Source organism: Artemia sp. Qi Xiang Cuo, chromosome 3 (genome assembly GCF_049724085.1).
Source record: "Artemia sp. Qi Xiang Cuo chromosome 3, ASM4972408v1, whole genome shotgun sequence".
NCBI classification, from domain to species: Eukaryota; Metazoa; Arthropoda; class Branchiopoda; order Anostraca; family Artemiidae; genus Artemia; species Artemia sp. Qi Xiang Cuo.
The window spans coordinates 78,428,398-78,500,486 of record NC_142796.1 but is presented as its reverse complement, the minus strand read 5'-3'; the positions used below and the strand labels follow the sequence as shown (position 1 = coordinate 78,500,486).

At 37.0% G+C, this 72,089-nt stretch overlaps 1 protein-coding gene across 1 annotated transcript; it reads left to right on the top strand.

Moving 5' to 3' along the window:
- Positions 1–34,850: 34,850 nt before the first annotated feature.
- Positions 34,851–62,271, top strand: LOC148954573 (thioredoxin domain-containing protein 17-like). Its single transcript, XM_089087155.1, has 3 exons — positions 34,851–35,099; positions 49,729–49,810; positions 61,984–62,271. The coding sequence occupies exons 1-3, from the start codon at positions 34,955–34,957 to the stop codon at positions 62,132–62,134; spliced, it is 378 nt and encodes a 125-aa protein (XP_088943281.1). The 5' UTR covers positions 34,851–34,954; the 3' UTR covers positions 62,135–62,271.
- The last annotated feature ends 9,818 nt before the right edge of the window (positions 62,272–72,089 follow it).

Sequence of the window (72,089 nt, the reverse complement as noted above, 5' to 3'; positions counted from 1 at the left end):
CATTTTTGAGGTTTGTTTTTGAATTTGAACGCCAAGAACTGAGGAAATCCGATTCAGAGCTTAATGTTTCTGATTCTGAGCGATAACAGAATAAAATTTATTTAATTTGTAAATATATAAATAAAATTTTAGCATATAAATAAAAAATTATATAAAAAAATATCAGATTGTTAAAAGTTAAAAAAAGAGAAAACACTTAAATTGTATTTTGTTTTCAGTAAAGTGCAAGTTATGTTCTGGTTTGAATAATTGAATTTAATTCTCCTCTAAGTTTAGGAATGGTTTTAACACACGAAAGCAATTTAACTCTCGTTTTTTAGTTTATGAGGTTCCAATGTGGGCTAGACGTGTCCGCAACAATAGCTTCCACCAATTAAGTTTAACAACTTAAATATGGGGTTGGAAGTTTGGAACCATTTATTTAATGAAAACGTTCTATGCTGGGGAAGAAAAAGTAAAGTAGAGATACTAAAAGCGACATGACGTGAGGTAGTGCTGAATAATAAAAATATTTTCCCCTATACTCTCACACAATTATTTGCCTTCGATCAAGAAATGTATAGATATTTATTCGTGTATGATATTTTAAATTTTTAGTTAATTAAAACTATTTATTAGCCTATTTTCATTAATATTTCATTTATTTTTTCATTTGCAAAAATTAACCTTGAGTTTACTTTTGAGGCTTAATCTAGAATTTGAACACCAAGAACTGAAACGCAATTCAGAGCTCAACATGTTTCTGAAGGTTCTAATTTTAACACCCTTGGGTTGAGCACGCGAGGAAAAACGGTTTGCGGTGGATTCTTGGTAAACCTGGATTTCTGAAAACTCATGATGCAAAGCTGGGATCCGTAGTATTAAAACGAGGCTTTTGGTAGTTGTAACTGAATGTCTCCTACACTATTCATCAATTGCGGAAAGCTGACACGCCGTTTTTCGCGGGAAGACAAGAATCGGCTAGACATGGAAAGTGAATCCGGAACTCTAGTGGAAAGTGATTTTGGATAGTGTTTTTTGGTACTAAAGTCAAATTATTATGCCCATTACTTTAACAAAACTTTCAGTTTTGACTTTCGTCTTCATGTTACTATCATTTACTTCAAGAAATCAAAATAATTTTTGAAAATCATACAAGACAATAATTGAGACGAATTACTAGTACTGCTCTATAAATGTTCAGTTTTTGAATACTTTGATTTTTCTCTCGTTGTTTGTGACTATCCAGTGTAATTTCCACTAGTCTGTCTTATAGTTTGTCTAGCATGTCTAGTCTAGTTTGTCGCTAGTTGCTTTCAGTTGGTTTTTCGCGACTGGTGCTTTTTTGCCGCTAAGGCCTGTGTTGCCCGATGGGCTTGTTTTCCGCCCCGTGGGCTTGTTTTAGCCGTCAGGGGTGGGCTGAATTTTGGAGTGGGCGTGGGGCAGAAACGAGCACTTTCTTTAACCCTACAGAGGCAATTGTTGTAAAAAAACAAATCTGTACTTTTCGAGCTTGGACTGCCATCTTGCTGTAAAAAAATACTGCTTTTATCAACATCTTTCGTTGGGGCTGAAAGATGGCAGTCGATTGATACCTTTGGGGAGCTGCTGTGTGACATGTGGCCTAAACAGTGAGTCACCAAACCAAGGGATAAGAAAAACGAATAAAACGGTAGGCAATTTCTAAGCTAGAAACTGAAAACAAAACGAAAAGGTGGGAGATTCCTTGCATGTCATAATTATGCGTATAAAATATATACCGTTTAGAATTACTGTAGTTGAAATTCACGAAATAAGCAAGAATTTGGATCAGTAGCAAGATAAACTTCCTCCTGTTGTAAAAATACAACATCGGACGATCGTGGCTCAAAATTATGAAACAAACAACTAAATAAGAAAATAAAAAGGGTGAAGAAAACAATATAATTTTACATCAGCTATTATGTAGGAGGAGTCCCTCCTACATAGTAGCTCAAAGGACCCCTCAGGAATGGTGGATCATTGAGTAGACAGGGTGTTTCATATGTCTAATTTTTGTTTTCTTTCTAGATGGCGGAATCTTACGACAGACTAAGAAAACGAGCTCAAAATCGCCGAATTGACGCAGAAGAGGCGGCCAAGTATATTTTTGACATTCGAGAAGACATGTTGTCTGATTTGTCCGACGATGATAATGACAATGATCCAGACTTCCTGTCTCCAGAAGATCTTATCGATGATCCTGATGCAGACTTGTTGCCTCTACTGGACAATCTCCACTTCTTCTTGGAACAGGATGACGTGGAGGCTAACACTGAACCCAGTGGCGATGACTCGGGGGAAACTCCACCCTCCAGTCAGCAACAGCAACCGGTAACAACAAGTACTGGAAAATCAAAGAAGAAATCGAAAGTCCAAGAAAAATTCGACTGGAGAAAAGCAGAGATAGAAAAAGTTGATCTGTCTTGGAAAGGAGAGCCTCGCCAAGTTCCGGGCATCTTGGAGACTCCACTGAAATACTTCCAAAAATTCTTTGACGATAAACTTCTTGAGCTGATAGTTGAACAAAGTAACGTCTTTGCACTTCAAACTGAGGGATGCAACCTCTGCCTCATTGCCGAAGAGCTAAAAGTTTTCATGAGCATTATTCCATTATTTGGAGTGATAAAAGTTCCCTATTATCAAATGCACTGGGAAGCAGCCACCAGATACCCTCAAATTGCCGACAAGATGGGCCGACAAAGGTTTGACAAGATCAAACGTTTTCTTCATTTCAACGACAACAATAAAGCTAAGAAACCTGGAAAACAAGGATTTGACAAGCTATACAAGATTCGACCCGTCTTGAGTCATATCCGTTCCAAGTTTCTTGAAGTCAGCCCCGAAGAACACCATTCAATTGACGAGCAAATGATTCCTTTCAAGGGGCAAAACAACTTGAGACAATATCTACTGAAAAAGCTGACGAAGTGGAGAACAGAAGTGTTGACAAGAGCTAGTGTGTCAGGTTTTATATATGACTTTGAAGTTTACCAAGGGAAGGGCACTCTTGTTGAAGATGACATAGAGCCAGATCTTGGAGTCGGAGGCAACATAGTCTTACGTCTGATGAGTACCTTGCCAGAGAAAATGAACTACAAGATTTACTTTGACAACTGGTTTTCGAGCTTGGAACTAATGAGTTTGCTAAAAATTAAAGGATTCCCTTGTATTGGTACGTTCAACAAAGCGCGACTGAAGAGCTGCCCGCTCCTCACAGATGGTGAAATGAAGAAACGAGAGAGAGGAACGTCAGATTACAGGGCATTCATTCCGACGTTATTGTAGCGAAGTGGATAGATAATAACACGATTTGCTTAGCTTCAACGTATTCAGGAATAACGCCTCAGGATACGTGCAGACAATGGAACGTTAAGGATAAATCCAGGGTTGAAGTTTCAAGGCCAGCCATTGTTTATGAGTACAACCTTCATATGGGTGGCGTAGATTTAGCAGACATGCTGGCGGAGATGTGCCGAACTCATCTTCGGACACGAAAATGGTATATGAGAATCTTCTGGTGGCCTATTGACACAGCAGTCTGCAATAGCTGGCTTCTTTTCAGGTCAGACGTCAAAGCGCTGACTTCAAGGACAGACGAACCGATGTTCTTGAGAGCCTTCAGGTCTGAAGTTGCTGCAGGGTTGTATGCCTCGGCGCGTGTGATACCCCAACGTAAACGTGGTAGACCATCCGCAGATGTTGAAGATAGTCCCAGCCCCAGCCCCATTCGAAGTCGCAATCGAATCCGACCGGCAATATCTGCTCAAGCCGATGGACTTGATCACTGGCCAAAAAAGACTGAAAAGCAGAGCCGCTGCAAAGAGTGCAAATCGGGATATAACACTTTTGAATGCGAAAAATATGACCTTCCACTGTGCCTTACTGCCAAAAACAATTGTTTTAAAGCCTTCCACACCAAGTGAAAATGCCCCATTTTTATATACTCGAGAGGCTAATGTCGTATTTTTACAACATGGTCTAAAATTGACAATTTTGAATAAATCATGCAAAAATAAAATTTTTCGTCAATAGTCTGACCTAGAGATTACATGGGAAGCGTTGTAGATTTTTCCTGGTATTCGTTCATATAGTGGCCTGTCAAGGGTTAAAAAACAATGGGCTTATTTTTGGACTATTTTGACTGAAAGTTCGGAACCGTACGAAAATTCAAAAATCAATGTGGCCCAGCCGTGGCTATACATCAAAGCGACAAGAGGCTTTTTTTAACCCATAGAACTTTATCTATTCTGCATTGCTTCCCATCTAGGGAATGTATTTCCGTAAGGCCTATATGGCTCTGTGTTTTAGGTCGTAGGTTAAGATGCAAGCAGAATAGTGCTAATTTAAGGGAATATACTTTGTGAAGTTTCTGATTCTAATTGCTACAAGGAATTTCATTGCTGCTTAAATTGAGGCAAGACTTAAATTTAATAAAGATCTATCCTTTTTTTTTATATATTTGACAGATCTCCTGGCCCAACCTTTTTGTGGTCTAAGCTAGGCTAAGTCTAGAATTGGGGCTACTGCGAAAACATCATGTTAAAAAACAATTCATACTTTGTAATATGCAGATTAGCCTAGTTGTAATGGTGTATACCTAGAGAAGGAAAGATGTTAAGAAAACAGTTCATATTTGATAATATACAGAAATAACTGTTGCCGACATCTTGCTTGTAGCCCTGCTATACATTACCCCTAGGCACTTCCCCTTAATGTGCAAATACATAACTGAAATTCGTTCAGTGTACCAGTAAATTTAATCAACTGTGACAAAAGAAGAACCAGAAAAAAAGGATGGGCGGCAGAGTGCATAGGGAATATATAATTTGGCTATATATTTGCACATTAGGGGGGGAGTTAGGGCTAAAGTATATCTGGGATGCATACGATATGCGTTAGCTACAATTATTTTGCATATTATGAATTGTTTTCTTAACATATTTCCTTCTCAACATGTCCTTCTCTAGACTGTTGTAATTAACAACTTTTAACTACAAGTTTACTAAACTTTACCTTCCCCCCCCCATAATGTGCAAATATATAGTATGAGTTATATATGTCAAAATTCTAGACAGCCACTTTTTGCTATCTTGGGAAAGGGTTAGGTTACGAAAATGAAACTGTTTGAGATGGGTTTACAGACTAAAGTATGTCCTGGAAATATATTTTGAAGTAGCCAATCCATCTCTACTCTTTTTTCCTATAGAGGGCACTGACCTTTGATGACCTTTAGGAATTTTTTTTTTTTTTTAAGTGAAACCTTGCAGAACAGATCTTCTGTTTAAAAAAAAAGTAAAAGAAAAGTGTTTTCAGCCTTACAACTTTGCTCAATCCAAATTTGTGAAGTTTCAGAGATGTGGAAATACATTCCTAAATTTAGGAAAAAACCTTTGATATAGCTTAAAATTCTACTCTAATAAAAGGAATTGTATTTTTGAACTAAAACCAGAGAAAAGGAAACTTCAAATTAAGGTTTAATGTTGTTTTGTCAATATTCTAAGACTTAGAAATAAGAAAGGGGTTAACACAGTAGAATGGCAATACTTTCCCAGAGTATGTTTTTGCCCTGGATTCATCACTGAGTTTTGTTTTTTTATTACGGAGATACGGACATGAGTTCCTGAGTGAACTGGCAAAATCTAAACTTTCAGACACAAAGAAGAGCGACATCCAAATACGGTGTTCGGTGTTCCTGAAAACTGCGGCTAAAGCGGTGCTTAAACGAATACCCCTTGCCCTGGATTCGCACCTCAAACTGAAATTTTTATATCCTCTGATTTGCTTGTCTCAGTTTCGACCCCAATGTGGAGACTTGCCATTGAGTATTGTTGCTACCACCGATCTCAGTACCTTGGAGAATCAGTGGAGGAAACTGTTGGACGTTAATTGGTCATTTGTGCGTGGAAGAACAATCCCAAAGGACTCCTTTCAGTTCTCAATAGTTGTCCTACATTATATTGATGCAGTTGGGGCATCTCCTTTTGGTAAGTTAGCCAGGTGGGTATTGGCCCTGTTGAGTTTGCCAATTAGCAATGCGATAGTGGAACGGTTCTTTTCTATGATTAATTAAAACAAATTTTTTCCACAAAATAAACTTTTCAAAGAAAAGTAAAGAACTCCATTAAACAAAAAATGAGCAAAAACAAAATCAAATAATCTACCAAGCTCGAAACTACCACAAATCAGCATCGATAAATAAATGAAACCCAAAACGAACAGAAATTACAATAAATATCCGAGTCAAACTCAAAACGAGCAGAAATTAACAGAAGTTGGGCGCAAAACCCCTATGCCTTCCCAAGGCCAGAACAAAATTTGCACTTTACTAAAAAACTATAAATGTTTTTACTATTATAACTTTAATAAATCAAATAATTTTAACATTTTGATTACTAAATATCAGTATATGTATATTAAACTGACAATGCACATTCATTTTGTATTTTTATCCCCTGAGGGCTGTGGCGGAGTATCCTCCTCTAAAACATGTTTTCTATCTGTAAATCAACTACGCTGTACAATATGGCAATCTCAAAATTTTTATTGGATGTATTTGGGGGAATTATGGGCGTGGGGGGGACTAGTTGCCCTCCAATCACCTTTGACAATTAAAAAGGGCGCTAGCCCTTTGAATTTCCCATTGAATGAGCTGTTTTTGAAGTTTCTACAACAACGCCTTCTATAAAAACATTATATGCCCCCTGGGCATAACTTAAAACCCTTGCCCTGAGGGTTGTGGGGGAGTGTCCTCCCCGAAAACATATTTTCTATCTGGAAATCAACTACGGTGAACAAAATGGCTGTCTCAAAATTTTGATTGGATGTGTTTTGGGGAAAGATGGGCGTGGGGGGCTGCTAGTTGCCCTCCAGTCACTATCGACTATTAAAAAGGGCACTAGCCCTTTGAATTTTCAAATTGAATTAGCCTTTTTTGAAGTTTCTACGACAACGCCTTCTATAAAGACCTTATATGCCCCCAGGGCATAACTTAAAACCTTTGAACTGAGGGTTGTGGGGGAGTGATCTCCTCAAAAACATATTTTCTATCTGAAACTCAACTACGCTGAACAAAATTCCCATCTTAAAATTTTGATTGGATGTGTTTGGGGGAATGATGGGCGTTGGGGGGGGGTCTAGTTGCCCTCCAATCACTTTCGACTATTAAAAAGGGCACTAGCCCTTTGAATTTTCAATCGAATGAGCCTGTTTTGAAGTTTTGACAAAACATTCTATAAAAACCTTATATGGCCCCAGAAATAATTTAAAACCCTTGCCCCGAGGGTTTTGGGGGAGTGTCCTCCTCAAAAATATATTTTCTATCTGGAAATCAGCTACGCTGACAAAATGCCTATCTCAACATTTTTATTGGATGTGTTTGGGGGAATGATAGGCGTGGGGGGCTGCTAGTTGCCTTCCAATCACTATCGACTATTAAAAAGGGCACTAGCCCTTTGAATTTCCAAATCGAATTAGCCTTTTTTGAAGTTTCTACGACAACGCCTTCTATAAAGACCTTATATGCCCCCAGGGCATAACTCAAAACCCTTGCGCTGAGGGTTGTGGAGGAGTGTCCTTCTCAAAAATATATTTTCTATCTGGAAATCAACTACGCTGAACATAAGGGCTATCTCAAAATTTTTATTGGATGTGTTTGGTGGAATGATGGGCGTGGGGGGAGGGCCTAGTTCGCCTCCCAATCACTTTCAACTATTAAGAAGGGAACTAGGCCTTGGAATTTCCATTCGAATGAGCCTGTTTTGAAGTTTCTACGACAACGCCTTCTTATAAAAACCTTACATGTCCCACAGGCATAACTTAAAACCCTTGCCCTGATGGTTTTGGGGGAGTGTCCTCCTAAAAAATATATTTTCTATCTGGAAATCAACTATGCTACGCTGAACAAAATGGCTATCTAAAAATTCTGATTGGATGTGTTTGGGGTAATGATGGGCGTGGGGGGCTAGTTACCCTCCAATCACTTTCAATTGTTAAAAAGGGCACTAGCCCTTTGAATGCCACATCGAATGATCCTGTTTTGAAGTTTCTCCGACAACGCCTACTATAAAAACGTTATATGCCCCCAGGGCATAACTTAAAACCTTTGCCCTGAGGGTTGTGGGAGAGTGACCTCCTCAAAAAAATATTTTCTATCTAAAAATCAACTACGCTGAACAAAATGACCATCTCAAAATTTTGATTGGATGTGTTTGGGGGAATGATGGGCCTGGGGGGGGCTAGTTGCCCTCCAATCATTTTCGACAATTAAAAAGGGCACTAGCCCTTTGAATTTCCAAATCGAATTAGCCTTTTTTGAAGTTTCTACGACAACGCCTTCTATAAAGACCTTATATGCCCCCAGGGCATAACTTAAAATCCTTGCTCTGAGGGTTGTGGGGGAGTGTCCTTCTCAAAAATATATTTTCTATCTGGAAATCAATTACGTTGAACAAAATAGCCATATCACAGTTTTGATCGGGGGTGTTGGGCGTACTAATGTACGTGGGGGGGAGGGGGCTAGGGGCACATCAATCTCTTTCGACTAGTAAAAAGGGTACTAGTCCTTTGAATTTCCAATCGAATGAGCCTATTTTGAAGTTTCTACGATAAAGCCTTCTATAAAAACCTTATATGCCTCCAGGGCATAACTTAAAACCCTTGCCCTGAGGGTTGTGGGGGACTGTACTCCTCAAAAACACATTTTTAATCTGAAAATCCATTACGCTGAACAAAATGGCTATCTCACAATTTTGATTGGATGCGTTTGGGTTAACGATGGGCGTGGAAGGGGGGGGTCTAGATGCCCTCCAATCACTTTCAACTATTAAAAAGGGCACTAGCCCTTTGAATTTCCAATCGAATGAGCCTCTTTTGAAGTTTCGACAACACATTCTATAAAAACCTTATATGGCCCCAGGGCATAACTTACAACCCTTGCCCTGAGGGTTGTGGGGGAGAGTCCTCCTCAAAAAGATAGTTTCTATCTGGAAATGAGCTATGCTCTCAAAATGCCTATCTCACAATTTTGATTGGATGTGTTTGGGAGAATGATGGGCGTGGGGGGGGGGGGCTAGTTGCCCTCCAATCACTTTCGACTATTAAAAAGGGCACTAGCCCTTTGAATTTCCAATCAAATGAGGCTTTTTGTAAGTTTCTACGACAAAGCCTTCTATAAAAACCTTATAGGCTCCTAGGGCATGACTTAAAACCCTTGCACTGAGGGTTGTGGGGGAGTGTCCTCTGGAAATCAGCTATGCTACGCTGAACAAAATGGCTATCTCAAAATTTTGATTGGATGTGTTTGCGGGAATGATGGGCGTGGGGGGCTAGTTACCCTCCAATCCCTTTCAACTATAAAAAAGGGCACTAGCCCTTTGAATTCCAACTCGAATGAGCCTGTTTTGAAGTTTCTACTACAACGCCTTCTATAAAAACCTTATATGCCCCCAGGGCATAATTTAAAACCCTTACCCTGAGGGTTGTGGGAGAGTGTCCTTCTCAAAAACATATTTTCTATCTGAAAATCACCTACGCTGAACAAAATGACTATCTCAAAATTTTGATTGGATGTGTTTGGAGGAATGATGGGCGGGGGGGGGGCCTAGTTGCCCTCCAATCACTTTCAAATATTAAAAAGGGTACTAACCCTCTGAATTTCCAATCGAATGAGCCTATTTTGAAGTTTTTACAACAACGCCTTCTATAAAAACATTATATGCCCCTGGGGCATAACTCAAAACCCTTGCCCCGAGGGTCGTTGGGGAGTGTCCTCCTCAAAAACACATTTCTTATCTGGAAATCCACTACGCTGAACAAAACGGCTATCTCACAATTTTGATTGGATGTGTTTGGGTTAACGATGGGCGTGGGGGGGGTCTAGTTGCCCTCCAATCACTTTCGACTATTAAAACGGGCACTAGACCTTTGAATTTCCAATCGAATGAGCCTGTTTTGAACTTTCGACAACACCTTCTATAAAAGCCTTATATGTCCCCAGGGCATAACATAAAACCCTTGCCCGGAGGATTGTGGGGGAGCGTCCTCCTCAAAAGCCTATTTTCTATCTGGAAATCAAATATGTTGATCAAAATGGCTATCTCACAATTTTGATTGGATGTGTTTGGGGGAAAGATGGGTTTGTGTGTGTGGGGGGGGGGCTAGTTGCCCTCCAATCACTTTCGACTATTAAAAAGGGCACTAGCCCTTTAAAATTCCAATCGAATGAGGCTTTTTTGAAGTTTCTACAACAACGCCTTCTATAAAAACCTTATATGCCCCCAGGGCATAACTTAAAACCCTTGCCCTGAGGGTCGTGGGGGAGTGTCCTCCTCAAAAACATATTTTTTATCTGGAAATCCACTACGCTGAACAAAACGGCTGTCGCACAATTTTGATTGGATGTGTTTGGGTTAACGATGGGCGTGGGGGGGGTCTAGTTGCCCTCCAATCACTTTCGACTATTAAAAAGTGCACTAGACATTTGAATTTCCAATCGAATGAGCCTGTTTTGAACTTTCGACAACGCCTTCTATAAAAACCTTATATGTCCCCAGGGCATAACTTAAAACCCTTGCCCCGAGGGTTGTGGGGGGAGCGTCCTCCTCAAAAACATATTTTCTATCTGGAAATCAGCTACGCTGACAAAATGCCTATCTCAAAATTTGGATTGGAAGTGTTTGTGGGAATAATAGGCGTGGGGGGGGGGCTAGTTACTCTCCAATCACTTTCAACTATTAAAAAGGGCACTAGCCCTTTGAATTTACAATCGAATGAGCCTGTTTTGAAGTTTCTACCATAACGCCTTCTATAAAAACCTTATATGCCCCCTGGGCATAACTTAAAACCCTTGCCCCGAGGGTTGTAGGGGAGTGTCCTCCTCAAAAAGAAATTTTCTATCTGGAAATCAACTACGATGACAAAATGCCTATCTCAAAATTTTGATTATATGTTTTTGGGGGAATGATGGGCGTGGGAGGGGACTAGTTGCCCTCCAATCACTTTTGACTATTAAAAAGGGCACTAGCCCTTTAAATTTCCAATAGAATGAGCCTTTTTGAAGTTTCTAAGACAAAGCCTTCTATAAAAACCTTATATGCCCCAAGGGCATTACTTAAAACCCTTGCGCTGAGGGTTGTGGGGGAATCTCCTCCTCAAAAACCTACTTTCTATCTGGAAATCAAATATGTTGAACAAAATGGCTATGTCACAATTTTGATTGGATGTGTTTGGGGGAAAGATTGACAACACCTTCTATAAAAACTTTATATAAAAACTTTAAAATCCTTGCCCTGAGGGTTGTGGGGGAGTGTCCTCCTCAAAAAGATATTTTCTCTCTAGGAATCAATTGCACTTAACAAAATGGCTACCTCACAAATTTGATTGGATGTGTTTGGGAGAATGATGGGCGTGGGGAGGGGTAGTTGCCCTCCAATCACTTTCGACTATTAAAAAGGGCACCAGCTCTTTGAATTTCCAATCGAATGAGCCTGTTTTGAAGTTTCTACGACAACGCCTTCTATAAAAACCTTATATGCCCCCAGGGCATAAGTAGTAATCAATGTTATACTTTGCTTGCGTGTATACGAATTACCATGTTATTCTATAGAAGCTCTACACCTTTTCAAAGAGAGTGAGTATCCTCTCACATGGCCTTATGTTCCTTCCATGCTATTCTACGTCCCTTCCATTGTTATTCTATGAGACCTCTACACGTGATTAAACACGTTATGAAACTACGTGCTATTTGCTTATGCCCTGTTGGTACCATTCCAAACGAGTGGGGATTCCCCTCCGGTTCCTAAACATTGCAAAAAAGATAGCAGTATGAACGGGGATTCCCCGCACAAATTTGTTTCAACTTCAAGTTTTTCAACCAGACTGGTTATTAGGAAAGGTTTTCAGAGGCCCTTCGTTCAGAGGCCCTTTGTTCAGAGGCTCTGTGGCCCTTCGTTCCCCCTTTTATGAGGGCAGGGGAGGGGGGTTCAATTTGGGAGGGAAAACCAAAAATACTCAGACTCAAAAATAAACGGGATCTGCCTCAAGAGCAAGGCTCAGAGGCCCCTCCTTCCTCCATTTCTGAGGGCAGGGGAAGGGGGGTCAATTGTGGAGGGAAAACCAAAAATACTCAGAATCGAAAATAAACGAGATCTGCCTCAAGGGGAAGGCTCAGAGGCCCTTCGTTCCCCCATTTCTGAGAGCAGGGGAGGGTGGATTTCTTTCGTTGAAATGCAAGAGTTGGAATATTTCAGTAGTGTTTTGTTGTGCTTTACCTTGTCACAGTTACATTCTCTTGATTTTTCAAAGTTCATTTTGGATATCTTCCTTGAAATGCAAGAGTTGGAATATTTCAGTAGTGTCTTGTCGTGGTTTACCTTGTCACAGCTACATTCTCATGATTTTTCAAAGTTCATTTTGGATTTCTTTCGTTGAAATGCAAGAGTTTGAATATTTCAGTAGTGACTTGTTGCGCTTTACCTTGTCACAGTTACATTCTCTTAATTTTTCGAAGTTCATTTCGAATTTCTGTCGTAAAATGCAAGAGTTGGAATATTTCAGTAGTGTTTTGTTGTGCTTTACCTTGTCACAGTTATATTCTCTTAATTTTTCAAAGTTCATTTTGAATTTCTTTCGTGAAATGCAAGAATTGGAATATTTCAGTAGTGTCTTGTCGTGGTTTACCTTGTCACAGCTACATTCTCATGATTTTTCAAAGTTCATTTTGAATTTCTTTCGTTGAAATGCAAGAGTTGGAATATTTCAGTAGTGTTTTGTTGTGCTTTATCTTATCACAGTTACATTCTGTTGATTTTCATAGTTCATTTTGAATTTCTTTCATTGAAATGCCAGAGTTGGAATATTTCAGTGGTGTTTTGTTGTGCTTTACCTTGTCACAGTTACATTCTCTTGATTTTTCAAAGTTCATTTTGGATTTCTTCCTTGAAATGCAAGAGTTGGAATATTTCAGTAGTGTCTTGTCCTGGTTTACCTTGTCACAGCTACATTTTCCTGATTTTTCAAAGTTCATTTTGGATTTCTTTCGTTGAAATGCAAGAGTTGGAATATTTCAGTTGGAATATTAAGAAACAAGAGTTGGAATATTAATGAATCCTAAATCCTTTGGAAACAGCCTCTATTTTCTGTCCGTTTTTAAGTTTTGATGTTGCTCCTTACTTTCAGTTGAAGAAACGATATTCCAATTCTTGCATTTCAATGAAAGAAATTCAAAATCAACTATGAAAATCAACAGAACGTAACTGTGACAAGGTAAAGCACAACAAAACACTACTGAAATATTCCAACTCTTGCAATTCACGACAGAAATTCAAAATGAACTTCGAAAAATCAAGAGAATGTAACTGTGACAAGGTAGAGCACAACAAGTCACTACTGAAATATTCCAACTCTTCCATTTCAACGAAAGAAATCCGAAATGAACTTTGAAAAATCATGAGAATGTCGCTGTGACAAGGTAAACCACGACAAGACACTACTGAAATATTCCAATTCTTGCATTTCACGAAAGAAATTCAAAATGAACTTTGAAAAATTAAGAGAATGTAACTGTGACAAGGTAAAGCACAACAAAACACTACTGAAATATTCCAACTCTTGCATTTCAATGAAAGAAATTCAAAATGAACTATGAAAATCAACAGAATGTAACTGTGACAAGGTAAAGCACAACAAAACACTACTGAAATATTCCAACTCTTGCATTTCACGACAAAATTTCAAAATGAACTTCGAAAAATCAAGAGAATGTAACTGTGACAAGGTAAAGCACAACAAGTCACTACTGAAATATTCCAACTCTTGCATTTCAACGAAAGAAATCCGAAATGAACTTTGAAAAATCATGAGAATGTAGCTGTGACAAGGTAAACCACGACAAGACACTAATGAAACATTCCAACTCTTGCATTTCACTAAAAAAATTCAAAATGAACTTTGAAAAATTAAGAGAATGTAACTGTGACAAGGTAAAGCACAACAAAACACTACTTAAATATTCCAACTCTTGCATTTCAATGAAAGAAATTCAAAATGAACTATGAAAATAAACAGAATGTAACTTTGACAATGTAAAGCACAACAAAACACTACTGAAATATTCCAACTCTTGCATTTCACGACAGAAATTCAAAATGAACTTCGAAAAATTAAGAGAATGTAACTGTGACAAGGTAAAGCACAACAAGTCACTACTGAAATATTCCAACTCTTGTATTTCAACGAAATAAATCCAAAATGAACTTTGAAAAATCATGAGAATGCAGCTGTGACAAGGTAAACCACAACAAGACACTACTGAAATATTCCAATTCTTGCATTTCACGAAAGAAATTCAAAATGAACTTTGAAAAATTAAGAGAATGTAACTGTGACAAGGTAAAGCACAACAAAACACTACTGGAATATTCCAACTCTTGCATTTCAATGAAAGAAATTCAAAATGAACTATGAAAATCAACAGAATGTAACTGTGACAAGGTAAAGCACAACAAAACACTTCTGAAATATTCCAACTCTTTCATTTCAACGAAAGAAATTCGAAATGAACTTTGAAAAATCATGAGAATGTAGCTGTGACAAGGTAAACCACGAAAAGACACTACTGAAATATTCCAATTCTTGCATTTCACGAAAGAAATTCAAAATGAACTTTGAAAAATTAAGAGAATGTAACTCTGACAAGGTAAAGCACAACAAAACACTACATAAAATATTCCAACTCTTGCATTTCAATGAAAGAAATTCAAAATGAACTATGAAAATCAACAGAATGTAACTGTGACAAGGTAAAGCACAACAAAACACTACTGATATATTCCAACTCTTGCATTTCACGACAGAAATTCAAAATGAACTTCGAAAAATCAAGAGAATGTAACTGTGACAAGGTAAAGCACAACAAGTCACTACTGAAATACTCCAACTCTTGCATTTCAACGAAATAAATCCAAAATGAACTTTGAAAAATCATGAGAATGTAGCTGTGACAAGGTAAACCACGACAAGACACTACTGAAATATTCCAATTCTTGCATTTCATGAAAGAAATTCAAAATGAACTTTGAAAAATTAAGAGAATGTAACTGTGACAAGGTAAAGCACAACAAAACACTACTGAAATATTCCAACTCTTGCATTTCAATGAAAGAAATTCAAAATGAACTATGAAAATCAACATAATGTAACTTTGACAAGGTAAAGCACAACAACACATTACTGAAATATTCCAACTCTTGCATTTCACGACAGAAATTCAAAATGAACTTCGAAAAATCAAGAGAATATAACTGTGACAAGGTAAAGCACAACAAGTCACTACTGAAATATTCCAACTCTTGCATTTCAACGAAAGAAATCCGAAATAAACTATGAAAATCATGAGAATGTAGCTGTGACAAGGTAAACCACGACAAGACACTACTGAAATATTCCAACTCTTGCATTTCAAGGAAGAAATCCAAAATGAACTTTCAAAAATCATGAGAATGTAGCTGTGACAAGGTAAACCACGACAAAACACTACTGAAATATTCCAAATCTTGCATTTCAACGAAAGAAATTCAAAATGAACTATGAAAATCAACAGAATGTAACTGTGACAAGGTAAAGCACAACAAAACACTACTGAAATATTTCAGCTCTTGCATTTCACGACAGAAATTCAAAATGAACTTCGAAAAATCAAGAGAATGTAACTGTGACAAGGTACAGCACAACAAGTCACTACTGAAATATTCCAACTCTTGCATTTCAACGAAAGAAATCCAAAATGAGCTTTGAAAAATCATGAGAATGTAGCTGTGACAAGGTAAACTAAGACAAGACACTACTGAAATATTCCCATTCTTGCATTTCACGAAAGAAATTCAAAATGAACTTTGAAAAATTAAGAGAATGTAACTGTGACAAGGTAAAGCAAAACAAAACACTACTGAAATATTCCAACTCTTTCATTTCAATGAAAGAAATTCAAAATGAACTATGAAAATCAACAGAATGTAACTTTGACAAGGTAAAGCACAACAAAACACTACTGAAATATTCCAACTCTTGCATTTCACGACAGAAATTCGAAATGAACTTCGAAAAATTAAGAGAATGTAACTGTGACAAGGTAAAGCACAACAAGTCACTACTGAAATATTCCAACTCTTGCATTTCAACGAAAGAAATCCGCCCTCCCCTGCTCTCAGAAATGGGGGAACGAAGGGCCTCTGAGCCTTGCCCTGGAGGCAGATCCCATTGATTTTCGATTCTGAGCTATTTTCGGTTTTCCCTCCAAAATTGACCCCCCCCCTCCCCTGCCCTCAGAAATGGGGGAACGACGGGCCGCCGTGCCGTCCCCTTGCGGCCGATCCCGTTTAATTTCGATTCTGAGTATTTTTGGTTTTCCCTCCAAAATTGACCCCCCCCCCTCCCCGGACCTCAGAAATTGGGGAAGGAAGGGACTCTGGGCCTTGCCCTTGAGGCAGATCTCGTTTATTTTTTATTCTGAGTTTGTTTGTTGTCCCTTCCAAATTTGACCCCCCCCTCCTCTGCCCGCAGAAATTGTGGACCGAGGGGCTTCTGGGCCATGCCTTTGAGGCAGATCCCATTTATTTTCAATTCTGAGTTTTTTTGGTTTTCCCTCAAATAGACCCTTCACGTTAAAAAATTATCCAATCACTAATTACCCCTTTTTTGCAAATGTCAATCAATGAATTCCGATTGTAAAAGCGTGTTTAATCATGTTACCTAACCCACAGTACAGCAATTTGATATGCGTAGCCTACTGCCAGGAACCAGTGGGGGGATCCTTGCTCGTAATTGCTAATCACCTTAACCCTTTTATCCATTGTCAAGTACATGTTCCAAAAATATTTTTTTCAGAGATTTCACGTTAAAAAATTATCCAATCACTAATTACCCCTTTTTGCAAATGTCTATCAAACGCCAAGGAACGTAATCTCACCAAACACGTCAAACTGTTTCCACAGACTTCAAAAATGGAACTGGGGATAACACATGGGTGATTGACAGATTTCCCTAAAAAACCTTTCCTAATAACCAGTCTGGTTGAAAAACTTGAAGTTGAAACAAATATGTGCGGGGAATCCCCATTTATACTGCTATCTTTTTTGCAATGTTTAGGAACAGGAGGGGAATCCCCACTCGTTTGGAATGGTACCAACAGGGCATAAGCAAATAACAAGTAGTTTCATATCGTGTTTAATCACTTGTAGAGGTCCCATAGAATAACAATGGAAGGGACATAGAATAGCATGGAAGGAACATAAGGCCATGTGAGAGGATACTCACTCTCTTTGAAAAGGTGTAGAGCTTCTATAGAATAACATGGTAATTCGTATACACGCAAGCAAAGCATAACATTGATTATCTCACAATTTTGATTGGATGTGTTTGGCGGAATGATGGGCGTAGGGGGGGGGCTAGTTGCCCTCCAATCACTTTAGACTATCAAAAAGGGCTCTAGCTCTTTGAATTTCCAATCGAATGAGCCTGTTTTGAAGTTTCTACGACAACGCCTTCTATAAGAACCTTATATGCCCCCAGCGCATAACTTAAAACCCTTGCCCCTGAGGGTTGTGGGGGAGTGTCCTCCTCAAAAACACATTTTCTATTTGGAAATCAACTACGCTGAACAAAATGGCTATCTCAAAATTTTGATTAGATGTGTTTGGGGTACTGCTTGGCGTGAGGGGGGGGGGGCTAGTTGCCCTCCAATAACTTTCGACTATTAAAAAGGGCACTAGAACTCTCGATTTCCAATCGAATGAACCCCTTTTGAAGTCTCTACGATGACCCCTTCTATATGAAGTGCCCTGCTTTAAAGAAAAAAAAATAATAAACTGTACATTGTGTCAACATTGATCTTATATGCCCTCAGGACATAACTTAAAACCCTTGCCCTGAGGGTTCTGGGTGAGTGTCCTCCTCAAAAAGATATTTTCTATGAGGAAATCAAATACGCTGAACAAAATGGATGTCTCATTATTTTGATTAGATGTGTTTGGGGGAATTATGGGCGTGGAGGGGGGGGGTTAGTTGCCCTCCAATCACTTTCGACTATTAAAAAGTTTACTACCCACTCCAACTTCCAATCGAATGAGCCCTTTTTGAAGCTTCTACGACAACTTCTTCGATACGAAGTACCCGGGTATGGAGGAAAAAACAACAAAAAAAACACATTGTGCCCACATCGTTCTTTACTGAGGCAGCGCGAGCGTGTTGCCTATGATGAATATCGTTAAACGGAAAGTCTGAAACGTTATGCTCTAGCCTATTTGGAACTCAATAATTTTGTTCAGGCTGTGATTGTCAGCATCTGGCTCTTGTTGCTCAACGTTTGAGCCTACAAACCGTATGCTGCTTTTCAATAGTGATATTTATAAGGTTTGTGAAGTCAAAGAAACTAATTTAACAACTGATCTAGTCGATGTAGATAGTATCCTAGCCTCTTTTGAGTCTTAAGTCCCTTAGTGCATTATGGATCTAAGTGCGTTTCTTTTTTTTCTTTTTTTTTTCACTTGAACGATGAAAAAATGTGTTGATTTGTCATAAGTGTTCTCTCGGTTAGCCCTGCCCCTTTCTCCTTTTTTTCATAATGATCGGTTTTTAGCTGCTTGTATTATTACATTTTTGGATTATGAAGACTTTTGTATTAGCCCGATTCTCCGATTTCTTTTTCAGGCCTTACTGTAATTATAAAGTTAATTTTAAATAATGTATTGCAACTGTACCAACAAATTTTTTGCGATAAAAACCAAAGATATTGTATGTCTTCATCTTGTGGTTGTTACTAGTATTGACCAGCGTATCCATAGGAGTAGCTGTATTAAGTTAAAAGGTTAATAAAATGAGTTCACAGCTGTTTAACCATTATGACGTATAAACCTGCAGCTAAAAGCAGATGAATTTTGCGGATCACGCCAAAATGTTCTTCTTCCATGAAAGCAGAGCAGGAGGAACCAAGGGTAAGCAAGCAAGGTAAAAGCAGAGTTAGATTAGGGGCAAAACTTTTTCTGACTTCAGCACGAAAGAAACCCTTTCTTTCCTGAAAACACTCTAAGTTGGGAAAGCGATAGTACAGATGCTGAAAGTTAAATGATGTGTGCAAGTGCTCAATGATAAAAAATGCTAATCCCTATACCCTCCTACAGGCATATGAATTCGATCGTAAAATGCATAAATATTTATTTGTATATGGTATTTCAGATTTTCATTGACCTTGAATTATTGTTTTAACTTATTTTCATCAATATTCAAATTATTTTGTTTTTCAAAAATTAATCTGGAGTTCATTTTTGAGGTTTGTTTTTGAATTTGAACGCCAAGAACTGAGGAAATCCGATTCAGAGCTTAGGCTAATGTTTCTGATTCTGAGCGATAACAGAATAAAATTTATTTAATTTGTAAATATATAAATAAAATTTCAGCATATAAATAAGAAATTATATCGAAATATATCAGATTTTTAAAAGTTTAAAAAAAAGAGAAAACACTTAAATTGTATTTTTTTTTCAGTAAAGTGCAAATTATGTTCTGGTTTGAATTTTTGAATGTAATTCTATAAGTTTAGGAATAGTTTTAACACACGAAAGCAATTTGACTCTCGTTTTTTAGTTTATCAGGTTCCAATATGGGCTAGACGTGTCCGCAACAATAGCTTACACCAATTAAGTTTAATAATTTAGATATGGGGTTGGAACCATTTCTTTCCTGAAAACGATCTAGGCTGGGAAAGAGAAAGTAAAGTAGAGATACTATAAGTGACATGACGTGAGGTAGTGCTCAATAGTAAAAATATTTTCCCCTATACTCTCACACAATTATTTGCCTTCGATCAAGGAATGTATAAATATTTATTTGTGTGTGATATTTTAATTTTTTAGTTAGTTTGAACTATTTTTTAGCCTATTTTCATTAATATTTCAGTTATTTTTTATTTGCAAAAATTAACCTTGAGTTTACTTTTCAGGTTTAATCTAGAATTTGAACGCCACGAACTGAGCAAACCTAATTCAGAACCCAACATGTTTCTGAAAGTTCTACTTGTAACACTCTCGGGTTGACCACGAGAGGAAAAACGGTTTGCGGTGGATTCTTGGTAAACCCGGATTTCTGAAAACTCATGGTGTAAAGCTGGGATCCGTAGTATCAAAACAAGGCTTTTGGTAGTTGTAACTGAATGTCTACTAAACTATTCATCAATTGCAGAAAGCTGACACGCCGTTTTTCGCGAGAAGACAAGAATCGGTTAGACATGGAAAGTGAATCCGGAACTCTAGTGGAAAGTGATTTTGGATAGTGTTTTTTTGGTACTAAAGTCAAATTATTATGCTCATTACTTTAACAAAACTTTCAGTTTTGACTTTTGTCTTCATGTTACTATTATTTACTTCAAGAAATCAAAAGAATTTTTGAAAATCATACAAGACAATAATTGAGACGAATTACTAGTACTGCTCTATAAATGATCAGTTTTTGAATACTTTGATTTTTCTATCGTTGTTTGTAACTATCCAGTGTAATTTCCACTAGTCTGTCTTATAGTCTGTCTAGCATGTCTAGTCTAGTATGTCGAAGCTAGCTTCGCTTTCAATTGGTTTTTCGCGACTGGTGATTTTTTGCCGCTAAGACCTGTGTTACCACATGGGCTTGTTTTCCGCTTCGTGGGCTTGTTTTAGCCGTCAGGGGAGGGCTGAATTTTGGAGTGGACATGGGGCGGGAACGTGGGCATTTTTTTTAATGGGCTTATTTTTGGCTTATTTTGACTGAAAGTTCGGAACCGTACAAAAATTCCAAAATCACTGTGGCTCAGCCGTGGCTCTACATCAAAGCGACAAGAACCCTCCTATAACCCATAGAACTTTATCTATTCTGTATTGCTTCCCATCTAGGGAATGTATTTCCGCAAGGCTGACATGGCTCTGTGTTTTAGGTCTTAGGTTAAGATGCAAGCAGAATAGTGCTAATTTAAGGGAATATACTTGTGAAGTTTCTGATTCTAATTGCTACAAGGAATTTCATTGCTGCTTGGATTGAGGCAAGACTTAAATTTAATAAAGATCTATCCTTTTTTTTATACATATTTGACAGATCTCCTGGCCCAACTTTTTTGTGGTCTAAGCTAGCCTAAGTCTAGAATTTGGGTTGCTGCGAAAAACTCAGGTTAGAAAACAATTCATACTTTGTAATATGCAGATTAGCCTAGTTGTAATGGTGCACACCTAGAGAAGGAAATAAGTTAAGAATACAATTCATATTTGATAATATACGGAAATAATTGTTGCTAATATCTTGCTTGTGGCCCTGTTATACATTACCCCCAGGGCCTTCCTCTTAATGTGCAAATACATAACTGAAATTCGTTCAGTATACCATTAAATTTAATCAACTGTGACAAAAGAAGAACCATAAAAAAAGGATGGGTGACAGAATGCTCTGGTAATATATAATTTGGATATATTCTTGCAAATTAGGGGGGGGAGTTAGGGGTAAAGTATATCTGGGATGCATGCGATATGCGTTAGCTACTGTAATTGATACTTTTTAACTGCAAGTTTACTAAACTTTACCTTCCCCCCCCCCCCCATAAGGTGAAGATATATAGTCTGAAGTATATATGGCAAAATTCTAGACAGCTAGTTTTTGCTATCTTAGGAAAGGGTTAGGTTACGAAAATGAAACTTTTTGAGATGGGTTTACAGACTAAAGTATGTCCTGGAAAAATGTTTTGAAGTAGCTAATTCATCTCTACTCCCTTTTCCTATAGAGGGCACTGACTTTTGATGACCTTTAAAAAATTCTTTCTTTTATAAAAGTGAAACCTTGCAGAACAGATCTTCTGTTTAAAAAAAGTAAAAGAGAAGTGTTTTCAGCCTCACAACTTTGCTCAATCCAAATCTGTGAAGTTTCAGAGATGTGTAAATACATTTCCTAAATTTAGGAAAAAACCTTTGATATAGCTTAAAATTCTACTCTAATAAAAGGAATTGTATTTTTGAACTAAAACCAGAGAAAAGGAAACTCAAAATTAAGGTATGATGTTGTTTTGTCAAAATTTTAAGACTTAGAAATAAGAAAGGGGTTGACATAGTAGAATGGCAATACTTTCCCTGAGTATGTTTTTGGCCCTGGATTCATCACTGAGTTTTGTTTTTTTATTACGGACATACGGACATGAGTTCCTGATTGAACTGGCAAAATATAAACTTTCAGACACACAGAAGAGTGACATCAAAATACGGTGTTCGGTGCTCCTGAAAACTGAGGCTAATACGGTGCTTAAATGAATGCCCCGTGCCCTGGATTCGCTCCTCAAACTGAAATTTTTATTCCCTCTGATTTGCTTGTCTCAGTTTCGACCCCAATGTGGAGACTTGCTATTGAGTATTGTCACTACCACCGATCTCAGTACCTTGGAGAATCAGTGGAGGAAACTGTTGGACGTTAATTGGTCATTTGTGCGTGGAAGAACAATCCCAAAGGACTCCTTTCAGTTCTCGATAGTTGTCCTACATCATCTTGATGAAGTTGGGGCATCTCCTTTTGGTAAGTTAGCCAGGTGGGTATTGGCCCTGTTGAGTTTGCCAATTAGCAATTTGATAGTCGAACGGTTCTTTTCTATGATTAATTAAAACAAACTTTTTCCAAAAAATAAGTTTTTAAAAGCAAAGTAAAGAACCCCACTAAACAAAAAATTATCAAGAATAAAATAAAATAATCTACCAAGCTTGAAACAACCACAAATCAGCATCGATAAAAAAATGAAACCCAAAACGAAAAGAAATTACAATAAATAACAAGAGTCAAATTCAAAATGAGCAGAAATTAACATAAGTTGGGCTCAAAACCCCTATGCGCTCCCAAGGCCAGAACAAAATTTGCACTTTACTGAAAAAACAATAAATGTTTTTACTTTTATAACTTTAATAAATCAAATAATTTTAACATTTTGATTACTAAATATCATTATATAATGTATTACGGTAATTACTTGGCTAAAAAAAAACAAAAAAAAAACTGTCTTCCTACTTTAGTAACTGAAATAAATGAGCACTTGAACAAGGTCTATACCCTACTCATCCATCCAGTTCCCCAGGACAAAATAGTATATCCAATTCGACAATCCGGAAATAAAGTCCAAAAGAGAGCAAAATCAGTATCAATAAGTATACATCAATGTTCCGAAACGAAGCTATAACACCTTAAATCTACAATAACATTATATTCCTAGGGTAATCACTACAGATCGGGGCTCATCAGATGAAAACTCATTGCCTAAATTGATTTCGGCGCTTAAATTTCATTACCCAGGCAATATGAGCGCGCCATGCCATAATCTGGCATACCCCTATGTAGTGACACCTATGGAATAAACATAAACAAAATTCAAAATATCCAAAAAATAAAAATATATACCCCAGAAAATGCACTGACAATGCACATTCATTTGTATTTTTTCAGTAAAGCGCAAATTTTGTTCTGGCCTTGGGAAGGCATAGGGGTTTTTTGCCCCTGATGGGCGTGGGGGGGGCTAGTTGCCCTCCAATCACTTTTGACTATTAAAAAGGGCACTAGTCCTTTGAATATTCAATCGAATCAGCTGTTTTTGAAGTTTCTACAACAACGCCTTCTATAAAAACATTATATGCCCCCTGGGCATAACTTAAAACCCTTACCCTGAGGGTTGTGGGGGAGTATCTTCCTCAAAAACATATTTTCTATCTGTAAATCAAATACGCTGAACAAAACGGCTATCTCAAAATTTTTATTGGATTTGTTTGGGGGAAGGATGAGCGTGGGGGGCTGCTAGTTGCCCTCCAATCACTATCGACTATTAAAAAGGGCACTAGCCCTTTGAATTTCCAAATCGAATTAGCCTTTTTTGAAGTTTCTACGACAACGCCTTCTATAAAAACCTTATATGCCCCCAGGGCATAACTTAAAACCCTTGCGCTGAGGGTTGTGGGGGAGTTTCCTTCTCAAAAACATATTTTCTATCTTGAAATCAAGTACGCTGAACAAAATGGCTATCTAAAAATTTTGATTGAATGTGTTTGGGGTATTGATGGGCGGGGGGGTGGGGCTAGTTCCCCTCCAATCAGTTGCGACTATTAAGAAGGGAACTAGGCCTTTGAATTTCCAATCGAATGAGCCTGTTTTAAAGTTTCTACGACAACATCCTCTTATAAAAACCTTATATGTCCCCAAGGCATAATATAAAACCCTTGCCCTGAGGGTTCTGGGCGAGTGTCCTCCTTAAAAATATATTTTCTATCTGAAAATCAACTATGCTACGCTGAACAAAATGGCTATCTCAAAATTCTGATTGGATGTGTTTGGGGGAATGATGGGCGGGGGGGATAGTTACCCTCCAATCACTTTCAAGTGTTAAAAAGGGCACTAGCCCTTTGAATTTCCAATCGAATGGGCCTGTTTTGAAGTTTCTACGACAACGCCTTGTATAGAAACCTTATAAGCCCCCAGAGTGTAACTTAAAACCTTTGCCCTGAGGGTTGTGGGGGAGTGATCTCCTCAAAAACATAATTTCTATCTGGAAATCAACTACACTGAACAAAATGGCTATCTCAAAGTTTTGATTGTATGTGTTTTGGAGAATGATGGGCGTGGGGGGGGGCTAGTTGCCCTCAAATCACTTTCGACCACTAAAAAGGGTACTAGCCATTTGAATTTCCAATCGAATTAGCATTTTTTTAATTTTCTACGACACCGACTTCTATAAAAACCTTATATGCCTCCACGGCAAAACTTAAAACCCATGCCCTGAGGGCTCTGGGGGAATGTCCTTCTCAAAAACATATTTTTTATCTGGAAATCAACTACGCTGAACAAAATGACTATCTCAAAATTTTGATGGGTTGTGTTGGGGGGAATGAAGGGCGTGGGGGAGGGGCTAGTTCCCCTCCAATCAGTTGCGACTCTTAAGAAGGGAACTAGGCCTTTGAATTTCCAATCGAATGAGCCTGTTTTAAAGTTTCTACGACAACATCCTCTTATAAAAACCTTATATGTCCCCAAGGCATAATATAAAACCCTTGCCCTGAGGGTTCTGGGCGAGTGTCCTCCTGAAAAATATATTTTCTATCTGAAAATCAACTATGCTACGCTGAACAAAATGGCTATCTCAAACTTCTGTTTGGTTGTGTTGGGGGGAATGCTGGGCGGGGGGTATAGTTACCCTCCAATCACTTTCAATTGTTAAAAAGGGCACTAGCTCTTTGAATTCCAAATCTAATGAGCCTGTTTTGAAGTTTCTACGACAACGCCTTCTATAAAAACCTTATATGCCCCCAGGGCATAACTTAAAACCTTTGCCCTGAGGGTTGTGGGGGAGTGAACTCCTCAAAAACATATTTTCTATCTGAAAATCAACTACGCTGAACAAAATGACTATTTCAAAATTTTGATTGGATGTGTTTGGGGGAATGATGGGCGTGGGGGGGGGTTAGTTGCCGTCCAATCACTTTCGACTATTAAAAAGGGCACTAGCCCTTTGAATTTCCAATCGAATGAGACTTTTTTGAATTTTCTACGACAACACCTTGTATAAAGACCTTATATGCCCCCAGGGAATAACTTAAAACCCTTGCCCTAACGGCTTTGGGGGAGTCTCCTCCTCAAAAATGTATTTTCTATCTGGATCTCAACTCCACTGAACAAAATGGCTATCTCAAATTTTGTTTGGATGTGTTTGGGGGAATGAAGGGCGTGGGGGAGGGGGGAGTTCCCCTCCAATCAGTTGCGACTCTTAAGAAGGGAACTAGGCCTTTGAATTTCCAATCGAATGAGCCTGTTTTAAAGTTTCTACGACAACATCCTCTTATAAAAACCTTATGTCCCCAAGGCATAATATAAAACCCTTGCCCTGAGGGTTCTGGGCGAGTGTCCTCCTTAAAAATATATTTTCTATCTGAAAATCAACTATGCTACGCTGAACAAAATGGCTATCTCAAAAGTCTGTTTGGCTGTGTTGGGGGGAATGATGGGCGGGGGGGCTAGTTACCCTCCAATCACTGTCAATTGTTAAAAAGGGCACTAGCTCTTTGAATTCCAAATCTAATGAGCCTGTTGTGAAGTGTCTAAGACAACGCCTTCTATAAAAACCTTATATGCCCCCAGGGCATAACTTAAAACCTTTGCCCTGAGGGTTGTGCGGGAGTGAACTCCTCAAAAACATATATTATATCTGAAAATCAACTCCGCTGACCAAAATGACTATCTCAAAATTATGATTGTCTGTGTTTTGGGGATGGATGGGCGTGGGGGGGCTATGTGCCTTCCACTCCTTATTGACTATTAAAAAAGGCACAATCCCTTTGAATTTCCAAATCGAATGAGCCTGTTTTGAATTTTCTACCACAACGCCTTATACTAAGGCCTTATGTACCCCCAGCAAAGAACTTAAAGGTCATGCCCTAGGAGATCTGGGGGAGTGTCCTTCTCAAAAACACATTTCCTATGTTGAAATAAACTAAACTAAACAAATTAGCTATCTCAAAATTTTGACTGGAGGTGTTTGGGGGAATGATGGGCGTGGGGGGGGGGCTAGTTCCCCTCCAATCAGTTGCGACTCTTAAGAAGGGAACTAGGCTTTTGAATTTCCAATCGAATGAGCCTGTTTTAAAGTTTCTACGACAACATCCTCTTATAAAAACCTTATATGTCCCCAAGGCATAATATAAAACCCTTGCCCTGAGGGTTCTGGGCGAGTGTCCTCCTGAAAAATATATTTTCTATCTTAAAATCAACTATGCTACGCTGACCAAAATGGCTATCTCAAAATTCTGATTGGATGTGTGGGGGGGAATGCTGGGCGGGGGGCATAGGGACCCTCCAATCACTGTCAAGTGTTAAAAAGGGCACTAGCTCTTTGAATTCCAAATCTAATGAGCCTGTTTTGAAGTTTCTACGACAACGCCTTCTATAAAAACCTTATATGCCCCCAGGGCATAACTTAAAACCTTTGCCCTGAGGGTTGTGGGGGAGTGAACTCCTCAAAAACATATTTTCTATCTGAAAATCAACTACGCTGAACAAAATGACTATTTCAAAATTTTGAATGGATGTTTTTGGGGGAATGATGGGCGTGGGGGGGCGAGTGGACCTCCAATCACTTGGGGCTATTATACAGGTCACTAGCCCATTGAATGTCCACTCGAATGAGCCAGTTTTGAAGTTTCTACGACAAAACCTTCAATAAAAACCTTATATGCCCCCAGGACCTAACTTAAACCCCTTGCCCGGAGGGTTGTGGGGGGTGTCCTCCTCAAAAACACATTTTGATCTGGAAATCAAATACGCTGAACAAAATGGCTATCTCACAATTTTGATTGGATGTGTTTGGGTTAACGATGGGCGTAGGGGGGGGGGGTCTAGTTGCCCTCCAATCACTTTGGACTATTAAAAAGGGCACTAGCCCTTTGAATTTCCAATCGAATGAGCCTGTTTTGAAGTTTCGACAACACCTTCTATAAAAACCTTATATGGCCCCAGGCCATAACTTAAAACCCTTTCCCCAAGGGTTGTGGGGCAGTGTCCTCCTAAAAAAGATATTTTCTATCTGGAAATCAGCTACGCTTACAAACTGCATATCTCAAAAGTTTGATTGGATGTGTTTGGGGGAATGATGGGCGTGGGGGGTCTAGTTGCCCTCCAATCACTTTTGACTATTAAAAAGGGCACTAGCCCTTTGAATTTCCAATCGAATGAGCCTGTTTTGAAGTTTATACCATAACACCTTCTATAAAAACCTTAGGGGAGACCAGCTCACCTTCACCACAGCCCAGGTTCGTCATTTCAAAATTACTCGAACACATAGTGTTCAAAACCCGGGAAACTTTGCCAATGGAAGAGCCATCTACTAGCGATACTTTATTAGTGCAGAGAATTTGCCTTCAGTTGTAAGTAAATTTTTTTAAAAATTGGTATATTTTTTTCCTGCAGAATGCTATATTTTATGTCTTAGAAAAAAAGCTATTCAAGAGCTATTTTAAAAGATTTGGTAATTTTCTGTCACCAAGTATATATCAGTTTATGCTACAACTCTCCTAAAAAGTATTTGGCACCATCTATCAAGAGTTAGAGATTAGATCAAAACTTCATGTAGATGACCCTTTGCCCAAGTTTGCCACAAATTTCCTGCTCAGGTTCGCCAGGCTAGGGTATGGCAAACCATGGCTGGTGAACCTGGGCCGGTGAGCTTTCATTTTGCTTTCATTGTAGTATTTTGTTATGTGTTGTTGTACTATTCTGTATTTTACTAGTTCTGTATTTTTCAGAAATATTGTGTATTTTACTAGTAATATTCTGTATTTTACTAGCCCATCTAAATGAAGAGTTGTTACTGGCAATAATAATAGGATAAAAACAATTGGATCGAGTCAATTTGCATGCCCAGAAGTTGCGACATTGATTCGAAATTTAAGAGTTTGTTATGTTGATGTAACATTCGACAAAGAATATTGAGACGAAACGTATTACCTTGAGGTTACTACGTAAAAAAGACCTCTTGAAATTTTATTTGATCTTTCAAGCTCAGAACACATTATATTTCTGTTAAAAACAAACTGGGCAATCCAACTAACATATTCTAAAGTTTTAAGTAGTCAATGTTGTTTCCTTGCCAAAAATAAGTAAGTTATACATCATGGCAAAAGACAAGGCTAAAAACTTTGAAAAATTTAAGACTGGACATGTAGGGTAAACTTCTTCTGCAAAAATCTTCAATGTTACATCAAGCATATTGGTGCCCTATTCTGTATTTTACTAACAGTATATTTTCTTTTGTTTTCAGACATCATGCGAACGCCAAAGCCTGCTACAGAAAGGAAAAAAGGTACGACTGAACCAGAACTGCTTCGTGAAGCTGTGCTAGAAGTCATTGAGAAGCAAGTTCCAAAGGCAACAGCTTCAAGAAAATACCAGATTCCTCATGGAGCCTTAAGAGATTATGTGAAAAGAATCAGCAAGAACGGGCTGGAGGTTAGAAGTTTGCCTCTCTCTTTTTTTTCACCACGATACGCCACTCGTAGAATTTTTACCGACGAACAAGAACGGGCTCTTGTCAAATACCTGCAAATAATATGCCATATGCATTATGGACTATCACCACTCAAGCTCCGTCAACTTTGTTACAAATACGCCACGTCGAAGCAGCTTAAAATTCCAGTTTAATGGACTTGTGGTGAGAAAAATCAAGCTGCGGGAGAGGATTGGTATCGGGGATTTATGCAGCGACACCCCGAGCTTACAATCTGACAGGCAGAAGCTACCAGTCTGGGAAGGGCTACTGCCTTCAACCGCTTTACAGTTCAGCAGTTCTTTAACAATCTTCGGACTCTTTCGATCGTCACTACTTTAGCCCAGACAATATTTGGAACGTCAATGAGACAGGATTATCGACTGTTCACAAGCCAGGCACTGTCATTGCTGAAAAGGGCCAAAGGCAAGTCAGAAAGGTAACGTCTGGCGAAAGAGGGCAGAATATCACGCTTTGTATCTGTGTTAGCGCTATTGGAAATACAGTTCCTCCAATGATGATTTTTCCCAGAAAAACGTGCCCTGATATCCTACTAAAGGGAGCTCCACCAGGGACCATTGGGTTCGGAAATGAAAAAGCTTCTGGATGGATGATGACCGAGCTCTTTGTCATTTGGCTGAACCACTTTATTTGTCAAGTAAAACCAACAAAATCAAAACCAGTTCTTCTTATTTTGGACAATCATATTACCAAATATTCTTGCTATCTGCTTGAGCTGGCTAAGGAAAGCGGTGTTAATATTTTAACCGTGCCCCCACATACGACTCATAAACTGTAGCCTCTGGATCGCTCCGTTATGTTTCCGATTAAGGCATACTACAATCGAGAAGCCGCAGCTTTTATGAGCAGAAACAAATGCAAAACCATAGCCATTGCTAATGTTGCAGAAATTCTTGGTTCATCTTACTTCAAGGCTGTTACTCAAGAAAGCATAATCAGCGGGTTCTGCTGCGCAGGAATTCATCCATTCAACCAAGAAATTTTTCAAGACCATGAATACCTAAGTTCATCCGTTTCCGATAGACCAGAAGTACCGCCACTGGCCCCTTTCAGCTCAGAAGGTAACTCTGCGCGATATTCAGAAGCACCATGTGCAAGTGAACCACCCCTGAGAAACTCGAGTCCAGAACAGCTGCCTGCTACAATGTCTGGTTCTGTTAACGATAGCTATTCAGAAATTATAGATCTTTTCCCATTGCTGAAAGGATTCCCCAGGAAGCAGAAAAGAAGAACTGCAAATAGAAAGAAAACAGAAATCCTAACAGATACTCCAGTAAAAGAAAGAATTCAGCAAGAGGTGGAAAAGAAAAATAAGAAACAAAAAGTGCTAGAAATGAAGAAACTAAGCAAGACAGTTGCGAAGCAATATAAATTTCCAAAACGGAAGCTGTTTTGTGAAGCAGTTGAGTATAAAAGCAGCTCTGAAGATTTTGTAGTTGATTCTGATTGTTGCAGTGACGAGAGTCTGAATGTTGGCGATGTCGAGGCTGAAACTGAAATATCTGGAGAGATTACAGTCGGTGATTTCATTCTCACTGGAATCGATGGGAAAAGAAGTGGGAAAACATACTATATTGCGTCAGTGCTAGAAATCAATGGTGATGATCTTGATGTTAAATTTCTCCAAAAGGTTGAACTAAACAAGATTGTTTATACAGATGAACAGGCTTTTGTAGAGAGACAATCAGTAGAAATTAAACTTGATCAACCCGTCTCATGCGGAGGGACTAAAAGGCAATCAGAAAAGCTGACAATTGGTGTCGATCTTTCCGCATACAATATAAAATGATCAGACAAATGTAATATGAGTTACCTGTATTAAATTTTCTTATACCAATAGCTGATGAGTATTAAACATATTCTTAAATGAAAATGGCTCTTCTGAATTTTTTAAAAGTGGTTTTCAATGCTTGGCGAACCAGAAACGGGGGATGGCGAAGCTCTACCGGGGTCGTACCGGCTGACCATATCTGACCAAGGTCATTGTTCTTTGAATTATGGCTATAACTGATAGGCTAAATAGACTATCAAAATATTTCTTGATGTCCTGAATGTGTAGGTACATTTTTGTTGGAAAAAGTTTACTGTAGGTTGACAAGCATAGTAGAAAAAAATTATTTTCTAAAAAAGTGATGAACGTGGGCGGGTCTCCCCTATATAACCCCAGGGTATAACTTAAAACCCTTGCACCGAGGGTTGTAGGGGAGTGTCCTCCTCAAAAAGAAATTTTCCATCTGGAAATCAGTTACGCTGACAAAATGCCAATCTCAAAATTTTGATTATATGTGTTTGGGGGAATGATGGGCGTGGGGGGGGGGGACTAGTTGCCCTCCAATCACTTTTGACTATTAAAAAGGGCACTAGCCCTTTGAATTTCCAATCGAATGAGGCTTTTTTAAAGTTTCTACGACAACACCTTCTATAAAAACCTTATATACGACCTGGGCATAACTTAAAACCCTTGCTCTGAAGGTCGTGGGGGAATCTCCTCCTCAAAAACACATTTTCTATCTGGAAATCAACTAAACTGAACAAAATGGCTATCTCAAAATTTTGATTGGATGTGTTTGGGGGAACGATGGGCGTGGGGGGGGGCTAGTTGACCTCTAATCACTTTCGACTATTAAAAAGGGCACTAGGCCTTTGAATTTCCAATCGAATGAGCCTGTTTTGAAGTTTCTACGACAACGCCTTCTATGAAAACCTTATATGCCCTCAGGGCATAACTTAAAACCCTTGCCCCGAGGGTTGTAGGGGAGTGTCCTCCTCAAAAAGAAATTTTCCATCTGGAAATCAGTTACGCTGACAAAATGCCTATCTCAAAATTTTGATTATATGTGTTTGGGGGAATGATGGACGTGGGGGGGGGACTAGTTGCCCTCCAATCACTTTTGACTATTAAAAGGGGCAATAGCTCTTTGAATTTCCAATCGAATGAGCCTGTTTTGAAGTTTCTACGACAACGCCTTCTATGAAAACCTTATATGCTCCCAGGGCATAACTTAAAACCCTTGCCCTGAGGGTTGTGGGGGAGTCTCCTCCTCAAAAACCTATTTTCTATCCGGAAATCAAATATGTTAAACAAAATGGCTATCTCACAATTTTGATTGGATGTGTTTGAGGAAAGATGGGTGTGGGGGGGGGGGGGGGCTAGTTTCCCTCCAATCACTTTGGACTATTAAAATGGGCACTAGCCCTTTGAATTTCCAATCGAATGAGGCTTTTTCGAAGTTTCTACGACAACACCTTCTATAAAAACCTTATATGCCCCCAGGTCATAACTTAAAACCCCTGCTCTGAGGGTTGTGGGGGAATATCCTCCTCAAAAACACATTTTCTATCTGGAAATCAGCTACCCTGAACAAAATAGTCATCTCAAAATTTTGATTGAATGTGTTTGGGGGAACGATGGGCTTGGGGGGGGGCTAGTTGCCCTCCAAGCACTTTCGACTATTAAAAATTGCACTAGCCCTTTGAATTTCCAATCGAATGAGCCTGTTTTGAAGTTTCTACGACAACGCCTTCTATAAAAACCTTAGATGCCCCCAGGGCATTGCTTAAAACCCTTGCCCCGATGGTTATGGGGGACTGTCCTCCTCAAAAACATGTTTTCTATGTGGAAATCAACTACGCTGAACAAAATGGCTATTTCAAAATGTTGATAGGATGTGGTTTCGGGAATGACTAGCGTGGGGGGCTAGTTGCCCTCCAATCACTTTCGACTATTAAAAAGGGCACTAGCTCTTTGAATTTCCGATCGAATGAGCCTGTTTTGAAGTTTCTACGACAACGCCTTCTATAAAACATTATATGCCCCCAGGGCATAACTTAAAACAATTGTCCTGAGGGTTGTGGGGGAATGTCCTCCTCAAAAACACATTTTCTATCTGGAAATCAACTACACTGAACAAAATGGCTATCTCAAAATTTCGATTGGATGTGTTTGGGGGAAGGACTGGCGTAAGGGGGGGGGCTAGTCACCCTCCAATATCTTTAGACTGCTAGAACGGACGCTAGGATTCACGATATATAAGAGAATGAGCCCCTTTTAAAATCTCTATGCCGACCTCTTGTATATTAAGTGCCCTGCTTTAAAGAAAAAAAAAATAATAAACTGTACATTGTGTCAACATTGATCTTATATGCCCTCAGGGCATAACTTAGAACCCTTGCCCCGAGGGTTGTGAGGGAGTGTCCTCCACAAAAAGATATTATCCATCAGGAAATCAACTACGATGAACAAAATGGCTGTCTCAATTTTTTGATTGGATGTGTTTGGGGGAATGATGGGCGTGGGGGGAGGGGGGCTAGTTGCCCACCAATCACTTTCGACTATTAAAAAGGGCACTAGCTACTCCAATTTACAATCGAATGAGCCCTTTTCGGAGTTTCTACGACAACTTCTTCGATACGAAGAGCCCGGGTATAGAGAAGAAGAATAAAAAAGAAAAAAAACCTTTTGCCCACATCGTTCTTTACTTAGGCAGCGCTAGCGCGCTGCCTATGATGAATATCATTAAGAGGAAACTCTGAAACGGTATGCTCTGACCCATTTTGAACTCAATACTTTTGTTCAGATTGTGGTTGTCAGAATCTAGCTCTTGTTGCTCAACGTTTGAGCCTACAAACCGTATGCTGCTTTTCAATAGTGATATTTATAAGGTTTGTGAAGTCAAAGAAACTAATTTAACAACTGATCTAGTCGATGTAGATAGTATCCTAGCCTCTTTTGAGTCTTAAGTACCTTAGTGCACTATGGATCTAAGCGCCTTTCTTTTCTTTTTTTTTCACGTGAACGATGAAAAAATGTGTTGATTTGTCATTAGTGTTCTCTCGGTTAGCTCTGCCCCTTTCTCCTTTTTTCTTAATGATCGGTTTTTAGCTGCTTGTATTATTACATTTTTGGATTATGAAGACTTTTGTATTAGCCCGATTCTCCGATTTCTTTTTCAGGCCTTACTGTAATTATAAAGTTATCTTTAAATAATGTATTGCAACTGTACCAAAAATTTTTATGCGATAAAAACCAAAGATATTGTATGTCTTCGGCTTGTGGTTGTTACTAGTATTGACCAGCGTATCCATAGGAGTAGCTGTATTAAGTTAAAAGGTTAATAAAATGAGTTCACAGCTGTTTAACTGTTATGACGTATAAACCTGCAGCTAAAAGTAGATGAATTTTGCGGATCACGCCAAAATGTTGTTCTTCCATGAAAGCAGAGCAGGATGAACCAAGGGTAAGCAAGCAAGGTAAAAGCAGAGTTAGATTAAGGGCAAAACTTTTTCTGACTTCAGCACGAAAGAACTATTTTAGCACTATTTTATCATGTACTTCATTTTGTAGCACTTTCGTAATACAGTTTTTTAATTTTGTCTTGAACAAAATGATGGGGATTTTGTAAAAGGCTGAGAAATTAATAAAAAGTGTGAACTGCATTTTTCCGTATTTGTTTCGAAAGATTTGTGCGAAGTTTGATTTAACAAGGAGAACCTTTTTGCCGTTTTCCTTTCAAAGGATTGGTGCTAAGTTGGAAATAACCGGACAAAAAAAAACTAATCTAGAAATAATCCAACTAAACATGTCGGGTCATGCGCGTGTCGCTGCGCATGCTGCAACACATGCAAAATTTTTTTGGCTTTAACACCGAAAATTCGTGTGAAAAACACAAATTTTGGCAATTTTTGCACTTTAGGAGCTGACCATGGTGGCAGTCTTGGTTTTCAGACGGACAGGTGTGTTTTGGCTTGTTTTTCAAAAATTCGGGCTTCACTTTTCATGTTTCCCTTCTTTGCAACACTGACTAAGACATATCTTGTCATAGAAATGTTTCTCTGATAGAAGAAACAGAAAGGCATTTTTAGAATTTGTATTTTAGGAGAATGGTTGGAACATCCAAAGCAGAAGGATTCAATGAATTTTCTTCTAAATTGGCTGAAATTCAAGCAAATAATAAGAAAATGATAATTTTGTTTTCTGGATCAAAGGACCTGGAAGGGAAAAGCTGGTGTCCTGATTGTGTGGCTGGTATAAACACAGGCTAACCTGTAGGCTAGAGCCACTTGTGTAGCCTTGAGCAAGGCAGTGAGGGTAAATATATACCAAATCATATTATTGAGTTTCAAATAAAGTGAATAGGCCTATACCATTCAATGCCTCTTTTTATGCTGATTACAAATATAACAACCATTTCTAGGCTATTGGAAATGAATTTTAGCCCCCCCCCCTATATATGCCAATTCAGGGTATATATTTCTACATTAGGGGGAGTGGGGTAAAGTTTAAACTTACCTCCCATTTACATCAGAAATAAAATTTGCCCCCCCTAATGTAGAAATATATTCACTTTATTCCTAACTCAATAATATGATTTGGTATATATTTACTACAGTAAGTGCTGCCTAAGTAAAGAAGGTTGTGGGCACAATGTGGTTTTTTCTTCTTATTCTTCAGTCAGGCACTTCCTATCAAAAGAGTTGTCATAGAAACTTTGAAAAGGGCTCATTTGCTTGGAAATTGAAGTGGCTAGTTCTGTTTTTAATAGTCAAAAGTGAATGGAGGGCAACTAGCCCTCCCCCTGCATGCCCATCCTTCCCCCAAACAAATCCAATCAAAATTTCGAGATAGCCATTTTGTTCAGCGTAGTTGATTTCCAAATAGAGAATATGTTTTTAAGGAGGACACTCCCTCACAGCCTTCAGGGCAAGGGTTTTAAGTTATGCCCTGGGGGCATATAAGGTTTTAAAGAAGGCATTGTCATAGAAACTTCAAAAAAAGCTCATTTGATTGGAAATTCAAAAGGCTAGTGCCCTTTTTAATAGTCAAAAGTGATTAGAGGGCAACTAGCCCCCCCCCCTGCCCATCATTCCCCCCAACACATCCAATAACAATTTTGAGATAGTCATTTTGTTCAGCTTAGTTGATTTCTAGATAGAAAATATATTTTTGAGGAGGACACTCCTCAGGGCAAGGATTATAAGTTATGCCCTCGGGGCATATAAAGTTTTTATTGAAATCTCTGTTTGTAGAAACTTGAAAAAGGGCTCAATCGATTTGAAATTCAAAGGGATAGTACCCTTTTTAATAGTCAAAATTGATTTTAGGGCAACTAACCCCCCTCTCACTTCCCACCTTTTCCCCAAACACATCCAATCAAAATTTTTAAGATATCCATTTTATTCAATGTAGTTGAAAGTTTTGGAAAGTTGGTCCTTAAGGACGACAACCCCTCCCTCCACAGCCCTCAGGGCAAGGATTTTAAGTTATGCCCTGTGGCATATAAAGTTTTTATTGAAAGCATTGTCATAGAAACTTCAAAAGGGCTCATTCAATTGGAAATTGAAAGGGCTAGTGCCTTTTTTAATAGTTGAAAGTGATTGGATAGCAACTAACACCCCTCTCATGCCAACCCTTTTTCAAAACACATCCAATCAAAATATTGAGATATCCATTTTGTTCAACATAGTTGAATGTTCTGGAAATTAGGTCTTTTAGGATGATAACCATCTCAGTGCAAGGGTTGTAAGTTATGCCCTGGGGGCATATAAGGTTTACATAGAAAGTTGTTGTATAAATCATAGGCAGCACGATTGCACTGCATAAGTAAAGAACAGGGACACTTGAGAACAAGACAAGAAACAGGGACTAAGTAAAGAGGAGGACACTCCCCCACAACCCTCAGGGCAAGGGTTTTAAGTTATGCCCTGGGGGCATATAAGAACAATGTTGGCACAATGTATTATTTATTACTTTTTTCCTTTAGAGCAGGGCACTTTGTATCAAAGAAGTTGTCATAGTAACTTCAAAAAGCACTCATTCAATTGGAAATTAGAGTGGCTTGTGCCCATTTTAATAGTTGAAAGTGATTGGAAGGGGACTAACACCCCTCTCACGCCCACCATTTCCCCAAACACATCCAATCAAAATTTTGAGATAGCCATATTGTTTAACATAGTTGAAAGTTCTGGAAATTTAGTCTTAGAGGATGACAACCACCCTAACAGACCTTAGGGTAAAAGTTGTAATTTATGCCCTGAGGGCATATAAGGTGTTTATAGAAAGTGTTGTTGTTTCCAAAAGGGCTCATTCAATTCAAAATCAAAAGACCTAGTGCCCTTTTTAATAGTTGAAAGTGATTGGAAGGCTTGACATTTTTATAGTAAAGATTGAAGTGGGTATAATGTATTATTTTTGTTGTTGTTGTTGTTTAGACCAGGACACTTTGTATCAAAGGAGTTGTTATGGGAACTTTGAAAAGGGCTCATTTGATTGAAAATAGAAAGGGCTGATGCCCTTTTTAATAGTCGAAAGAGATTTGAGGGCAACTAATCGCCCTTCCACTCCCACCCTGCCATTTCTGCTCTTAAATTTAACCAAATCAAAATAGCGTATGTGTATCCAAGCTATCAAAGAAAGTAAACAGATTTTTTTTGCAAATAGTACCAAGTTTTTCATTTCAGGTCAACTAGAGGAGGTATGAAACTAAATTAAACACTACTATTTGTGTCCAGATTTTTAAAAGGGTGTATGTTGTTAAAAATTGCTGAGAAATTTTCTCCAGCATACAAATAGCAGGTCAACCTATAAAGTCTTAAAAAACGAAAAGATTTGAAGTATTATTTTCTTTTTCCCTGAAAAGATTATGTCAATATAAAACAAACAGAAATTAATTTAAAAACTTTTTCCTCAAACTAAGTTTTTCAAAGAAAAGTAAAGAACTCCATTAAGCAAAAAATGAGCAAAAATAAAATAATCTACCAAGCGTGAAACTACCACAAATCAGCATTGATAAATAAATGAAACCCAAAAAGAACAGAAATTATAATAATTAACCAAGTCAAACTCAAAACAAGCAGAAATTAACATAAGTTGGGTGCAAGACCCCTATGCCTTCCCATGGCGAGAATATAATTTGCACTTTACTGAGAAAATGTATAAATGTTTTTACTTGTATAACTTTAATCAATAAATTAACATTACCGTTTTCATTACTAAATATCAGTATATGGATATTAAACTGACAATGCACATTCATATGTATTTTTTTCAATAAAGTGAAAATTATGTTCTGGCCTTGGGAAGGCATAGGGGTTTTGAACCCAACTTATGTTAATTTCTGCTCGTTTTGAGTTTGACTCAGTTAATTATTTTAATTTCTGTTCGTTTTGGGTTTCATTTATTTATTGATGCTGATTTGTGGTAGTTTCAAGCTTGGTAGATTATTTGATTTTATTTTTGCTCATGTTTTGTTTAATGGAGTTCTTCACTTTTCTTTGAAAAACATATTTTATGGAAAAAGTTTTTAAATTGATTCTAGACAAAGGTCTGTTTTTTGCCATAAAAATTAGGCTAGTAGCCTAGTGTTAGCCTGGGTGAATGCTTCCAGCACTTAAACTATACCTTGGGTATTGTTTTCATACAATCTAATTCAGTCCATGCAGTCTAATTCAATTACCATTTGAATTTACAAATGTCTTTCCAAAATCCCAAATATTTTCCTGGTCTCTGTATATAAAGGGCCATTATGTCCTTGATAATTTTTGCTGTAATGTTACAATATAGATAGAAAGATTTAGCAAAATCTAAAAGAATGTTTTAGGTTAGGTAGGCTAGGTCACCTTTAAGAACTCAAAATAAAATTTTGACCTCAAGTAACTATTATATTTAAAAGAGCAAAAGAAAAGCCAGCAAGTTATGTGCTTTATTTTATCCTGGCACAAAAAAATAAAACAAAAGTAACACAAAAAAAAGAAAAATTTCTAGAGTTCTAGTCTAGTTGAGGGGTCTCTTGCCATCTTGGAAAGTAGCTAAGTTAGGTGGCTAAAATTGTTAGGTATAAAGCCAGAACCTAAAATATAACCTGGGAAGGGTTTATAAAGCAATAAACCTGTTATCTATGCAATCTTCTAAGCCCTTGAAAGATGTAAAAGGCAAAGATAATAACTTCCTTGTTAAAAAAAAAAAAAAATCAAATATCATGTTTGAAAATATCCTAAAATAAGGAATAATATGGTTCTTTATTTGATAATTTTCCTTCAAAAAGAGCCATAACTCTACAATGTTTCCTCTATTAGATAACTGCCAGAAATTCTGAAAACTATCAAAATATTTACTTTATTCCTAAAAGTGTATTGCTTCCCTTTTCTTACCCTCCCTCCTGATATATCAATATATAGTCCACTATTTACAGGGTAAGACACCCAGTAGTTTAACAGCTAACAGTTAAACCATTTCAACAGTCCAGTAGTTAGACCTTTTCAAAATTAAAATTGCTGTCAAATATATTGTGTCACCTAAAAAGGGAATTGTCTTACCATTACGCCTGCCAAATTTTTGTAATGAAATATTTATTAGCTCAAATATATGACCATATACAGTCTTAAACTTGGAAAATGCTGCCCAATCTTGGACATAATATCTTAAAGTTAGAACAAAGTATCTTATTCATAAGAGATAAAATAACAAAAAAAGAAAAATTTCTAGAGTTCTATTCTAGTTGAGGGGTCTCTTGCCATCTTGAAAAGTATGTAAGTTAGGTGGCTAAAATTGTTAGGTATAAAGCCAGAACCTAAAATTTTACCTGGGAAGGGTTTACAAAGCAATAAACCTGTTATCTATGCAGTCTTCTAAGCCCTTGAAAGATATAAAAGGCAAAGATAGTAACTTCCAGCACCTTCCAAGAATATATTTTAGGCCCTGGATTCATTCTATAATTTAGCTAATTTTCAAGATAGACTAGCAAGGATTCCATCAACTAGAACTTATCCCTATCTCATTACAAAAGAATTCAGATCAGTTGAGTAAACATATTGTTTGAATACAGTTTAAAAATGTGGATAACAATGAAAGAAAAAATGAACGTCTGATTAAAAACACACTGCATATAAAGTAGATATTTCATTAGTAGCATTTTGTTAATTTTCAATAGGCTATAGCATAGAATTTCATCTGGGGCGCCTTGTAAAAAAACAAATATCATGTTTGAAAATATCCTAAAATAAGGAATAATATGGTTCTTTATTTGATAATAATTCCTTCAAAAAGAGCCATAACTCTACAATGTTTCCTCTATTAGATAACTGCCAGAAATTCTGAAAACTATCAAAATATTTACTTTATTTCTATTAGTGTATTGCTTCCCTTTTCTTACCACCCCCCCCCCTGATGTATCAATATATAGTCCACTATTTACAGGGTAAGACACCCAGTAGTTTGATACCTAACAGTTAAACCATTTCAACAGTCCAGTAGTTAGACCATTTCAACATTAAAATTGCTGTCAAATCTATTGTCTCACCTAAAAAGGGAATTGTCTGACCATTATGCTTGCCAAAAAATTTTGTAATGAAATATTTATTAGCTTGAATATATGATCATATACAGTCCTAAACTTGGAAAATGCTGCCCAATCTTGGACATAATATCTTAAAGTTTGAACAAAGTATCTTAATCATAAGCAATAAATCAAGGTTCTTTAGATCTCAGTCAGCCAATCATAACTAGCCTAGTCCCAATCATGAACAAATCTCAATTATGCATAACTAAAACTATCTGGCCTATAGGTCTACTATATTTAAGATTATAAACCTACTGTCAATGTTTATAAAACATGCACTTTAATCAAAACACTTGTTTAAAATTAGGCTTTAGGGTGTTACTCTTTCCAAACTATATTTTTCTATTGTGCAACTTTTTTCTTGTTCATTTTTTTTGTTGCAAATGCTAACCAATCAGAAGAAAGATGTCATGCTATTCTGAACTATAGAATCAATCCATTGTAAAAAAAATAGTGTGAATATTTACTGGGGGGAGGGGGTGTATATTTATCCTTTGATATCAGTGGGGTATAAGTGAAGCAATATACTTTTATTTTTGATAGAAGTCCCAGATATCCTGCACAATGTCCAATCAGTTGCTGATCCTGAGCTGGAAGTTGAAATTTTCAACCAACAATCCAATTCCAGTATTGTTCATCCCACACCTCCTTTGTATGATGTCTTACAGAAGATGGAACCAATTCTGATTACTAATACAATAGTTGTAAAGGAACTTACATCCTTCAAACTAAATAAATCTGCTGATCCAGATAGCATTCACCCATGTATTCTACATGAATGTTGTACAGTTTTGTGTCAACCTCTTTCCCTGCTGTTTCGTGGCTGAAGGGCCACGAAACAGAGATCAGCACCGCCGGTTTGGACCTTAAGGGTCTAGTGCTGTCATACTTACTTACTTTTTTTCCCCTGCTGTTCAAGTTATCATTAAATCTTTCCAGACTACCTCTGGTTTGGAAAACTGCACATATCATTCCTTTATTTTAAAAAGGTAGAAAGGACCTTGCTGAAAATTATTGACCCATTAGCATGATATCAGCAGTTGTTAAGGTTCTTGAAGCAAATAATGGTTTGCACACATCACAACATGGCTTTCATTCAGGAAGATCTGTCAATACCAATCTCCTTGAATTGTATGATAACATCACCAAGTTGCTTGATGGGGGGGGGGGCTGCTGACATGATTCTGCTTGACTTTTCTAAATGTTTTGACAAAGTTTGTAACAAGCAACTTGCAATTGAATTATGTGTAGTCAAACTTGAAGAGAAATCCCTGCTCTGGATCCTTGATTTTCTTTATTTGCAATCTTAATGTGTTCAGTTATTTGATGACTCTGGTAATCATATTCTTTCTTCCTCTATGCACGTTTTGAGTGGAGTTCCTCAGGGAAGTGTTTTAGATCTTACACTATTTAATATCTTCATCAATGATGCTCCTTCCATTATCTGCAGTAAATCAACTCTCTATGCAGATGACCTGAAGCTTCTTGGACTAGCCTTGTCCAGTGAAGATCATAGCCTTCTATAATCTTCAATTGTTTGGTCAAAGGGTTGCAGCTTGGCTTCTTGAATTCAATGTTGCCAAGTGCCATATTGTTCACTTTGGCAAATTGAATCCTTGTTGCTCTTATTTTTCTTAGACCACCCACTTTCCTCTGTAAATAATGAGCAAGATCTTGGTGTCAATATTGACAATGAACTAAAATTCAGCACTCATGCTAAGAGGTCTGCTGGTGGTGCTAGTTTAACTAAGGGACTGATTAAGCATACTCTTTCTATTCATTCCCTTAAATTGATCAGTTTTCTATATAAGGGACTTGTGCATCCTAAGCTTGAAGTTGGAATGTTGCCTGCCTCCCCATATTTTAAAAGAGTCATAAAAGTTCTTAAAGATGGGCAGAGACATGCCACCAAAGTAATACCATGCCACAAGCATGACATGCCACCAAAGTGTGAGGGAACTTTCCTACCCAGCAAGACTATCAAAGCTGAATCTCCCTACATTTGTTTACAGGAGGAATAGAGGGAATGATGTCATTTTAGCCTATACATTAATGAGGGCTTATAGTCTCCAAGCATTATTCCCTACTGTTGGTCCCAACTTAAGAATTAGAGGTCATCACCTGAAACTTGTCAACCAGTCTACCATATCCAGGGTCTGCACTCAATTCTTTTCATCACAAATTGTCAACAGTTGAAACAAACTATCTTATGAGACAGTTACTGCTGACTGCATTGATGTTTTCAAATAAAAGCTGGATGCTGAGTGCTCTTCCAGAGAGTGTAAACTCAATTGGGATGCTACTGATCATGCAACAGCACCTGATCACTAAAGAACTTAGAATAAAATTCAAGTCATCATTCTAGAGCTCTACAAGGAGGAATCCTTAGATTGATCCAAGCTGCAATTTAAAGTAATTAATTAAAAAAAAACTTTTTCCACAAAGTAAGTTTTTCAAAGAAAAGTAAAGAACTCCATTTAACAAAAAATGAGCAAAAATAAAATCAAATAATCCACCAAGTATGAAACTACCACAAATCAGCATCAATAAATAAATGAAACCCGAAACAAACAGAAATTACAATAAATGACCAAGTCAAACTCAAAACGAGCATAAATTAACATAAGTTGGGCTCAAAACCCATATGCCTACGAACAGAAATTACAATAATTAAACGAGCAGAAATTAACATAAGTTGGGCGCAAAACCCCTATGCCTTCCCAAGGCCGGAACAAAATTTGCACTTTACTGAAAAAACACAAATGAATGTCCATTGTCAGTTTAATATACATATACTGATATTAAGTAATCAAAATTTTAAAATTATTTGATTTATTAAAGTTAAAAAAGTAAAAAAAAATATATTTTTTTCAGTAAAGTGCAAATTATGTTCTGGACTTGGGAAGGCATTGGGGTTTTGAGCCCAACTTATGTTAATTTCTGCTCGTTTTGAGTTTGATTTGGTTATTTATTGTAATTTCTGTTTGTTTTAGGTTTCATTTATTTATTGATGCTGATTTGTGGTAGTTTCATGCTTGGTAGATTATTTGATTTTATTTTCGCATTTTTGTTTAATGGAGTTCTTTACTTTTCTTTGAAAAAGTTATTTTGTAGGAGAAGTTCTTTTTAATTACTTTCAGTTCGTTTTATATTGATACAGTCGTTACAGGGAAAACAACAAAGATTTTGCAGATATTTTTGTTTTTCTTAAGTCTTTATAGTTTGACTAGCTATTTGTATGCTGGAGGCGCATTTTCTTCAATTTTTAACAACATAAACCTTTTTAGAATCCTGGACATACATAGTACTGTATAATTTAGTTTCATACATCCTCTAGTTGACCTGAAATGGAAAACTTGATACCATTTGCAAAAAAATATGTTTACTTACTTTGATAGCTTGGATACACTTAATGCTATTTTGATTTGGTTAAAATTTTAAGAGCAGAAGTAGCCCCAAAAGTTTGAACATAATAACCTCAGTCGTTCTTGGGATACTACTGAGATGCCTTATTGGGAATTACCATTAACACAGTGCATTTTGATTTAGTCTTAAGGCAAAATTTAGTTTTTAAAAATAAGGGGCAAAGGGGAGGGTGGGTTGGGGTGGGGGACTAGTTGCCCTCCAATCAATTTAGACTATTAAAAAGGGCATCAGCCCTTTCTATTTTCAATGGAATGAGTCCTTTTCGAAGTTCCCATGACAACTCCTTTGATACAAAGTGCCCTGGTCTAAACAACAACAAAAAATAACACATTATGTCCACATTGATCTTTACTATAAAAATGTCAAGCCTTCCAATCACTTTCGACTACTAAAAAGGGCATTAGGCCTTTCGATTTCCAATCGAATGAGCCCTTTTTGAGTTTCTATGACAAAGCTTTCTATTAAAACCTTGTATGCCCCCAGGGCATAAATTACAACCCTTACCCTAAGGACTGTTAGGACGGTTCCCATCCTCTTTAACATAATTTCCTAAATTTTGAACAACGTTAAACAAAACGACTATCAAAACCTTTCTTTTGCAAAGGTATGGGAAAATCCTGGGTAAAAGGGGGCGCCACTCGTCCACTCATATTTATTAGCTTTTAAAAAAGGCGCCAGCTCTTTCAATTTCCTGTCGAATGACGTATTTTTAAATTTCTACAACAACGCTTTCAATAAAAACCTTATATACCCCCAGCGAATAACTTACAACCCTTTCCCTGAGGGCTGGGGGGGGGGAGTTGTCATTCTCAAAGACCTAATTTTCAGAACTTTTTACTACATTGAACAAAATGGCTATCTGAAAATTTTGATTGGATGTGTTTGGGGGAATGGTGGGTGTGAAAGGGGGTTAGTTACCCTCTAATCACTTTCAACTAGTAAAAAGGACACTAGCCCTCTCAATTTCCAATCGAATGAGCCCTTTTGAAGTTTCTATGACAACGCTTTCAATAACCTAAGGGCTTTTAGGGTGGTTGTCATCCTCTAAGACCTAATTTCCAGAACTTTCAACTATGTTAAACAAAATGGCTATCTCTAAACTTTGATTGAATGTTTTTGGGAAAATGGTGGGCCTGAGAGGGAGGTTAATTACTCTCCACTCACTTTTGACTATTAAAACTAGCCCTTTGAATTTCAATTTCCAATCACATGACCTCTGATTGAGACTTCTACAACAACTTTCTATATAAGCCTTATATGCCCCCAGGGCATAACTTACAACCCTTGCACTGAAGGCTCTGAGGGGGCTATCATCCTGAAAGACCTAATTTCCAAAACTTTCAACTATGTTTAACAAAATGGATATCTTAAAATATTGATTGGATATGTTTGGGAAAATGTTGGGCGTGAGACAGGTGTTTGTTGCTCTCCAATCACTTTCAACTATTAAAAAAAGGCACTAGCCCTTTCAATTTCCAATTGAATGAGCTTTTTTGAAGTTTCTATACAGCTTTCAATAAAAACCTTATATGCCCCCAGGGCATAACTTACAACCCTTGCCCTGAGGGCTGGGGGGGGGCAGGGGTTGTCATACTTAAAGACCTAATTTCCAGAACTTTCAACTACGTTGAACAAAGTGGTTATCTCAAAATTTTTATTGGAGGTGTTTAGGGAAAATGCGGGTGTGAGAGGGGGGTTAGTTGCCCTCAAATCACTTTTGACTATTAAAAAGGGCACTAGCCCTTTCAATTTCCAATTGAATGAGCCTTTTTAAAGTTTCTATGACAACCTTATATGTCCCCAGGGCATAACTTACAACACTTTCCCTGAGGGCTGTAGGGGAGTGTCCTCCTCAAAAACATAATTTCTATCTGGAAATCAACTATGCTGAACAAAATGGATGTCTCAAAATTTTTATTGGATGTGTTTGGGGAAATGGTGGGCGTGAAAGGGGTGTTAGTCGCCTTCCAATCACTTTTGAGTATTAAAAAGGTAACAAGCGACTCCAATTTCCAACTGAATGATCCCTTTTTGAAGTTTTTACGACAACTTCTTCGCTACGAAGTGCCTTGCTCCAAAGGAAAAAATAATAAATAATACATTGTATCGACATCATTCTTATATGCCCCCAGGGAATAAATTAAACCCTTTGTCCCGTGTTCTGTGGGGGAGTTATCACACAAAGTACATGTTTTCCATTTGGAAATCAACTATGCTGAACAAAATGGCTATCTCAAAATTTTGATTGGATGTGTTTAGGGGAATGGTGGGCGTAGGGTGGGAGGGGTTGGCTAGTTGCCCTCCAATCACTTTCGATTATTGAAAATGCCACTAGCCACTCCAATTTTCATTCGAATGAGCCCTTTTTGAAATTTTACAAAAACTCCTTCGATTCGAAGTGCCCTGGTATGGAAAAACCAAAAAATAAATAATACATTGTGCAACATTGTTCTTTACTTAGGCAGCGCGATTGCGCTGCCTATGATAAGTAAATATCTATGATTGTTTTAAAATGTTTTTCAAAATTTTGATAACCATTTTCTTCTGGCATACAACAAGAAACAAAGTGTCACTTTAATGGTCCTTTCAAGGGCTAAAAATAAAATTTGTACATTTGGTACATTTGGATAGAACATAAAAATATGCATGCAGGGGTGTGTTCACATTCTGTCTAGCTAAAGAATACAAAAAGACTCTAAATTTAGCTAATCCTGATTTATAAGGTATTAAAGAATTTGAATAAATCTGTTTTAAATTGGAAAAATGAAATTTGAGCATGGATTGAAATCCTACTCAAACCATTAGAGATGTGTTATCAAGGCCACTCTCCAACATAGAGTAGCCACTCCCCAAGAATTTCAATTTAAAATTCATTGATAGTCCATATACCATTTAAAAATTCACACAGTGGAGAGTTTGAAAATATGGGATTAATGTCTGAAATGCCATTGAATAATTATTTAGTAATTAAATAATAATTAGTGCATTCTTTTGTATTTATTACAACATTGAAAATAAGAATAAAAATTACAGTGAAATAAAATCTTGAACTGACAAGCTTTCTGTAATTAATATCATTATACATCAAATATTCAGTTTAATTTTATTAGCTCTTTCCAAGATTGTTCAACACACGTATTGTTTTCAGTGAAGAGCCAAAGATACAGTAGGCTTTGGACTTTTACAGTTAGGGAAGGGGGAAAATAGCAATGAAGACCACATTGCCTTTCCATAACAAACAACAAAAGCATGAAGAACAATAGGGAGATCTTTTTGCAAGACAGTGAAGATAATTTGAGTGAATATTTCAGCCCTCACTTTTTTTTCATCAGTCTTGGTTGAACTTTGCTGAAGTAAGGATGCTAGGAATGCTTTGAAAAAATTTTAACTTTTTGTTTTATTGGTTGCATGTTATTGTGAGTCTTTTTCTTTTATATGTTTTTGTCTCGCCGAGGACGGCCCTTGGACATAGGGCCGAAATTCATTCAAATTATCTTCACTGTCTTGCAAAAAGATTTCCCTATTGTTCTTTGTGCGTTGTTATCTGTTGGGGAAGGGGGCAGTAGCCAAACATTTGTTTGTAGTGATTTTTATTTTTTTAAAGCTTGATTTGCATATTCAATTTAAGTCTTCCTCATTTTAAGGTTCATTTATTGATTTATATTATTACCTGTTGTATGTTTGTTTGCTATGATTGTTTATTTAATTTCTGATCATTTTTGGTTTCATATATTCTTTGATAGTAATCTTTAGTTGTTTTGACTCTAAATTATTACAGGTTTATATTTATGCTGATCTTAAGTGTAATATATGGCCTTTACTTTTTTTTGAAAAAGTTTTTTTCAGAAAGTATTTTTAATTAATTTCTGTTTGTTTTTTATTGCTAAAGTTTCAAATTTTTCAACATTTGCCATTTCACAATCAATTTTTTTTTACATCAAAATATCAACACTAGTATCAAATTAACAATATAAAAGTGAAGAAAGTATTAAACTGTACAACTATCCCTTCCATATATACCTTATATGCCCTTGGGGCTTAGCTTACAACCCTTGCCCCTGGATTATGTCAACCCTGGAGTCTTTGTTATATTATTATATTTGAACTATTTTGAACACAAAGGCTATCTCAAAATTTAAATTGGATACATTTGGGACAAAGGGAGTGGGGGGGGGGGGGCTTGATAATTGCCTTCTGGTCACTTTTGACTCTTAAAAGGGGAACTAGAACCTTCAATTTCCAATAAAACGAGCCTCCTACAACCCTATATGCCCATTGGGCATAACTTACAGCCCTTGTCCCCAGGCTCTGCAGGGGGGGTGTTGATCCTGGAGGCATTTTTATTTGATCTTTGGTTAATTTGAACAAACAGGCTATCTCAAAATTTTGATTGGATGCATTTGGGGAAAAGAAGTGATGGGGGTTCTCATTGCCCTCCAGTCAGCTGACTCTTAAAAAGGGCATTAGAAATTCCGATTTCCAATCAAAGGACCCCCTTCAAAGTTTATACAGACACCTATTCCATAAAAACCTTATATGCCACATAGGTATAATTTACAAGCTTTTTCCCAAGGCTCTGGGGGGCTGTGTCAACGCCGGAGGCATTGTTATATGATATTTGGACTACTTTAAACAGAATGGCTGTCTCAAAATTTCAATCAGATACCTTTGCACAAAAGAGTGCATGGTTGCCCTCTAATCACTTGCCTCCTATAAAGGGTACTAGAACTTTCAATTTCCAGTCAAATTAGCCTCCTATAAATTTTATATATCCATCCCTACCATAAAAACCTTATATGCCCCCAGGGCATAAATCACAACAGTTGGCCCTGGGTTCTTGGGAGCTGTGTCAACCCTGTAGTTTTGTTATTTGATCTTGAGACTATTTTGAACAAAATGGCTATCTCAAAAATTTCAATCAAATGCATTTGGGGAAAAGGGGATGTGGGGGAGGGCTAGTTACTCTCTGATCACTTTTGACTCTTAAAAAAGGCACTAGAACTTCCGATTTCTAATCAAATGAGCCCCCTCCGAAATTTATTAAACACCCTTTCTATATTAAGTGGCTCTGGGAAAAAAAACAACATTGAAGCCTTATGCAAGGTGGGTTTAACCTTAAACATAAGCTATACTCTAAGAACTGGATCTTAGAATGGTTTCATTGTTACAGCATTTGAGTCAAATTTATAAACCAAAGCAATAAACGATTCTTTAACATAGCCATGCTAATAATTTGCCATCGATTCCACGGAAGTCTTGTCTATAACAAGCAATTGGTATATACTTGCAGGAAAATTTAAACAAAGTCAGTTCTTTTAAGTCCCTTGAACATTTATTATTGTTTTTATTCTATGCTTGTACTTTTGAGAGTATGCTTGCAGGAAAATAAGCCAAGATTGGCCCAAATTGACTCTCTCTGGTAGATCCATGAAAAACACCTCAAAAGGGTTTATAGTTTTAATAATTGGACGAACAATTATCTTTAAGTAGAAATACCCTCCCCCCCCCCCAATTTCTCCAATTTAAAAAAAAAACACGAAAGAACCACTAAACCCAGAAAACAAAAGTGTGAAATTTAGATCTTTAGTGCTTTACCTTGACTTAGGAATCATAAAGTGCTAGGCTAGTACCACAATTACTACAGCCCATCTATAAAAATTATAGTAAAGAAAAATGTCTACTTTACCAAAGCCGCAAGCAGTGTGGATGTAAAGCATCAAATTAAAAAAAGTATTTTCAGCTTTGAGATTTTACAGAAAAATCCTAGATGGAATTTTTAAACTTGGAAATTAACCAGTATTCAGGTTTATCAGTTTCCTTTAGTCTTTGTTCTAGATTTGTATGCACCTAATTTGTTGGTTTAACTTTGACTAATATTACCTTTTCCACTTCTAGTTGAGCCAGTAATCGAAAAAGTTATAAATACACTTAGTGATGACTATGAGTTCTTATATGTTGGAGTTGGTGACAAAACAAGGTAATTATGTTTTTTTTTTTTTTTTAATAGGCTATAACATTGTTTCAAGTAGGATTCTTATTGGTCAATTAGCACTTAAATTTTTTTCAAATCTATTGCTAAGCTTTGTAAATTTAACTTTATATTCAAACATTTATACATCAAAGTTGAAACTTAGGCAATTTTGAAAACCACACTGCCTTTCCATGATGATAAATAAAAGCTATTCTACTGATGATAAATAAAAGTATTTCTGCTGATGACAGTCACTGCACATGTGACCAAAATATCCAGTACTTTTTGTGAATTATCACTGTCTGATAGAAGGATTTATCCCTATTTGAACTTTTATTTATCATAAAGTTGAAACTTTGATTATTTAGTCCTTACTTATCTCTAGTGTTCACTTACTAGTACACTAGTTTGACATGGAGATACATCACAAATATACTTTTAAAGTAGTTAAATTCATTTCTTTTCTTCAGTCGAAACTAAGGTTAGTAAAATTTACACTTTTGTAATGTGAAAACTTCTGTGGTGGGGGTGGGGTGGGAGAGTTGTTGGCCTCTTTTCGTCTGACTTACGTGGGGTAATGTTTGTTGGATAAATTTTGCTCTGTTTTGTATCCACACTTACGTTTTCTTGATTATTTTGTTTTGCTTTTCTAAATGGACTCTATTCATTCACAATGAATGTCGGAGCTCTTTTGAGGTTTATCTGTATTATTTACTTTTGGAGGGTTGGTAGGTGTTGAAATTCTTGTCGTGATCCCGCCAAGCAGTGATAGTTTCAATTGGTAAACCAGACCTAGATGACAGGACTAGCTGCACATCAGCGGAACATATCAGCATTTGTTTATTCTGTTCCTTCCCTACCTATTCTACAGCTCATACCCATGGCCTCTGGCAGATCATAGATGAACAGAAACTAAAGGAGAGAAAGGAAACTGAGCAAAGGTTCTAAAACATTTAACAGAGACCAAATTATTTTATTTACCATAATGTGTACCCACTGCTGGATTTACCAGTAGGCTGAGTAGGCTGAAGCATAGGGCGGCAAATTTTAGGGGGTCATGGATTCTAATAAAAAATGTTCAAACTTACCAAAGCTGAAATGATAGCGCTAGCGCCCTATGTAATGAACGTACCGGGGCCGTTCCTAGGCGATGTGCAAGGAGAGCACATGGGCGGAAAAATTTGGGGGCGGCTTAAATTTGGGGGGATAAAAAAACATTAACAATAATAAATATTACATAAAGGAACAGATATTGAGATATATTTTTGTTACTTCAATACACTGATTCTTTGGCGTGATCGCTTTATTAGCATTGGTTATGTTTCAGATTTTTTAAATCCTTGAATAAGCTTTATCAAATTTATTTGATGTGTACAGTTTATTTTGTTGGCAAATTTTACCAACATTGTTGGTAGTATTTTGTCAGCAAATGCAAAAAAAGCTTATTGTTTAAGTTTCTTTTAAGTTAAGTTTATATTTAAGTTTAAGTTTATGAAGCATTATTCTATATACATATATTAAAGTGCTTACTTGTCATTATTGACTATGAGCGTGCTTTCTTTTGAATTATAAAAGTTTCAGTTTTTTTTTGTTTTTTTTTTGCGAATAGAATAAAACTTGTTCTGAGTGTTTGCTGTAATTTTCTTTACAAGTTTTTTGTAAATTACATTAATGCAGTAACTTATTTATAATAGGTAAGTAGTATATACGATAATATTATTATTTTATCAAGAAATCACTCATAATTACTTAGACATAATTAAATTTTTAACTACTGTAAACAAGAAATAAATCTATTATTTTTTTCTATTTAAGTTTTGGGTATAAAATTATTAAAATAAGCAATCGAAGAAAGCGACTTAGTGGAGCTGAGTATAAAAGGAAGACCAAAATGAAAAAAGAAGAACAAGAAGAAATAATCCATAAAACGATAAAAATCCGAAGTTAAAAAAAAAGAAAATACTGCTGCAGCTGAAGAACAACAATCCATGGCTTTAGCTTTACTATCTACATCTACTTTTGAAAAAGCAGATATTCACTTTGAAAAAAAAGAGCAGTGGTGGAATCATCAACTAATTCCAAAAGTAAAGATGTATCTCCAAATCTTACCTTAGAATCGAAGGTAGAAAGTATTATTAATATCAACAAAGATCCAACCTTATGGGAAATCAATGATTATGTAAGGGAGATTATTGCTAAGAAAGGCTTCGATCAAAACAAGTCTTGTGACTTCCTGAAAAGAAAAAAATATATGCTGATCAGCAGCGTTTCTTGCCAATGACTATTTTCCAAAGAAAAATAAAAAACAATGAAATTAATGACCGAAATTGGCTGGTCTATTCTGAAACTAAAAAATTTATTTTTTGTGGGCCTTGTTTGGCATTTGGTCCATTAGAAAATAAAACTCAGTTTGAGAACGAAGGGCGAGTATCTCAACAAGAAAGCTGTTCACGCCATAAATCTAGTATTCTTAGTTTGAAACTATAGATAGTTTGCAAATTAGTTTGAAACATAGATGGCCGAGTTGATCATTTGCTGCATGTCCATCATTGTGCTGCATGTCACAGAGCAGCCATCTTCAGGAAACTAAAAATTTAGGTTCTGTCAAATTTTGATTAAGAAATAAGACTGGTAGACCCTGTGGCTTGATTTTTTTTTATTTTGAATTGGAATTCAGTCAACTATTATATTATTGCGTGTTAGCATAAAAAAATGAGAAGAAGGTGAAACGCCAACAACAACACAGCAACAGCAACCTTTTAAGAAAATCGAAATATATTTTATTGTGATTATTATCTCTTCTAATCAGCAGTCGTACCAAACCAATTCTGCTCAAGTCATCCTCAGGGCTATACTGTGCTGTTTATCCTCCCCATAGTATAGTGCAGACGGTTTGATATCATCTATTTTCCCTTCTTGTTTTTAGTTTTATTTTTGTGTTTTAAAGCTTTTTCCAATAGGCAATGATTAGAAGTCCTCCAAAAAAAAAGTCCCCCCAGATCCCAAATCAAATTCCAGTGAAAGTGTCATAGTGAAAGATACCCATCCTGGCTGGTCAAGCACGCTATCTCAAAGATCTAATAATAGCTCCAATTCGGAGAATAAGACAATGATAAGTGTAGGGGCTAATGTAACCATAAACGATGATAATGGGTTTCAAGAGGTCCTCTCTAGAAGTTCTAAAAAAGGAAAAAAATCTCCCCAATTAAAAGCATTTCCCTCTCCCTGCCCAAGATTCTCCCTCCAAAAACTTAGGAATTTATCTTAAAACTACTTCCACTACCCCCTTTGAAATAAAAATGATCACTGCAATAAGAGTTGCAATTTTTAAATTGCTAAAATCCATGTTCTCTCTTAACATAAACCGTGATGGATCTCTGCTAATAGCTGTAGAAGATCAGAAATCAGAAGATACAATAATTAACCTTAAATCCCTTCTGAATACCCCAATTATTGCATCTAATTGGATCCCAAAACAATCACCAACAAAAATAGTAGTTTATAATGGTCCCCCAGAGATATCTACTCAGGAGTTAAAAGAAGGCCTCTCAGATAGGGCTGGAAACATAATCCCAGTTGAGGATGTTACCCAACTTGGCAAACCTAACTCTAATGGCATAAAAACTAGTAGATCTTTCTTATTCACACTAAAGGATAAAATTGATATCCCAGAAAACTTATTCCTATTTGGGCAAATCAAACCACACAAGGAATACAAACCTAAGCCTATTCAGTGTCAGAAGTGTTTCAAACTGGGACACACGACAAACAAATGCAATGAAATTCTCCAAGAGTGTAGTAATTGTAAATCTTTGCATCCTAAAGAGCTGACAACTTGCAACAACACTCAACCTACATGCATCAATTGCAAAGGCCCACATGAATCTACAAATAAATCATTATGCCCTGCATACAAGAAAAGAGCTCTAACACTCCAAATATCAACAGAGAAAGCCATCCCATACCCCTTTGCAGCAATGGAAGCAAATGCTGCCCAACAATACCAAATAAAGCCTGTAATGAAACCAACCAAAACCACCAAGTCAAATGTCCCCAATGCATCAAGCACCCCATGTAAAACACCATCTTCTAAGCCCCCTAGATCAAATCCCTATCAGAAGGAATCACCAAGCCAACAAGCCTCCTTTTCCGGTGAGATGAGGCCAGCCTGGCCCTCCCTCCCAAGAAGAAACAAACCAGACACACTACCAGGACTCAATCCCTTAACCAACAAACAGGATGCACTACCAAAAATGCAATCCCCAAATATATGCTTATTCATTCTAAACTGTAATGCAGTTCAGGCCATGAACATACATCAACTACAGAAAATAAAAATTATTGCAGAATTGGCAAAAATCTACATCCCAGATGATATTCTCATTCAAGCAAAAAAAGATATTGCTTTACTTTTAACAAAGCTGAACATTGATACACAGTCATATGAAGAATAAATCAACAACACAACATTTATAAATACTCCAATGGAATGTAAGATCACTCACAGAAAATAAGCTAAATGAACTAATATCATGTATGAATAATAATTCCATTAATATTGCTTGCCTCCAGGAAACTCATTTAACCCAAAATCAACAAATTAAGTCTCTGGGATATACTATCCTGAGAAAGGATAGATCTTCAGAGAGAAAAGGAGGTGGTGTAGCTTTATTAGTTAATAATAATATAAAATTTTGTGGCATCAATTTTCCAGATTTTGAAAATGATGTTGATGTAATTGGTATAAGTGTTTGGCTGAACAATTTAAAAACCTACATAATAAGCATTTATAACCCTAATGGCCAAACTACAGATGCCAAGGATTTCTTTAATTATATAAATAATTCTAATATGTTAAAAAATATCATTATTTGTGGTGATTTCAATGCCCACAGCCTTTTGTGGGGGAATAAACCAGCAAATAAAGCTGGTAAATTTATTGAGCATATGACTTCAAATAAAAATGAATTAGCTGTTGCTACCCCTCCAAACCTGAATACATATTTTAAACCCAACAGTGGCAAATTATCCACAATTGACCTACAAATTGTGTCTTTAAATTTTTGGAACAAAATTTACATAAATAAAATTGATAGTCTATGTACAGACCACTTTGTTATAGTTTGCTTCCTAAATGAACCTGCTGAAACTTCATCTCATACCTCCAAATATATCAATACTAAAGCAAATTGGTCTGTTTTCCAAAATAAGCTAAATGATGAAATTACAAGTTTCACCCAAAGTTCATGCATTTCTAACACAACAGTTGACACACATGCTGAAGCGTTGACATCTTTACTAATAAATACAGCTAATCATGCTATCCCCAGGACAACACCTAAGAAAACATTCCCTAAACAAATTCCTAAAGCATGGTGGACAAATGAGTGCCTAAATAAATGGAAGATAAAAAAGGCAGCTAGGACAGAATTCATAAAAAAACCAACACCTACTACATATTTAAAAAAATTACAAGCAGAATCTAATCAGAAAAGGACTATAATAGATGCTAAATATAAATACTGGAATAATTTTGCAAATAATCTCTCCAGAGAAACGCATGAGCCAATTATACATAAAGTCATAAGCCACATATGTGGGAAAAAGACTTCTCCCAACCCACTCCTGTATGAGCTTATACATAATAATACCCATTATGACAATGATGATGAAAAGGCTAACCTATTTGCAACTCTTCTTGTTAATAAGATAAAATCAAATAATCAAAGCAAACTGTCCACAATTCCTATGAAGCCAAGTTCCAACCACGCCCAGGATCCGAGTACATAACTAATCCATTTTCAATCCAGGAATTGAATAATGCAATACATCATATTAGGACCAATTCTAGCAGCAGCCATGACAATATACACCCTACATGGATAAAGAATCTCACACCTTCATACAAACAATAACTGCTAAATTGTTATAATTACGCTTGGGCATCTTCTAGGTTCCCCAACATATGGAAATGTTCGTCCCTCCTACCAATCCTAAAGAAAAATAAACCAAAAGTTAACCCTGAGTCTTATAGGCCCATAATGATTACACCTGTGATGGGGAAAATAATGGAGAAAATGATTTATCACAGACTCCTCTGGTTTGTTGAGAAAAATAACATGATCCCACACACTCAAACTGGATTCAGGAAATACCACTCCTCAACAGATGCTTTCATTTTGCTAACAAATGCAATAAATGAATCTTTCTCAAATAATAATATCCTAGAAGCAGCTTTCCTAGATTTTGAAGGAGCATATGACAATGCGAACCACCAAATCCTTTTAAATAAACTTGCAAACATTGGAGTACCTCCTAAGCTAGTATCCTTTATTAAATCCTTCATATAAGTACGAAGTTTCATTGTTTGTGTTGGTTAAGCCTCTTCACCCCAAAAGACAATATCCAAAGGCCTAGCTCAGGGAGCAGTCCTCAGTTGCCTCCTATTTGCCCTATATCTCTGGGACATGAACCTACCCCACACGAATCTACAATATGCTGATGATCTGGTGCTATGGTCATCTGGCAACACCTTTCAGATAGCACAGTCAAATCTGCAAAAGTCACTTTTCCAGTTTGAAAAATTCTCTCAACATTCAGATTTACCCATTGCACCCACCAAGTCAAAAATAATCCAATTTCACCGGAAGCGAAACCATGTTAATGCAAAACTAACTCTAAATAAAACAACTATTCCAGAAGATAATAATATTAATTACCTAGGTCTCATGCTTGACCAAAAACTTAATTTCCACCTCCACATTTCAAACACAATAAAAAAATGTTATAGAAAAGCAAATATACTAAAAAGACTTCGTTCCACACCCTGGGGTTGTAAGGAGAAAACCTTACTCCAGTTTTATAAATCACATATAAGGCCCCATATTGACTATGGGCTCATTGTCTATGGTGCATGTGCAAAGACCCAGATGCAAAAAATTGAAACAACACAAAATGATATAATACGTCTCATATTTGGTCTTAGGAAACCCACAAGCACCAAGTTTCTGCTTATGGAGAGTGGATTAACAACAATAAGGGAGAGACGCAGCTTTCTCTTAATAAAACATCTTACAAAATTGAATCAAATAGCTCACACACATTACATAATTGGTTAAGAAATCCAGCCATGTATAGAGGTATTGCAGATGAGTATGCCAATATTCAAAAGAAGTTCCCTGTACCAGCAAAGTCTATTGCACCTACTTTCCCCCAATCCCCTCCATGGAATTGGTCATTTCCCATAACAAATACTGAATTTTCAAAATGGAATAAAGATTTAACCCCAATTGCTTTTGTCCAGAAAAAATTTGCAGAACTTAATACAATTACCTATAAAAATCACTTCCAAATATTTGTTGATGGATCAAAAATGAATGAGAAGGTTGCAAGTGGTGTTTTCCTTCCTCGCCTGAAAATTGCAATGGGCGAGAGATTATTTAATAATTTATCTATAATGTCTGTTGAGTTAAATGCCATAATCATGGCATTAGAACACCTTAAGCAAAACCAGTCTTTGATTGAAAATTCGAATAATATTATCATCTATTCCGACTCTTTATCAAGCCTTGAGTTGCTGGCCTCAGCTCCTCAATATAAGTTGGACATTGACACTTATCATTGTCAAAGTATTATTAATAATCTTGCTTCAAGTGGCATAAAAACTTAATTTCAGTACATTCCTAGCCACTCTGGCATAAGTGGTAATCATCAGGTTGATGAAATAGCAAAAAATGCTATAAATATTGACCAGCCAAGTGGGAGACCAATCCCAATTAGAGACATTTACCGATGGAGGCTATCGGATATTAATTTTAATAAGATTAATCCTATCCTTTCCCCTTTCCCAATAAGTATCTTTCTAAAATTTATCATAGAATTCGTTCTGGAACAAATGGACTAAATTTCCTTGCATTCTCATATAAGATTTCTAATTCAAGTGGTTCAATTCCCCTGTCCCCTCTTTGCAAGCATTGTAATATGAATAATGAAACAATTGACCATTGCCTATTTGAATGTAATATGCTGACGTCTGCACAACATACCTTGCTTTCTAAACTGTTAAAATACTTTAAACACCACAAAATCCCACTATCAGCCAAGAGCCTAGCCAACTATACCTGCACACAGAGCATAGAAATCGACATCTATCATCTTATATATGAACTCCTAGAGTCGAAAGATCTGCTGAAAGATATCTGAATATATATAATAAATATGAGGCAATCAAGCCAGTAGCTCTGTAGCCCACAGAGTGAAGCAAAAGGAAAAGTGCTAAATAGTTTTACTGAAAAGCCCGCTTGCTGTTAAATAGAAGAAGAAGAAGATGTCCAGATTGATGAGAAATTACGTATTGGCGAAACGTTCTGAAGAGATTTGTTGCCGTGGTGAAACGACTATGTTCAGAAGGCCTCGCTTTCAGGGGGAAAAATGAAAAGTTCGGTGCTCTACACAACGGAAATTATTGTATGATTTTGTTATCTTTGCTGAATTCAACCCTTTTTTAGATAGTCATATTAAACGATTTGGAAATCAAGGATCTGGAAGTACCAGTTACTTGTCTAAAACCATTTGCGATGAGTTTATTCTTTTGATGAGTCACAAAGTCTTAAAACAGATTAAAGACGAGATAAAAAAAAGCGAAATGTTTTCTTTAATTGTCGATTTTACATCAGGCATAGCACATGTGGACCCAACTTACTCTCGTCATTAGATACGTTTTGGAAACAGATGAAGCGTGTGAAGGATTTGATAAGTTTTTGCCCTCAGTAGGACATAAAGATGAAGAAATGTTTTCCTGCATTATTTCCGAACTTAACACACTGGACATAAATATTGAAGATTGTCGTGGACAGTCATATGATAATGCTGCGAATATGGCTGGTATATACAATGGCTTACAGGCTAAATTTCAAAGACAGGCACCTTTGCTTTTTTCGTTCCTTGCTTGGCCAACTCTTGAATTTAGTTGCAACTGCCGCTGCTGAATCTTCCACAGAAACTTGTCGCTTCTTTATGTTGCTTCAATAAATCTACGTTTTTTTGTAAGTTCGACACAACGCTAGCAAAAATAAATGCCTGGAATTATGAAAGGGAAAACATTAAGAAGAATAAATTTGACTCGTTAGTCAGCTAGAGAAGACGCTTGTAAGAGTTTAAGAGATTCTTGGTTCGAAGTCATTAAGACCTCAGAATCAATCAAAGATGATTTTTGGGAAAAGCCTGTAACGCGAAACGAAGTGACTGGAATACTTCTGAGCCTAGAAAAACTTGAGACAGCGGCTATGGCTGTAATGTGGAATGTATTTTTGGAGAGGATTAACAAAGTGAGGGAAGAAATTCAAGCTTCTACTATAGACTTGATCACGGTTGCTAATATTTATGAATCTCTTCTCAATTTTTTCGTATCTCAGCGAGAAAATTTTGAGTATTTTGAACAAAGCAATGGAATTAAGCGTGTCGAAAGTGCATTCAAAAGATATGGGTAAAAGACAGTCAAAAAGAAAAAAAAAACAATATGATGAAACACCCGATGAAGAACTAAGAATGACTGCGAGTGATAATTTTAGAGTGAACACATTTCTCATCCTCATTGATAGACTCGTATTGGAATTAGAAAAACGGCTGGAGGCTTACAATACCTTTGATGAAAAATTTTTGCTTCAAACCAAAATGAGTGAATTACCGTCATCAATCCTTAAGGAAAGGGCCCTATTCCTAAAAAAAATGTATCCGAATGACTTAGAGAATGATTTTGTTCATGAGTTTTTACATTTTCAATGCCATATAACTTCCAAAAACATTTTAACAAAACCAGACTATGGGTCTTTAAGAAGTATATCTTCATTTCTGCAACAACAAGGCTTGCATAATATTTACACGAATTTGCACATAGCAATTCGCATGGCTCTTTGTACACCAGCGACAAATTGTTCTGGCGAAAGAAGTTTTTCCTGTTTAAAACGGGTGAAAAATTACCTGCGATCAACCTTACGCCAAGAAAAGCTAAATCCCCTAGCACTTTTATATATAGAGTAAGAAATAATGAAAAAACTGTCTTTTCAAGATATAATTGAAGATTTTGCGAACACAAAGGTGCGTAAAAGAGTATTGTAAGCATAGTTTGATTTTTATACAGATTATATTGAATAAAAGAATAAATTGATATTGAATTATATTGTTTATATTGATTTTTTTTTCAATAACAATAAACATACTCGTGTAATTTACTAAATCAATGAGTATTGACTATCAAAACTAATTAGTAAAACTAAGCCTTCACCTTCACAAGGATTTCGTAATTGACAATCATATTAATAACAGGCAGAAGGTATTATTATTTATTACTTATGCTTATCTATTATTAACTTTACAAAGATATTTAAAGATACACAAACCTTAAAGTTACTATTTCACTAATAAAAAATGGTTTTTAATATGATTGTAAACCGGATTCGATTTGTAATGGTAAGTAGGGCGGCAAAATTGAAATAACCTACTGGCGGCAAATACTTAAATCCACCACTGTGTGTACCTTTGCGCATCAGCGCAAACAGCAAGAACTAAGGCATCTTATGTGGGGAGTTTTTAGATATTTTGACACCTTACACGACTTGGCACAAAGAAATTTCCATTTAATTACTGAATGAATCTTTGGGTGAACAGAGGGGAATGCCTCAAACAGTAAGTGGTCTCATGGCAAATTGTTGGCAGTAGAAGTGTATAATAGCAGAATTGAAAAATTCATCCCACATTTAGATAAGTGCCCTGGTGGCTATGGTGTGTACATTGAAAAGTAGAGTTCATGTGGCTTTTCAAGGAAAGTGCTTTGTTGATATATTTTTTTTTGTGTGTGTGTTGGAACGTCGTTTGGCTCACTGGGCCAAACTTTTACTTTGAAATTTAAGCTGTATAACTGGATGCTAAATTGTTTGCAGCAAATATTCATTATGATTACTATGGGCCGTGCTTCGTTCTTTACTAGTTGCAGCTACTCCTGCAAACATGATTAATAGTATTAGTGAAAACCTAGTGTGGCGATAAATTAATGATATTTGTGTTCTAGAGGTTTAGCTAGAAATTATATGAAAAACTGTGCATTTGATACTCTGGATGATATATCCAGTGTACTTTCTTCTAGTGACATGATAGTTAATCTTCGTAAATTGATATGATAATTATGATAGTTAATGTGATTGTAAATCTTAATTCTCACTTATAATTTCCTGAATTGTTTTTCAACATTTGAAAGTATATATGTCCCATTTGGGATTATTGCTTAATTGAGGCAAATACATATAAACTCGAAAGTCATTCTAGAGAGCTATTAAGATTATTTTTAAAGTACAAAAGCCTTTTGCCTATCTTTTAAAGAAGGCAGATTTAATTACCTACACAGCAGACCTTAGGTCCTTTGCATCAGCTTTGGCTGAAAGGCTTGATTAATTCCTGGACCCAAAAAATGTTCTCTCATCACCAAACCCATAAAGAGTTGCCGTCCAAGGGATAAAGGCCAAAGAGTCTCCCTTCTGAGTTTATTGCAAAAAATACACAAGTATAAGAGGAGTTTTATACTGTCCTTTGTTTCTACTCGTAATTAATTTAATAAAAAGTTTTAAAAAATATAAAACTTTAAAAAGTTTTCGGAAAGAAAAGTAAAGAGTGATATTAAAACCTAAAATAAGCAAAATTATGTTAAACATTGAGTTAAGTTTAAAACGAACAGAAATTCCTACGAATGAATAAATCAAACCTAAGACAAGCACAAACTGAAGTGAATATTCATATTAAACTTAAAGATAACAGATTTAATAAAATACTACTAGGAACTTAAAACAAACAAAATTGCCACAAATAAAAGCATTATGATTCATCTCACTATTTCACCATGAATAGAATCAAGTTACTACAGGGGCTCACAACACAAAACTTTTGAACAGATCTGATCAACATTTTTTTAGCACATTTTACACTTTTGTGACAGGCTTTATACCACTGGAATTCAAAAATGCTAATCCTTTCTTTGAATCTACTGTATTCCTGATAGGGTAGCACTTATCACCTGGTTCAAGGTAACACAAATTTGGATAACATGGAGTAACACAAGGTTGAACTGTCCCATACTCTCTTCTTTGTTTTTAGTATCTAAAAATATAATTTTTAATTGCCCTTTTTTGTAGCTGGAAGGATCAGAAATGTATTTTTCGTACTGACGAGCGATTAAAACTACGTTTCATTCCAACGCTGCTTTACTGGGGTACATCAAAAAGACTTGAAGAAGATCAGTGTCTCGATGAAGAGAATGTAAAGATGCTATTTGAGGAAGATTAGTCGATTCCCAGTGAAATAATTTCTAATTTTGAAATTTTTTCCCATAAGTTTCCAGTCATGCAAATATGAAAGGTCTTGTCAGTAATCGTTTATATTTTTGGGTTCTTGTTTAAGAGTAAAAAAAGTTGTTTCCGCTATCACTAGTTTTGCCTGCAATTATTTAGGCTATTATAAGATATAAGATAAGATATAAGATATTTATTTCGAGAAATTACTATCTCAAGCCCTGAAGGGCTGAATTCGAATTTCGAAGTCCATAAAAAAACAAACAAGCAAGAAACTCATAACAAAAGCACAACAATTTAAAGATTGGCAACCAATGAAAAAAAAAAAAAAAGATTAAAATAAATAAATAATCAAATATCGGAATGCTGTATGATTCCTTTGTCACTTATATTAAAAAACTTCAAAATGGCAACTAGTTAATAAGATAAAAAATAAAAAAAATGAAAAAAAAAAAAAATAATATACACATTAACAAATGTTTAAAAAACAACATAAAAAGGGGATAGGGAACAAAAAAAAGGATATAGAGAAAACCGAGCTGTTTCTTTTATTATATAAGAGAAAAGACAAAATTTATGTACAAATTAACCACTATTTATTAAATCAGTAAAAAAGGGATAAAAGATTTCTTATACCGCAAGGTAGTACAAAGAATGGGAGATAAGGTGGGGATAGGCTGGGACACAGTTCATGGAGGACGATTTCTATCAGGTACATGGTATTCAGGGAAAAGGTTCGCAGTACGGGGGTTCAAAAGTGCCAACTGACCAAAACGGAGGCACAAATTATTTCTTCGTCTCTCGAGGGTCTCTAGGTTTGAAATATTTAACAAAGACAAAGACGGTTTCTTGCCCTCTTTAAAAATAATTCTTAGAGCTCTCTTTTGGATATTTTCAATTTTTTGTGTTGCTTCATTAGAGAGGACAGGGTGCCACACAGAACAAGCATACTCTAATATGGGACGCACAAAAGAAATGTATACTTGTAGTACAGGAAAATGAGCTCCAAAAAGAGGTCGACCCGAAACAAATTGCAACAGAAATGATTTTTACACCATCTTGTAGAGAAAAAAAAACTGAACAACATATCCATTTTCGCATATTCTGAGTCGACGCAAAATAACGGTTTTTTGGCTTTTAATGCTATTTTTTTCGTTATTCGAATAAATATCGCAATTTTCGTGGACATCGGTTTTTCTTGAACGGAAGTATGATTCTAACCCAAAATAACATGGCGAGACCGAAAACGAAGTCGGATTTAGCGTAAGAAGCACCATAAAAAAGTAACTGTATTTTTTCGACTTTTTTCGCCTAAAAAATACAATTTTCGTTGTAGCCCGATTTTCTTGAATGAAAGTGTGGTTCTGACGTAGAATCACGAGCTGAGATCGAAAATAGAATCAAATAGGTTGTTCACTGAACCAGAAAAAAAATCGTAATCATTAATGAATGATCTACATTTTTTTAGAAAATAATTAGGGAAAGTGAATTACAAACCGAACTGGTTTTCAGTGGTCAGTATCGTAAATCACACTTAAAACACTCTTCGTATACAATTTAGGGTCAACCATAAGTGCTTGCTGCGTGGCATTCCAACCCGGTCTTGGAGTTTTCAGGTACCAGGAGGAATGCCAGAGGATTTCAAGGGTAGAGTTAACAACTGGTTGAAAATCTCTCAGACCTTCATATCTGATTCGCGAGAGTATGGAATCGTCTGATTTATGGTGCACAATGCGTATCTTTTGAGCATTTCTTATGTCATCGGCAGTGGGATTAATCCTAGGAATGCGTATTCTAGCAGAAGTTGACGCTGGTGTCACAGAGGCAATGATACCCATACCGTGGAAAGTATTGTTGCCATCGAGAGTGCAGATATCATGATCCACGTTGTCGGCAACGTGGTGAATAAACCCGCCAGGGAGAATTTCATCCAGATCCTCAACTGCGCTGATGGCTGAACATCTTTCGAATCGCCGAACTTCATAGTACGACGAACAGAATCCCATTGCGTTCAGAGTGTCGATGAGATATCGCGACGCAAAGTGATGATGCATCTGTACACCCAGACCTATTTGCAGAGGTGCAATTACAGCTTGTGGTCTAGCTGCTTGTATGATCGCATGACCAATACTAGCAATCTTGAGGTCTACGGTCTTCCCAACAAATATTTCCCGAAGAAAAAGTCTGAGGCTGTCAGGTACAAAGTTCACAGCTTCTGAAGTGGTTGACAGTTTTTCTAAAACGTCGTAGTCGTCTTTGTTTGTCTGTAGGCCTTTTATGTCGTTTTTCAACAGTTTCGCTGCAGCGCAAAGCAACTGTGCTTTTTCCTTCTCGGGATCTGCAGATCTTGCTTCCACATGATACTGATTTAAGATTGATGACGCAGTATCCGTGAAAGTCACTACATTCGACTTTCCGTCGACAGTCGAGATGAGAATTCTAGTACCGAAGTGCTCGAGAATCTTTTTCTTCATATAAACATTGCTGTAAGGTTCAACATCCACTTCAAGAGCGTCACGCATCTTTTGAACTACATCACTGACTGTTGTCTGTTCTTCGTCATTCCTTTCAAGAAACTGCATCGCTTTTATGAAAGCATCCGTTTTCACCTCGTCCTCTGGTCTGCCTGACCTTCTTCTCTTTTCTCAGGCTCACAGTTCATGTTCTCGTATTTGAATGGAATCCCTCGGCTTGTCCGAAAGTTATTGCTGCAAAGCTGATGGTACACGGCATCAGCGGCATGAAGGTCTGGGACGGTGCATATCCTTCGGTAAACACTGACTGCCCAGTCATCATTTCTCAGTTCGCATGTTTCTTTAATTGTTTTGTCAAAGTCTATGGTCCGAACGCAGAAAACATCTGAGCCTTTCCGGTGTGAAGCTGAGAGGTCAACAGGGCAGCCACAAAACAAGCAACACTCGTTAAACCTGAACTGTGAAGTACTCGACCGCAACTCGCACTTGGCAGTGGAAATTTTAGCTAGCCACTCATCCTTTCGCCTTTGAGTGTCATTGTCAATGTTACGCCTGTGTGTATAATTTTTTCTGCATAACTCATGGACCTTCTGTCCGGCAGTGACCACAACGGTATCCCTTCGCATCTGACTAGATTGGTTAATTCCGGCAGCTCCTTTCTGTGTAATAATCGTGTAATGTGAGTCGTCTTCGACATTTCTTTTGCAGATTCTGCAGTGCTCCAACTGAGTAGACATCTCGCTATAAAAAAAAAAAGAGTTATTAAGCAAAACATATCTGATCGAAATTTTAAGAGATTTCTTTTGTTCAGCCTTGTTGAAAGGTCCAGTAATAATGTCTCTAGGGATGTCAACGTCCCCAAAGTCTTCAAGACAACGGCTATAGGCAAGGCAATTACTTCATTGTTGCACATGGATACGTTATTGAGAGGGCTATGTTTGTTTGAACTTTACTTTCCAAGAAGACGAGAGATATTCAAATGAGCCTTACAGAGAATGTTGAGGAAAGTGTTGAACTAAATGAAAACACGTTATGTTTACACAGATTGTCAAAAGGGTGAAACACAGGAATAAGTAAGTATATTAATTGGGAAAATTCAGGGAATGATAAGGGATATGATCAAAAGACAATATTTGCATGCTACCAATACTACTTGAGCTACTACTATCATACTTCTCCATTTACAATACTGAGGGGAAAGTTGAACTAAATCCAAAGACGCTGTGTGCATGCACAGCGTCAAACTAGCCTAGCTCAAGAATTAATTGGGGTATTAAGTTGGAACTTTCAGAGAATGCTTAAAGGGGAAATATCGTCTCATCAAAAGGCAATATGCGCACACTACTGCTAACGCTACTGTTAGTGCAACATTTACTACTACTAATTCTATTGCAAATAATTTTAAATTTAACCTGTCGTTATGACTAGTTCACCTGTTGGTAAAAGGTTTTTTTCAGGGGACGATTGTATTATCAATAGATGTCGCTTTAAAAAAAAAAAAAAAAAAAAAACTTCAACTGACATTAAAAAAAAAATAATTTTACGCAAAACAGTAAAGTAAAAAAATTTAAAATTTAAAAATTTAAATTATTAAGTTACGAACCACCATTATAAAAACCGACTTCTTACATGCGCTAATCATTCATCAGAACACTAGCAGATTCACCGGAAAGTATTACTCGACTGTTAGATGGCGGAATTTCGAATAAAATTTTTTCTCGGGGTAGATGGCGAATTTAAATAAAGGTTATGACTGTCACTGACCGGAACTAGTTTTCTACTCGACTTTCTGGCATTACTTGAGGTCTTCGTCTAATTGATTTCTCAGTCAAATCTTGGGAATAAACTTTGAAATCTTTAAAACACTGAGTGATGAATGTGACGATTTTCATTTTTATTGCATTACGTAGCCTTCGAAGCGTCTTATACTAGTGCCTAGTTCAGGTATTTTTACGAACAACCGATCATTTGTTGAATAACAAGTGCCGATTGATTGTCTTTACAAAAATTACCGCAACGCATATTGATGATAGTGAAACTTTTTTGTTTTGCACCAGACACCCAATCGGACTTCATTTTCGGTCTCAGCTTGTCATTCTGCATCAGAATCATACTTCATTTCAAGAAAAACGGTCGGATACTAAAATTATATTTTTTTCCGGAAAACGTAAAAAAAATCGCATTAAAAGCCAAAAAACCGTTATTTTGCGTCGACTCAGAATATGCGAAAATGGATATGTTGTTCAGTTTTTTTTTCTCTACAAGATGGTGTAAGAATCATTTCTGTTGCAATTTGTTTCGGGTCAAACCTCCATTTGCCTGTACTATTGTAGTAAATGTGATTGGGGGCAACTGAATTTATTTAAAAGTTTAAGGAGGGAAAGCGAGGAGTTTGCTTGTCGTAGGATATTATTTATATGGGCATCCCATTTCAAATTAGAAAAAATTGTAACACCAAGGAGCTTAAAAGATGTGACAGAGGTTTCAGGAGGAATAAGAGCAAAAAACAGGGAAGGGGATTTAAGAAAACTTACTGAGACTATCGCGGATTTAGAAGGGTTGACTGTCATGTCAAGGGACGAGGCCTCACAGGCAATATCCTGGAGCATGCCCATTGGGTTGCTAAACATGTTTTTATGAAATATCTCTAAAACTGTCAAGTCATCGACAAATTTCCATCTATTGTCATAAAGGGTTGAAAGGCTGTTAATCATAAGAGAAAAAAGGAGAGGGCCTAGAATAGTCCCCCGAGGAATGCCATTAAATATGGAGAGGTGATCTGAGAAACAATTTAGATATTTAACTGCTTGAGATCTATTAGAAAGAAAAGAGGCAACGAGCTTAACAAGGAAAGTTTCAATGTGGAATTCATTTATAAGTTTATCTATGAGTAAATTGTGGTTAATTAAATCAAAAGCTTTTTGAAGATCAATAGAAATTAGATTAAGCCAAAGTGTTAGGTTTTTCAAGTAATTTACCCATGGTATCAACAAGATGGATCAGGTAATGAGAGGTTGACGTGGATTTGAGATTACCAAACTGTCTAAGATCAATGAGGGGGAGGACTTTCATCTTAAGTCAGTCTGCAAGAAAACTTTCATACAATTTTGAAAAAATCGAGGTGATGGTAATAGGACGAATGCCATCAAAGCCAGGCTTCACATTTTTCTTTTTGATTGGGGTAATAAAGCCTTGTTTCCAATATTGAGGGAACTGTCCAGATTCGGTAATTTCATTAAACAGGGTGGATATGGGTTTTGAGAGGTAATCACTGAAAGCTTTAATCAGAGTACCAGGAAGATCAATAGGGCAAATGCTTGATCGTTTTAGCTTTTAAATTTTTCTTGCAACATCCAGTGGAGAAATGTGTGGGAGTCAAAAAGGATCAGGAATATCTGGACATTCGTAAGATAGTGAAGGGAGACTGTGGACAATAGAAGCCAGAAACTTATTGAGGTTATTAGCTGTGGTCTTTGGAGGTTCATTTATATTAAAATTTAGCTGTTCTTGACTCTTGCCGGTAATTTTTTTCATTTCAGTGTGCGAATTCATCGGTTTATTATGGCACAAGGTATATATTTTGTTTTTATAATAGGCTCGGGCAGCTTTTCTAATGTAATTTATAATTCCTTTCTTAAGTTATTTGCTTCAGCTAAATTACCCCTCTTAAATAAGCTTATTTTCGTGCGGATTAATATTTTTATGTGATTATTTATGTAAGGTTTATCACTGGAGCACTTTCTGATTTTTTTTTCTGGGAAACATAATGAGTGGGAATCAATTAATTATTTGTGAAAAATCAAAATTTTGTCATCAAGGTTATTAGAATTATAAAGGTCTGACCAACTTTCACTGGTCAGCCATGATCCAGAAGAAAAAAGTCCTGTGTCACTGAGGGGACGGCAAACCCCAATGGAGGTAGTAAAGGAATGTTCAATGGCTGAGGAGGGAGAAAAAGAAGACAATAGTGGTAACTGCCTCCTAGTAGTGGCAGTGCTTGCGGGGAGTTGTAATACTTACTCATGTTTGAACAAATAACATCCAGAGAGGTGTTACCTTTTGTTGTAGATATTTTAACCAGTTGTTTAATATTAAGAGAGTTACAGATAGAGTCTATTCTCAGGTCATTCGCATCGCTAAGTAAGCAAATACCAGCGTTCGGATACTTTGTTAACACAAAGTCAGCACTTATAAGAAATTGTTGGATAAATTTGCGTTTCTGGTCAATACTTTGGTTAGGGGAATGATAATAGACGGCGGTTACAATTAAATTGAAAGGGCGGGGAAGTACTTTCGGTCGAAGGCTCAGCCATAGAATTTCATCATAATCTGATAAGTTGGGGGTGGGGATGAGTTTAGGTTGGAGGTTATCCTGGACAAAAAATAATATACCACCCCCTTTTTTCCCGAGAGGGTGATCGGGAGGGCGAAGTTTTATAAACTGAGTATAATTGCTAATTTTTAGGAAATCTGGGTTCTGGGACTGAACCTCTGTCACAGCAATAATATTAATTTAATGAATTTCAGAGATAACCTCGAGTTCGGTAATTTTGTCCCAATTCAGGCTCTTAGCATTGCTAAGTAGGAAAGTTGGAAAATTAAACAGATTTGGGTATTGGGATTTTTTTCAATTCAGGAGGGAGTTATTTGAGGTTAAAGTTTATGAAAAGGGTGACGTGGGTAAGGGTATGATTTTGAGGTACTATTAAAAGGCGGGACTGGACCGGTCTTGAGAGAAAAGGAGGACAGCGGACAAATTATGGGAATATTATTAATTTGGGATGGAACTACGGTGGAATTCGTCTTACTATTTGAAGTTTTAGAAACTGTGCATGGATGTGTTACCTGTGGATCGTTCTGCCTGCTTACTCTTAAACCAGAGTCATACTGGTAGGGTAGCCAAAGGGGATAAAGTGCAAGGGAAGGGAGAAAGGTTTCCTGGTGATCTGGGAATAAGTCAAATTGGGAGTGATCTTTATATGGGGGTTGGGGGGGCAAGATGATGCTGAGGGAGAGAAGTAGGGTGGGGGTGTCTGAGAGGGGAGGGGTGGGGTTTGTTTCGGCAAATAACGGGTGGAGTCCAGAACCGGTCGGCAACTTCTTGGACGCACGGAGAAGAACGGAGTCGAAAGGAAGTTGATTTTTGGGAAGAAAATGAGTGAGGGGGGTTTGGGGATGGTCCGAATTGAGTAAAGTGAGTGTGGGGGTTGGACTGACTGGGCAGGCGTAAGTACATGGGGCGGAGGATTGTTTCGAGGGATGGGTTCCTGAGGTATACTGCGCTGTATCGGGTATGCAGGGGGATAAGACTGAAAGTCGAATGGAACAAGAAACTAGGGGAGGGGGGTCGTGAATACTTTCGGCGTCGCCCTAAAAAGCGTTGGGTTACCTTGTTACCTTGACTGGTAACAGCTGGGACTACCCAAGTTTGTGCACTTGTTTTTTGATTGCGGCTCGATTTATTTCGTAAAAAGGAAGGGGGACATAAATATGCAAGCTATCACACCCGAAACAACGCCCACTTGATGCTAACTTACATAAAGGAACGTGGTCAAAATTACACTTTGTTTTAGTACAGTTGCCAGTGAGATAAAAACGACATAAATGCAATAACAAGCACTTCTTTTGGTCACACTTGCTATATAAAAATTGAAAACAAGCTCTTAAACTAGCTTCATTTTGGTTTTTGAAGTTACGGGTAATATATCCGTGATTACAGGGGCACTTTGAACCTAATTTACAATTTCCTTGCTTAAAAAACTTGCAATTTTTTATAACACTATTATCAGGAATACTTTTTTCCTGCAGCTTGCTTGGAGCACGATCATGTTCAAAATGACATTTATCACCTAATTTGCAAATACCTGCTAAAATTATATTAGCACATTTGCGATTATTAGCAGAGAAGTCCTTATTATTAGTCAGAATCACTTCAGTACTTTCAAAGCAAATTCGGGCATCTCTGATTGAGTTCTCAAGGACAGGATTATAATTAGGTTGAATAGAGGTGATATTGGGGTCAGGTACAATTTCTGAACTCGGGTTTATGTCACTCGTAGTGGCTAAAGTTGATGAACTTAATCCTCTGCTTCCTTCATTAATATTCATTGAGCTTGGGGACAATGCTAAAGTTGATGAACTTAATCCTCCGCTTCCTTCATTAATATTCATTAAGCTTGGGGACAATACACTGTTTTGATGATGAAAATCTAAGGTGTTATTTACCTTGTTTGTGATGGAATAATTTGTAAGTTGACTTCTTGAATCATTTTCATAAAATGACAAAAAATCTCTAATTAGCATTAACACATCCGTTAGCTTTTCTTTTAAAGTCAAAATTTTTGTAAAATCTGCTTGTGATGGGGGGGATGTCGTGACGCTGTCCGTTTGAACATATTTATCCATGCTGCATTCAGTGGTTTGGCATGATACATGCGTTGGACCTTCGGGAAGGACTTCAAGAACTTGGCACTGGGGTGGGGCAAGTAAAATTGTAGGACCAACTGAACTAGCCTCCTGGGGCTCGTTTGATTTTTCTGTTGAAACAGAAAGCTGGCTGTGTGGAGGGTCAGGATAAGGAGTAGGACTGCTTAGGTCACTTAGGATGCTAAGAATTCTTTTTCTTTCAACTGGGGTACGAGGCGTTCGAGCGAAGCCAGAACGGGGTACAGAAAGACCCGGAGAAGAAGTAAGGTTTACCTTGGATTTAGTGGAGCAGTCAAGGCACATCCAAGAGTTACTCCAATTAGTAATGTCTATCCCGGCACACTTTTCGGCCCCTGCGTGGAACCAAGAGTCACAATTTGCACATTTGATTGAGTTAGAAGTAACTCGTAGTCTGCATTCTGGACAGTATTATTTTTGTTTTGCCATTTGGACAAAGGTACCAATCACTGTAGCTTTGAACTTAGAGAGGTGTTGACAGGTTGAACTCTGACAAAGAACAGAACTCTGACAAAGAACTTATTTTTAATGATGCTGCATGCCAGGCACAGTGTATAATTTAATTTGTGGATGGCTGGGGGACGAATTGGAAAAGAACAGTGACGTTGTTTGGGGGGGGGGGCAGTCCCCCCCCTAGTAATTTTGAGAAAAAACTATTATTCATTTAGTAACTTTGAAACTATCACTCGTTTTGACCTTCAAATTCGCTCTTTACTTCGACCAGGTGATCTTTTTAATTAATCCCAGCTCTTTTTTAATGTAACAAACTCAAGAAATAGTGGTTCATTGCGCTTCCTCATTAATAATAATAATAATCTGTATTTAAAAGCCAACTAAAGCCATATACAAAAAGACATACTAAAGAAAAATTACACTTCATTTGACATCCTTCCCATCAATACAAAATTTCCTACTGCCACATTAATATTATTCAGATATACCGCCTTTGAAGTCTTATCATCAAGGAAATAGGTCATCTACTTCTTATACAAGCTGAGCGTAACATCAACCAGGGAGAATTTTGTTCTTGTT

Coding starts and splice junctions, on each gene's coding strand:
- LOC148954573 (XM_089087155.1), top strand. CDS start 34,955: ATGGTTGGAACATCCAAAGCAGAAGGATTCAATGAATTTTCTTCTAAA. Junction 35,100..49,728: donor GTGTCCTGATTGTGTGGCTG/GTATAAACACAG, acceptor TTCCACTTCTAG/TTGAGCCAGTAATCGAAAAA. Junction 49,811..61,983: donor GGAGTTGGTGACAAAACAAG/GTAATTATGTTT, acceptor CCTTTTTTGTAG/CTGGAAGGATCAGAAATGTA.